The sequence below is a fragment of the Cetorhinus maximus genome, chromosome 19 (assembly GCF_964194155.1).
Source record: "Cetorhinus maximus chromosome 19, sCetMax3.hap1.1, whole genome shotgun sequence".
Taxonomy (NCBI): domain Eukaryota; kingdom Metazoa; phylum Chordata; class Chondrichthyes; order Lamniformes; family Cetorhinidae; genus Cetorhinus; species Cetorhinus maximus.
Window position 1 is genome coordinate 26,732,558 of NC_135897.1, and position 72,089 is coordinate 26,804,646.

At 43.0% G+C, this 72,089-nt stretch overlaps 2 protein-coding genes and 1 long non-coding RNA gene across 3 annotated transcripts; 2 read left to right on the forward strand and 1 right to left on the reverse strand.

The window, feature by feature from the left end:
- Positions 1–27,152: 27,152 nt before the first annotated feature.
- LOC144694154 (C-C motif chemokine 20-like) lies at positions 27,153–33,588 on the forward strand. The gene is made up of 4 exons (XM_078564497.1): positions 27,153–30,521; positions 30,898–31,003; positions 31,092–31,169; positions 33,302–33,588. The coding sequence occupies exons 1-4, from the start codon at positions 30,440–30,442 to the stop codon at positions 33,330–33,332; spliced, it is 297 nt and encodes a 98-aa protein (XP_078420623.1). The 5' UTR covers positions 27,153–30,439; the 3' UTR covers positions 33,333–33,588.
- An 8,162-nt stretch (positions 33,589–41,750) lies between these two features.
- Positions 41,751–50,290, reverse strand: LOC144694157 (uncharacterized). Its single transcript, XR_013579661.1, has 3 exons — positions 50,189–50,290; positions 44,125–44,205; positions 41,751–42,518 (listed from the first exon to the last, which is right to left on the reverse strand). It is a non-coding gene; the product is annotated as an uncharacterized LOC144694157 (long non-coding RNA).
- A 7,089-nt stretch (positions 50,291–57,379) lies between these two features.
- Positions 57,380–58,504, forward strand: LOC144694156 (C-C motif chemokine 20-like). The gene is made up of 4 exons (XM_078564498.1): positions 57,380–57,535; positions 57,648–57,759; positions 57,854–57,931; positions 58,239–58,504. The coding sequence occupies exons 1-4, from the start codon at positions 57,463–57,465 to the stop codon at positions 58,270–58,272; spliced, it is 297 nt and encodes a 98-aa protein (XP_078420624.1). The 5' UTR covers positions 57,380–57,462; the 3' UTR covers positions 58,273–58,504.
- The last annotated feature ends 13,585 nt before the right edge of the window (positions 58,505–72,089 follow it).

Sequence of the window (72,089 nt, forward strand, 5' to 3'; positions counted from 1 at the left end):
GGCAGTGATATATTTTTTCCAAATAAGGAGGCCAAAATTGTACACAGTATTCCAGATGTGGTCTCACCAATGCCCTGTACAGATGCAGTAAAGCTTCCCCACTTTTATATTCCATTCCCCTTGCAATAAACACCAACATTCCATTTGCCTTCCTAATCGCTTGCTGTACCTGTACACTAACCTTTTGTGATTCACGTACCAGGACACCCAGATCCCTCTGATTCACCGAGTTCTGCAATCTCTCTCTGTTTAAATAGTATATTGCTTTTCCATCCTTCCTGCCAAAGTGGACATTTTCCCCCATTATACTCCATCTGCCAAATTTTTACCCACTCGCTTAACCTGCCTATATCCCTTTGCAGAATCTCCACCTCTTCTTGACAACTTCTTTTCCTACCTATCTTGGTGTTATCAGCAAAGTTAGCTACCATACATCCAGTCCCTTCATCCAATTCATTGATGTGGATTGTAAATAGTTGAGGGCCCAGCACTGATCCCTGTGGCACTTCACTAATTAATGCTTGTCATCCCAAAAAAGACCCATTTTTCTGTACTCTCTGCTTGTTAGCTAACCAATTCTCTATCAATGCTAATATGTTATTCTTTAGACCATGTGCTTTTATCTTGTGAAATAACCTTTGATATGGCATCTTATCAAATGCTTTTGGAAATCTAAATATACCACATCTACAGTTCCACCTTATCCACTTTGCTTGTTCCTTCCTCAAACAACGCCAATAAATTAGTTAAACATGATTTCCCTTTCACAAAACCATGTTGACTTTGCCTGATCTCATTATGATTTTCTAGATATCCTGCTATAACTTCCTTGATGATAGATTCTAGCAATTTCCCTATGACAAATGTTAGGCTAGCTGGCCTATAATTTCCAGCTTTCTGTCTCCCTCCTTTCTTAAATAAAGGTGTTGCATTTGCTATTTTCCAATCTGCTGGGACCCTTCCAGAATCTAAGGAATTTGGGAAGATAGTAACCAATGCCTCTACTATTTCTGCAGCCACTTCTTTTAAGACCCTAGGGTGCAGGCCATCTGGTCCGGAGCACTTGTCAGCCTTTAGGCCTAATAGTTTTTCCAGCACTTTTTCCCTGGTGATGGTGATTTTTTTAAGCTCCTCCCTCCCTTTCACCTCTTGACTTTAAAGTATTTTTGGGAAGTTTTCTAATCCTTTACAGTGAAGATGGACACAAAATACCTGTTCAACACATCCACCCTTTCCTTGTTTTCCATTATCTATTCCTCAGACTCAATCTCTAGAGGATGAGCACTACCTTTAGTTACTTTTTTCCTATTTAAATACTTGTAGAAACTCTTACTATCTGATTTTATATTAATAGCTAGCCTTCTTTCTTCCCCTTTATTTTTTTTAATTCATTCTTTGCTGGTTCTTAAAATCTGTCCAATCTTCTGACCTAACACTAATCTTTCCTTTCAACTTGATACAATCCTTTACTTCCTTATTTAACCACAGATGATGCATCCTTCTCAAAGTGTCTTTCTTTCTCACTGGGATAAATCTTTACTGAGAGTTATTAAATATCTCCTTAAAAGTCTGCCACTGCATCTCTTCTGTCCTACCTTTTAACCTAGTCTCCCAGTTCATTTTAGCCAGCTCTACCTTCATACCCTTATTATTACCTTTCTTTAGGTTTAAAACACTAGTCTTAGGCCCACATTTCTCCCCTTCAAACTGAGCATGAAATTCTATCATGTTATGATTGCTGTTGACTAGAGGCTCCTTTCCCATGAGGCTATAAATTAATCCTGTCTCATTGCTCTTTACCAGGTCTATAACAGCCTGATCCCTAGTTGGCTCTAGAATGTGCAGCTCTAAGAGATTGTCCAGAATACACTCAATGAACCCATTTTCTAGGTTACCTATGCTAATCTCATTCACCCAATCTACATGTAGATTAAAGTATTATTGTGGTAATAAAGATTATTGTGGTACCTTTCTTATTTCTTCCTGTATACTTTGTCATACAGTATAACTCCAGTTAGGTGGGGGGGGGGGCTATAAACTGTTCCCACAACTGATCTCTTACCTTTCCTATATCCTATATCTACCGAAACTGATTGTACGTCTTGCTCTTTTGTGCTAAGGTCATCTCTCACGACTGTACTAATGACATCCATGATTAACAGAGTATCTCGAGCCTGCTGTGCTATTTGAAAAAATTGTGGCTGATCTGATTGTGGTCTCACCTCCACTTTCCTGTCTGTCCCCCCCATAACCCCTGACTCCCTTGCTGATCAAAAATCTAATTCAGCCTTTAACATATTCAATGACCCAGCCTCCACTGCTCTCTGGGGAAAAGAATTGCACAGAATAATGACTCTCTGAGAGAGAAAAAATTCTTCTTACTTCAGTCTTAAATGGGAGACCCTAATTTTTAAACTGTGTTCACTGGTTCTATCCCCCACAGGGGGAAACATTCTCTCAGATTCCACCCTATCAAGTCCCCTCAGGATCTTAATATGTTTCAATTATGTTACGTGTCATTCTTCTAAACTCCAATGGGTATAAGCCCAACCTGCTCAACCTTTCCTCATAAGATAACCTCTTCATCCCAGGAATCAGTCAAGAGAACCTTCCCTGAACTGCTTCTAATGCAATTATGCCCTTTCTTAAGTAAAGTAATCAAAACCATACACAGTAATGCAGATGTGGTCTCAGCAACACCCTTTGCCACTGCAGCAAAACTTCCCATGAACAGCCTTGGCTAATTTTTCCATCAGTTTTTAGCACAATGTTTGTTTAAATCAACACAAAAATTTGTGACAAAACAAATTGCGCTAGATGTAATTCACGCCTGAAATTCCACTACCTTTTGGGCTGGGTCGGCCAGTTTCAGGTAGAATGCACTAAAAAGAAAAGAGCGAAATGAACATGGCAATAGTTTGTTAAAATGTAAAACAGGTAACGGTAAGCTGCAAAGGAAGAGATGCTTCCCAGTGAACTTGCAACCAGCGGCTGCCCTCCACTTTCCCATCTCTAAGCTGCATCTGTTGACTATTTCCTCATCACAGGGGCGAGAGGACAGGGGTTATGATGTTCAGCACCTGTGGCAAGTCACTTAAGAAGAATGCAAAAAATAAGAATGTCCTCCAATTACCATGCGATACAGTGCAAACCAATTGCTAACACACAGAAGATAAGAGTGATAACAGATGCATGCAGGCAATGTCATTTCAAGAGAAGTTTTCTGTCGCCTGTATGCATTCATGTGAATAAAGGAACACTTGTAAGTGAAGACTGGGGGTGTAAAACAACCTACAATATTTTCGGATGACTAATGGTAAGCTTTTGAAGCATTTTCACATACTGAGTAGGAGTTGGTTGCAAGTGACACATAATATATATATATATTTAATTCTGTGGATATCTAGAGTGAACTTGACCTCCTTAGCTCTTGACCTCATTAGGTCAATGAACTTCTGGTAACAATGAGTCGCCAAGCGTAGGATCAAGATGCAATAGGAAACATAGGTACATGTAACATATGGAACGGAAGAAATGCCCATGATAGACAGCATAGATATGTGCATCCATCCATCTAATCTTGAATGTTGGCATCATTTTTGCTTCAGTCACTGACCCTGGAAGCCAATTCTCACAACTCTGTAAAGAAGGACACTCTCCTGTCCTCTTTTAATCTTCTATCTGCAGCCCGTTGAAATCTGTAAATAAGAAAAAGGTGATTGAGTTTACTTACCTTGTGCCTCAGTGTTTCAGGACTTCAGATCCTTTGCTTCCACCTGATTCCATATATTCCAAAGTCCCAGTCCATCTATCCCTAACCATGTAAAATAATCACATTCCCCATTTGACTCAAGACATAAGAATGCTCCCTACTGAACAAAACAGCAACTTAAAAGAAGCTCCTTTGAACCTCTTTCACGTTTCAAAGTTTTCCCATATCCTATATTCCTGATTGAATGAAAAAGAAAACCTCACTTTAAACTGATTTTTTTGTTGTTCTCAGGTTATGGCAACATCAACAAAGCTGTATTTATTGAGCAACGCTAAATGTCCTGAGAAGTTAGTGGTAGACCTTTTCCTTGCACTGTTATAATCCTTGTCCTAATGGTATTTCCAGATAGGGATTTCTAGTATTTTGACCCAGCAATGATGAAGGAGGTTTGTCACACATTCAATTCAAAATGATGCGTGAGTTGGGCAAAGTTGGGTATGTAGTCTACACCTTTCATTAAAAAGCAACTTAGTATAAAGTTCTCCAGTACAATCAAACATGAGCTAAATTTTAATTAAACTTATAAGCCTAGTGACAGTGGAAACTTAAATGAATTAAGGCAGCTCAGAAAATAGCTTATTTTAAGTAATGCAGCAGCTCTTTATTAATTTGAGAGTTTCCAGCATGGCATCTGTAGAATTAATTAGTGTTTGAGAAAATTATTCCAATCATTAATTTTATTGATATTGTCCATTGAAACATTCTCAAAACCTATTTACTAGGTCAAAATCATTTCCATCTAAATCAAAGTACAATGAATTTCTTCACTGGGCAAACATTCTTCAATTACTAAATCATTAGTTCAACCATGTGATGCTCTATTTTCCTATCTTTGTCGGTCATTTTTCTTAATTTTCTTAATGTTTATGTTATTAATGATGGGAGTGGGTCAGGCTTCTATCTATAATATGTGTAAGGGGAATGAGTTAGGCAAGGAGGAGATTACTATTATAAAGGCACTGGCTTAATTTTTATAACCTGGTGTGCCTGCATCAATGTTTCACAAATAACAGAGTGAAGCAGTTTTGAAAAAATATCATGTTGCTATAAAAATTGTGGGCAGATTGAATGATATTGAAATTATATTGATATTGAAGCAGATAATTGTACAATGTACACTGCCCGAACCCAATCTCCAGCGGGCAGGGAGCCGATCCCCGCCAGAGAAGCTGGCCCCGCCGCCATTTTACATGGGCGGGCAAATTAAGGCCCGCCCAGCGTGACATCCGGCAGGAAGCACTATGCGCTCCCTTAGCGGGCAGGGGAGGGATTCCCCAAAAGCGAGAGTGCGCTCCTTCGCACAAGCACACGAAAGAGCGCACATCTCCCTGAGACTAAATGCGGCCTCAGGGAGATCACTGACACTTTTAAAAATATTAAAAATAGAAAAAAAAAATTCCTTAACATGTCCCCTCATGTGACAATGTCACACGAGATGGGACATGTTCATAATTTACATAATAAGTTTATTAAACTTTTTTAAACCCTACATGAAACCTCATCCCGCCAAGGTTTCATGTTTTTTCTAGTTGCCGCCGGGGCTCCTGGCCAACCCGCCAACCTTAAGGTTGGAAGGGCAGGTCCTTTAATTGTATAATTGATCCTGTCAATGGCCCCAATTGGCTATTGACAGGTCGGCGGGCCAGCAGCTGATTTCACTGTGGGCCCGCCTTCCTGAAAATTTAAATGGGGTGGGATGACATCGGGGGTTCCCCCCGATGTCCTCCCGCGTAATTTTACACGTCGGCGAGCGGGCTCCGCCCCCTGCTCATCAGCGGCAAAATTCTGCCCAGGAAGAGAGGGATGGCAACTGTCTGCTGCAGCAGTAATGGCCACTTGTTTTTGACTGTTTTCCAAATACAACTGATAGGCCTCTGGGCCTTCTCTTTGCTGGGCCTGCAAGAACAAATACCTAACCATTGTACAGGCAGGCAACAAGAAGTTGTGGCCAGCCACCTTTTGGAATTTCCAGTCTGAGCGGGCTGGGTGTAACCTTTAAGGACTATTTCTGCAATGAACAATGCTGCATTTGGTCCTCCACCATGTGGAGACAGAGGACGACGAGGAAAGATGAGGGTTGACATCACTCTCACCTTTAATCAAAGCATTTAAAAGATCAAAGTGACCAAAGACACCATAGTACATAGTGTGAGCTGCGTCCAGGACTTGTGGTTTTAATTTAGTCATAAACTACAGCAAACAGAGTCGATTTACTCCACAAACGAGAGGTAAAATTTGATAGCCCATGAAAACAAGCATGAGTATAGTGATCCGGATTAACCAGCGTCCATTCCGTCTGAGGTGGAGAGTACAAAATTTTCTTGCTGCCAACTTAAATGATAGTATGTGCAACCCAGTGTTGATTTTGCTGTTGAGTGGCTGCATACTTCAGCAGGGGGCCCCAAGTTTGTGCAAGACTAGTACTGTTAGCCTGCATCCCTTAAAGGGGATGTGCACTCTGGCTGCAGCAGAAGTGCAAGTGACTGGGGGAGAGTATCTGACGTTCAAGAAGAGTGACTCTGGCACTACAGGGCAGAAAATATGCTCCAAGATTCTCTGCTCAACACTGGAGGCCTGGATGCATGTGGTGGACAAGAGCAGAGAGGTTCTTTACCCATTGGGACCAGGAGATTCTCCACACAAACTTTGCGCTGGCAATGGGCACTGTTAATGCATTGTAACTGCAGACCTAGATGCAGCGCAAGAAGTTTAATGACCTTACACAAGTGGTTAATCAATTCATCCTTAAATGCAACGTCCTTACAACTGAATCACTAGCCTCACACAGTGCTCAATTCATCATGCCCTCTTCACTCATACTAACAATCTCTGCCTTCAGAATCTCATCTAGACACCGGGCAGAATTTTTCCATCAGCGAGCAGGGGGCGGGGCCCGCTCACCAATGCAAAAATGACACGGGATGACGTCAGGAGGAATCCCCTACATCATCCCGCCCCATTTAAATATTCAGGAAGGCGGGCGGACAGCAAAACCAGCTGTCCGCCCGCCAACCTGTCAATGGCCAATTGAGGCCATTGACAGGGTAGTTAAACCAATTATAGACCCTGCCCGTCCAACTTTAAGGTTGGTGGGCAGGCCAGGAGCCCCGGCGGGTTTCTGAAAAAACATGAAACCTCATCCACCGGCGGGATGAGGTTTCATGTCTGTTTTTAAAAAGTTTAATAAAGTTTTAGTCATATTTATTAACGTGTCCCATCTTGTGTGACATTGTCACATGAGGGGTACATGTTAATAACTTTTTTATTTTCTCTAATTTTTGAAGTTTACAAACCTTTCACCAATCTCCCTGAGGCTGCACTTAGCCTCAGGGAGATGTGCGCTCTTTCATGCACATGCGCAAAAGAGCACACTCTGACAGTTGGGGAATCCCCCCCTCTCCCCGCACATGAAGCGCATAGTGCTTCCCGTCGGGCGGCCTGCTAGGTGGGCCTTAATTGGCCCACCCACTTAAAATGGCGATGGTGCCTGTTTCGGCGGTGGCGATTGGCTACCCGCCCGCCGCCGAGCCAGTGGGGCCCACCCGCCCATCAAGGGCAAAAGTCTGCCCACTGTGTTAGAACTCTTTGAAAACCATGAGGCTTGGCAATGCTGATGTAGGATTAGGCTAAACTGTGAACACAAACAAATACCCTCCTGTGAAAACACCATCAACATGCCTTCCGCATCACCTCAAATAAGGAACATTGTTCACTCTACTGCTACCTCATTCTGCAACAGAAGTAAGCTTTTCAGACAAAGGTGAAATAAAGTGCAACAAATGTGCTTCCTTATTTGTGCATTTTGTCTGTGAGAGTGGTGTTCATTTTCTGGTGCTTTTCCTGTATGGTGTCCACTTTTCAAACCCACTCTACTGCTTCCCCATTCCAAGGAGCGTGTTTTGCGGCTGGTAACTGGGTCTCATCAGAGGCTGTTCGAAATGCATTGTCTTATACTTGACAACAAGAGCACCTGAATCCAGCTCCCGCTGAGAAGTCACTGCAACTGCTCCTACTATATGAGCAGACATGATGGCTAGCATGTGTTGCCTGCTTTTGGCACATAGCTGACACTTGGCTAGAGGGCTGCATTTACCAAATATGGTGTTGTCTTGAGAGAGCAGCTCCATGTGTTCCTCTGTGAGCATGCTTGTGGAGGGCATAGCAGTTTGGGCATTAATTTGCATTAGAGTAAGTAGCTGAGTCGCAATGAGGTTGCCATAACAATCTCTATCTGACCTGCTAGTATGTCGAAGCTGCACAGGAGCGTCTGCTATAGACTGTTAGGCCAAGATCTCTCACACAGCAGACTCAGCATTCATGAAAGTGTGACTGTGCTTAGGACCTCTGTTACTAGGGGATGCTGTTGGGGTTACCGCTGTCCAAGGCAGACTGCTGTGTCAAGGGCTGGAATTTTATCAAAAGCCAGGAAGTACTACTGCCAGGACTGAAAGCAAGCTTCGAATTCGCATAGGCGGACAGTGGGACCCTGAGCAGTATTTTACCAGCTCAAGCCGATTGAGAGGCTGCAGCCAGGACCACATTGAGAACAGTGGCCTGCTACTATGAACTGCCTGTCCAATCAGATAGCTGGCAGCTCAGCAGCACCACCAATAGAGGTGGGTTCTGCTGAGGCTGCAGGATGAAGGAGAGGGCACCTCCATGTTGAGGCACCCTTGAAGGTCAGGTAAGTTGTTTTTTTTTACTGTGCTGGGGCCAGTCAGGCAAGCACTGACAATCGGGTGGGGGCACAGACATTGCTGCCGGGGGACCCCTTCATGGGCAATCAAGCATGCAGAACGGAAGCCCCCCCCTGCCAATCCCAGAAGCCTCTTGAAGAGATCTTGGCCTAACAATCTATAGTAGACACTCCTGTGCAGCTTCAACATACTAGCAGGTCAGACGGAGATAGTTATGGCAACCTCATTGCAATCCAGCTATTTACTCTAATGCAAGCAACGGTTTACCTGACAGTCTCCCCAAGAGGCGGGAGCTCATCCCAATGCTATTAAAATACCAGTGGGGGAGGACGTGGCTGTTAATTAGCCAAGTAGTTGGTTTAGTTGGCTGCCCACTCCCATTCGCTGGACAGCCAGGTCACTGATGTTCCCGTCATTGAGAATACCCCAAAAGAGGCCGGGCTCCGCCACCATTTTACAAGACCTCTTGCTGCTCCGCCCATCTCCAGAGGACTGGTAAAATTCAATCTAAGATGTCTTCCTGCAGGATATATGAACAAACGAACATATGAAATAAGAGCAGGAGTAGGCCACTCAACCCCTCGAGCCTGCTCCACCATTCAATAAGATCATGGCTGATCTGATTGTAATTTCAACCCCACATTCCTGCCTACCCCAATAACCTTTCACCACCTTGCTATCATGAATCTATCTAGCTCTGCCTCAAAAATATTCAAAGACTCTGCTTCCACTGCGTTTTGAAGAAGATAGTCCCAATGACTCACAGCCCTCATAGAAAAAAATTCTTCTCATCTGTCTTAAATGAGTGACCCCTTATTTTTAAACTGTGAGCCTGAGTTCTAGATTCTCCCATCAGTGGAAACATTTTCTCCACACCCACCCTGTCAAGACCACTCAGGATCTTAAAGGTTTCAATCAAGTTGCCTCTTACTCTTCTAAACTCCAGTGGATACAAACCTAACCTGCCCAACCTTTCCACATAAGACAACCCGCCCACTCTCAGTATTAGTCTACTAAACCTTCTCTGAACTGCTTCTAATGCATTTACATCTTTCCTTAAATAAGGAAACCAATACTGTTCACAATACTCCAGATGTGGTCTCACCAGTGCCCTGTATAACTGAAGTATAGCCTCCCTACTTTTGTAGTCAATTCCCTTCACAATAAACGATAACATTCTATTAGCTTTCCTAATTGCTTGCTGTTCCTGCATACTAGCCTTTTGTGATTGAAGACATCCTGCAAGTAGTCTATTTCTCCATACTGTTACCTAGACCTTGCGAGATACTTTGAACAAACTCAAACAATTCCAGTAGATGATTGTGCTCCAGTTCTCTATAAGGAATTCCCATAAGGGAAGAATCTTGAGGTTTTGTAACTGAGGAACAATATGAATAAGCTCCCTAGCCAGCAGGTTCTGCCTTTCTATTGTCACCAAATCTCCCTCCTCCCCACTCATGCCCAGTGATTCACCTCTCTTTTCAAACTCTCTGCCTGTAACCCAAGTTAGATGTACTTGAGAATAAAACAAGACATCAGATGGAAGGCCTCTGGCTTTATCTTTGCCTGCACTTTCTATGTTCTCTTTTCCTAATATTTCAAAGGTGGATTCTTGAAACTGTGGACTGAAATTTCTGTGTCCTCTTGAGTTATTTTTGCTTGCTTTAGTTTATAAGCCACCTTGTCCTGCAAGTGGAGAGATAGTGTTGGAAGTGCCCAGCCTGTATCTCAGCATATGTGAGTAAAGTGCTGCTCTGGAATCTCTTGGCCACTTTCATCTTGCCCAGTTTTACTGTCACAATTTAATGATAATGATCAAAACCAGCAACAAGGACACAACTTTTGGGTTCTGTCAGTAATTCCATCGGTAATGTTCTTTTACAATTACACAGTTCGATTCAGTGTTGCTCCTGGCTAGCACCAGGTCCATTCTCCCTGGTTTCATAAACTTACCAAATTTGGCTACCAATGATCAGTGGTCATCACATAGAGTAGAGGAACCTATTTAAGACAGAAATGTGACAAAAGCTCCAGTTGAAGCTTGCTGCTGATATGTGGGCCCTGCTGTACTGTGGCTATGTGTGACAATCAATTGGAAATTAGTAAGATTAGCTGAGTGTTTTGATGGAAGAGCAATCAAGGGCTCTATACAGTGGGGACTTCTGCGTGTGCCATACTCTATCAGTTGTGCAGAGACTCGATTGGCTGAAAGAGTATAGTTGACTCCCAATGGCCTCTTTGTAAATGGTCACAATCCATCTCACCTTTAAACAGCACAGGAAATCCCACTTCTCTGTTTGTAAACTCCCAATTGTAGCTTACTACACAGGCAAGAGTTTGCAATGATTATGTAATATTTCCGAATGCTGAGGTGTGGTGGAAAGCAGTCGGGCTGAATACATATTTGCACTACTCCTGCCCTAGGAATTTCCACATCAGTAAATCCACCCTATTTCACAGAATCTGAAAAAACAGAGTAAAACCATTACATAAAATTGAAACTATATACATGCTAAACAAATGCAATGGATCATTATAAATAAATAGGTGCATTGGAATCTTATAGGCAATAATAAATGCAATAAAGTGAATTCAAGTCACTATCATAGTCTCATGTTTCAGATTCTAAGCTATTTGAGCTTCACTCGTTTTACGATAATATAATTATATGAATCATCAGTTTATGATGATTTCATCCAAGCCCTCTATCATTGGTCCAATGTTTAAGAAACTCTTGGTAATAAACAAAGGAAAATCCATAGCTAACTAATTATGTTTTTTTTTATTCATTCATGGGATGTGGGCTTTGCTGGCTGGGCCAGCATTTATTGCCCATCCCTGATTGCCCTTGAGAAGGCGGTGGCAAGCTGCCTTCTACAACCGCTGCAGTCCGTGTGGTGTAGGTACACCCACAGTGCTGTTTAGAAGGAAATTCCAGGATTTTGACCCAGTGACAGTGAAGGAATTTCCAAGTCAGGATGGAGTGTGACTTGGAAGGGAACTTACAGGTGGTGGTGTTCCCATCTATCTGCTGCCCTTGTCCTTCTAGATGTTAGTGGTCATGGGTTTGGAAGGTGCTGTCAATGCGTCTGCCACAGGTAATTTGTTTTTTGTGCTACAAAAGGAAAAGAACAAGGGAAGCCATTCAACCGCATTTCTGACCTCACACGATGGTAGAAGCTGCTTTTTTCAGTTCTTTGTGGTTGGTGATCATCTTAGATATCTCCAGTGATTGATTGTCATCGCTTCTGACTTCAGTACAGTGTTTGCTGGACATGTCTGAAATATTTTTATATTTTACAACTTTAACTAGATGACTGGAAGCTTAATACACAAACCAGTAACGCGATTGTGAACTTGGCGTAGGTGTTCATTTTTCTTTACCTGTCATTTTAATATAGAGGAAATTTCTTTACACATTTTGCAATGAATAGACAATGTTTCTGTTTTGCCATTACTCAGCTTAAATGTGTTTTTACAGTGCACATAATGATGACTAATCTCATTGTATAGTTTGGGTTTCTGGGACCAGCAAATCACCAGCTTTTCGTTAATATACGTATTTAAGCAATGTTGTCTGTTATTCTTTGTTTTAATTTCAGTGATCAAATGAGTCCCATTTTGTATGATATTTCTGCTGTTTCTAAGGCACTATCAGTCATCATTTAAACAACTCTTGAGGTTTTGGAGTTGACTTTGCCACATTCCCTGCCACAAAGTTGCCTGTAGAACCCAAGCTCTAGGACACAGATGAAGAAGAGGGGAGAACACGGGCCAATTTCTGTGATTCACAAAGGGATAAGCACAGATTGACTGGAAAAAAATATTGGGCAGGAAAACAGGAATGAGCAATTGTAGGTCTTCAAAGAGCAGACAGTTCTCCTACAAGTCAAGCATTTTCCCAAAAGGAGGAAAGACAGGGCATCAAAAGCTAGAGTCTAAAAATCTTTTATAAACATGCAGAAATAGAAACAATAATTAGACGAACTGTGGGCCAGTTAGGGATGAAAAAGGAAATCTGGTGGTTGGAAAGGGTACTGAGGTGCTGAACGATAACATATTCTGTCTTCATAAGTGAAAAAGATGAAGTCAATGTCAAAGCAGAGGAGCGGGGAGTAGATCAAGTAGGGAGAAATTATTTCCCCTGGGAAATGGGATAGTAACCAGAGGTCATAGATTTAAAATAATTGGCAAAAAAGTGAGAAAGGAAATGAGGGGAAATGTCTTCTCGCAGTGGGTTGTTAAGATCTAGAACACATTACATGAAAGAGTAGTGAAATCAGATTCCATGGGAACTTTAAAAAGGCAATTAGATATATACTTGAAGAGGATTAATTTGCAGCATTGAAGGGGAAAAGATGGGGTGTGGGACAAATTGGACATGTATACAGCTCTTCCAAAGAACTGGCATGGAGGCACAATAGGCCAAATGGCCTCCTTCTGAGTAGTAAGATTCATGGATTCTATGGTTTTAACTGTTTTCCTATATCCCTCTTCCTATCTTCGGACATTTGATCAAAAACAATTGCTTTCATCATGCTTTTGGTCAGCCTCCTTATTCAGGTCTTCTCTTTGATGTTTACAATGTTGAAGATTGTTGTCATTGTCATCACCATTTCCAAGGAGAAATGAGTGATACTTGATTGGGTTTCACTTGCTTTTCTGCTCCCAGAACATTCCCTCTTCAGGAAGGTATTCTTTGGCAAGAAATGGTATCATTATCTATTGCATTTATTTATCTACATCCATCTGTGCTGTTAGCCAAAATAGCCTGAAATAATCATCAACTGACTTTCACATCAAAGAGAGGAGATCTAGATGAGTGAACTATTTCCAGACCTGTTAGCTGAGCACCTTTAATGACATGACGGCCCGGACAGGTTTCAACAAGAAACAGATAAACTTTATTACAGCGATCTTTTCAGATGCTATACGCTCAATTGAGACTCTCATCAGAAAGCCCCACCCCCTGGATTGCTGCACTTAGGGCTCATTGGTCGGAGCCTCCAAGAACATCACATAATCCCTGATAGACGGCGGGAAAAGCTATACCTTCAGTCAGTACAATATCACTCTTCCCAGGTTTGCAAATGAGGGATTTGAGGTCTGATTGAAAGGTGTTACATCATTTCACACTTTTAGTCTCCTAAGATGAATATGATTAACCTCTGTACAGGTCCAGTAGATAAAACACACAATTTACATAATGAATTATTCTCACCAGTTGCCTGGTCCCAGCAGTTAGCCTCTGGACTTTATTGTTTTCTGTAGCTTCTGTCCAGCCAGTGGGAATTAAATGAAGAATTAAATCAATGAGCATACGCCAGGTCTGGTTTCTAACTCACACCACTGTCCATCTGCCCAAACTAGAATTAAAATCAGGACCACCAAAGAGCTCTTGGTTTAACATCTCATCTGACATGGAGCAATTAAACTCAGAGATGTTTGAGAGGCCAGATTTGGAGGAGCACAGATATTTCAGAGGATTGCAGGACCAAAAGAAATTACAGAGAAAGGGATGGTTGAGGCCATGGAGGGATTTGAAAGCAAAGTCGATAGTTTAAAAACGGGTTGTTGCTTAACCAGAAGCCAAAGTGTGTCAGCAAGCACAGAGATGTGGTGTGAGTTAGGACACATAGGCAGCAGAGTTTTTGTATAACATCAAGTTTACAGAGGGTAGAAAGTAGGGGGCCAGCCAGGCATTGAGATAGTCAAGTTAGAGAAAACAAATGGATGGGTGAGGGTTTGAACAACTGAGACAGGGCCAGAGTCAGGCAATAGTACAGTGGTAGAAAGAGGTGGTCTTGGGGATGCTGTGGATGAGTGGTCAAAAGTTCATCTCATATGCCACCAAGTTTGTAAACAGTCCAGTTCAGCCTCAGAGAGTTGTCAGGGAGATAGATGGATTTGGTAATTAGGGAATGGAATTTGGAGTGGGGGCCAAGATGGGGCAAGCTGAACACGGTGGGAATGAGTGTGGGTCAGAGGCATGGGAGGTGGTTTATTGGGCAGTCAGGAAGCTTGTTACAACCTGCCAACTGCCAACTTTCATTCAGGTGAAACAATGGGCAGAAAGCCAATCCACCCTCAGGGTGTGGGCTGGCATTTTGAATGTGTTAATGAGGCTGGAGGCTTTGGATTTAACCTGTTTTGCAGGTTTAACTGTGGAAACTCAGCAACTGCAATGAGGTGAAGACGGCCTCAGGGAGAGATCCTTGTGGATCAGGAGGAACAGGGGACCACCTTTCAGCCCCCCCGCACCCCCCCCCCCCCCCCCCCACCACCACCACACACACCCCTCAAAGCCCCCCATCAGGAGGTCACGCCTAACAAACTTGATTGAATTTTTTGAGGAGGTGACCGGGTGTGCAGATGAGGGTAGTGCAGTTGATGTAGTTTCTATGGATTTCAGCAAAGCCTTTGACAAGGTCCCACATGGGAGACTTATAAAGAAGGCAAATGGGGTAATTTGATAAGGTGGATTCAAAATTGGCTTAGTTGTAGGAGGCAGAGGGTGATGACAGAAAGATGCTTTAGTGACTGGAAGCCAGTATCTAATGGTGTACCACAGGGATCTGTGCTCAGTCCCCTATTGATTGTCATTTATATAAACGACATAGATGACTATGTGGGGGGTAGGATTAGTAAGTTTGCGGATGACACAAAGATTGACTGGGTGGTTAACAGTGAGGTTGAGTGTCTTGGGCTACAGGAAGATATAAACGGAATGGTCAAATGGGCAGATAGGTGGCAGATGGAATTTAACCCTGAAAAGTGTGAGGTGATACACTTTGGAAGGAGTAATTTGACAAACAAGTATTCAATGAAAGACATGGCACAAGGAAGTTTTGAGGAACAAAGGGACCTTGGCGTGTGTGTCCATACATCTCTGAAGGCGGAGGGGCATGTTAGTGGGGTGGTGAAAAAGGCATATGGGACACTTGCCTTTATCAATCGAGGCATAGATTACAAAAGTAGGGAGGTCATGTTGGAGTTGTATAGAACCTTGGTGAGGCCACAGCTGGAGTGGTTCTCTGTGTGCAGTTCTGGTCACCACATTATAGGAAGGATGTGATTGCACTGGAGGGGGTGCAGAGGAGATTCACCAGGATGTGGCCTGGGATGAAACATTTAAGTTATGAAGAGAGGTTGAATAGACTTGGTTTGTTTTTGTTGGAGCAGAGAAGACTGAGGGGCGACCTGATCGAGGTGTACAAGATTATGAGGGGCATGGATAGGGTGGATAGGGAGCAGCTGTTCCCCTTAGTTGAAGGGTCAGTCACAAGGGTGCATAAGTTCAAGGTAAGGGGCAGGAAGTTTAGGGGGGATGTGAGGAAAAACTTTTTTACCCAGAGGGTAGTGACGATCTGGAATGCACTGCCTGGGAGGGTGGTGGAGGCGGGTTGCCTCACATCCTTTAAAAAGTACCTGGATGAGCATTGGCATGTCATAACATTCAAGGCCATGGGCCATGTGCTGGTAAATGGGATTAGGTAGGTAGGTCAGGTGTTTCTCAGGTGTTGGTGCAGACGCGATGGGCCGAAGGGCCTCTTCTGTAATGTGATTCTCTGAAAAAAAAATCATCAGGCTCTCTTCCCAAACAAACCTCCTGCCCCCCTCAGGACCCGGCATCCCTTTCCCCAGTCACTCCTCCTAACCCCTCGGGATCAGACGCCACCCCAGATTGGGGATCAAAACCCCTCTACTTTGGATGGGGCACCTCCTCCCCCCAGCTCCCCACACTGGAATCAGGGATCAGACTTACCTGATCCTGTGGCCTTTTTTAGAGTATTCCTCACCTGACTAGAAGCCAAACCTGTCAAACACAACAGGCAAATCCTGTGGAGTTAAATCTCCACATCAAGTGGGGAGACCCAAATTTCCAGTTTTCCTCTATGCTGCTTTTTTTTTCCTCCTTCTTTCATGGGATGGGGGCATTGCTGGCAAGGCCAGCGTTTATTGCCCATCCCTAATTGCCCTTGAACTGAGCGGCTTGCTATGCCATTTCAGAGGGCAGTTAAGAGTCAACCACATTGCTGTGGGTCTAGAGTCACATGTAGGCCAGACTGGGTAAGGATGGCAGATTTCCTTCCCTAAAAGACATTAGTGAACCGGATGAGTTTTTACAACACGATGATACTTGTCATGGTCACCATTACTGAGACTAGCTTTATATTCCAGATTTATTAATTGAAGTTAAATACCACCAGCTGCAGTGGTAGGATTTGAATCGGTCTCTCCAGAGCATTAGCCTGCACCTCTAGATTACGAGTCCAGTCTGCTCATCCAATACTACATGTCAGACAAGCAGTTTGCCAATTTAGAGATAGTGGAAGGGTCGAGGTAGTTGACAATTGGGTAGAGCTGTACGTGTGGAAATTGGCGTCGTGTTTTTGCATGATGTCACCGAGGACCACATGTAGATAAAAAATAAGATAGGTAATTTGGGGACACCAGAGGAAATGGTAATGACCCATTGCACTGTGCTAAATAGGTATTTGTTAAAAGTTGATTCTCTATGTAGGTCACAGAAGAGGCTACAGGATTAGACCTCATCATCACAAGCAGGGTGGGAAAGCAAAACTACAAAATGTCAGCGCACCACTACACCTGCTTTTATCAACAGCCAGTCTTAAATGAAGCCCATGGATTGGGTGAAAAATAATGCTCCCCAGGAGGCAAGTATGGAGCTGGGGGGATGGGGTGCATTTGATCGAGCATGAGGGTGGAGGGTGGGTACCCTGTTGCCACCTGATTAAGACTTTGTAGACAGCCTTCTCATCCAGGCACTAATTGAGACCCTTAAGTAGACAATGAATGCCCACTTAAGTGCCTCATCCCATAGCCACTGGTATTCAACCAAGAGCGGGCAGGGGACTCGCCATGTGGGAAGCCGGGAAAGCAAACCCTGTCAAATTTGCGTATGGTCTCCCAGCAGGGGCCCCTTGTTCAAAGGCACTCAGTGCCTGATCAAGGGACCTAACTTCAGGAAGGAGGGCGGGTGGGCTGCTGAAAGCCAAGCCAGACCACCATCCTCTTCCCAGCCAGTGACACCCTCCCTGTGACCCCTATCCACTCTCAGTCACCTGTGGCCTGGGTCCCTCTTCAAGCTGAGGCCTCGGTGGGTGTAGTACCTACAGCAGCCACCGCCTCCTGCATGGCACTGCTAAGTACAGAAGATTGACCTCTGAATGGTCAACAGTTCTCAGCAAGCAGGGCTTCCATCACTGGGATCTTTGATTCTGGGAAAGGCTCACTGTTAGCCTCTTAAGGGCCTGAGTGGCACAAGATGCAGTGGGCCGTCTCGAAAAGAGGCAACGTGGGACTCCCACCAGTTCTCCAACCGGTGTGTGAGACCCCCTTGCTAAGATTAAATTCTGTCCACCAACATTTTATTGTTAGTAGCAGATACTTAAGATGAAATACTTACTTAAGAACATATAGGAAAGCCTACAGCAACTAAAGGCCATTCAGTCAATCAAATCCACTCCATTAAGAAACAACAGGTAAATTTTCAACCTGGACATAAAAACAGTGACCAAGGCAGATCGAACAATTCTCATTTCCAAAACTATTAATAATCACAGGAATGTTGCCCTTGACTTTCCATCCATCAAGATGAATGAACAGTCTCCTCACTGACAATGTATATTCAAAAGGTATGGCCATAAATCCCTTCTCTCGTTGCCTTGAACAAAAATCTGGCAATGCTATTAATATTTCTAAAATCTTTCATCTTTTCTCCAGATGCAGGTGGAAGACTTAGACCCGATTGGGAAAATCCCACTCTAGGTATATTCTTTAGCTCTTGACATGCACAGATGCTGCAGGGAAATGACCAGAAGGTGATAGTCTCACTGTCATAGCAATAGAAGTAGGGCAATCAATCCCTTGAGTCTGTTTCGCTATTCAGTTAGATCATTGTTTCTGAACTCTATCAGTATAATTAAGAAATATCCTGCATTTTTTAACACTAGCAGGTGGGGGGGCGGATGCTGGAGAGTGGGTGGTGGGAGTTGTCCAATGAATAACCTCAGGACCCAGCACACCTGGTAGAAAACTGTGACCAGTGTGAAAAGCTCCCCAGCTATCTCAACTGCCCCAGTGCCCTAACATTGTGAAGACTACAGGCTGGGGTTTCCCTTCAGTTGTCCAGTTGAGGTAACCTGTATCTCCATCCACCCACAAGGACTCAACTCCTATGCAGCATCTCGAGATCTCCACCATGAGGCTCTGCAACGATGCGACCAGCCCAGCCGTGGTGGTAGTGACGTTCCACCTTAGATTGAACACCTTTTCCCCTCCCACACACCCTTGCACACCATATCCCCCATAACTATTGACGCCCCCCCCGCCCCCCCTCACCTGTATAAATTTCAACCTTCCTACCATCACCTTTCAACCCTTCCCCCATCAACTTTGGAAATTTGCAGATTAACATCAACATCCCCTTGGTCCCTGAGGATCCCATCCCTGTTAACATTGACTTGCCCGCCCCCATCTTGCCCACCCCTTGGAATCTGTGTCCATCTCTGCATCCCCACTAACAACCCTCAGCACCCCTTCACACAACACCTTCATACCATCATCCTCCCACCCTACTGGCTCCCTCTGCTCACTTTAATGCTCACCATATCCTCCTACAACAGTTAGCCTTAGTTTGCAGCCCAGGCATCCAGCATTGACTCCACTGACACCTCCTTGTGAACCCCTCCAGAACCTTGCACCTCCGTTTAATCCTTTAGGCCTGCATATGCCACCCTCCGCACCTCCTAGCTCTATCCCACCATGGTCCTTCCCACTCTCCCGCACCATTCCATCTGACAGTGAGAGACCCCCTCTGATTCCCTCTTCTCCCAGCACCCCCACCCTCCCCCGCACCACCTGTTCATTCCTCTCCTACCCCTCTTTACACAAACCAGTAACACGATTGTGAACTTGGCGTAGGTGTTCATTTTTCTTTACCTGTCATTTTAATATAGAGGAAATTTCTTTACACATTTTGCAATGAACAGACAATGTTTCCGTTTTGCCATTACTCAGCTTAAATGTGTGTTTTTTACAGTGCACATAATGATGACTAATCTCATTGTATAGTTTGGGTTTCTGGAACCAGCAAATCACCAGCTTTTTGTTAATATACGTATTTAAGCAATGTTGTCTGTTATTCTTTGTGTTAATTTCAGTGATCAAATGAGTCCCATTTTGTATGATGCTTCTGCTGTTTCTAAGGCACTGTCAGTCATCATTTAAACAACTCTTGAGGTTTTGGAGTTGACTTTGTCACATTCCCTGTCATAAAGTTGCCTGTAGAACCAAGCTCTAGGACACAGATGAAGAAGAGGGGAGAACAGAACATAATTTCTGTGATTCGCAAAGGGATAAGCACAGATTGACTGGAAAAAATGATTGGGCAGGAAAACAGGAATGAGTAATTGTAGGTCTTCAAAGAGCAGACAGTTCTCCTACAAGCCAAGCATTTTCCCAAAAGGAGGAAAGACAGGGCATCAAAAGCTAGAGTCTAAAAATCTTTTATAAACATGCAAAAATAGAAACAATAATTAGACGAACTGTGGGCCAGTTAGGGATGAAAAAGGAAATCTGGTGGTTGGAAAGGGTACTGAGGTGCTGAACGATAACATATTCTGTCTTCATAGGTGAAAAAGATGAAGTCAATGTCAAAGCAGAGGAGCGGGGAGTAGATCAAGTAGGGAGAAATTATTTCCCCTGGGAAATGGGATAATAACCAGAGGTCATAGATTTAAAATAATTGGCAAAAAAGTGAGAGAGGAAATGAGGGGAAATGTCTTCTCGCAGTGGGTTGTTAAGATCTAGAACACATTACATGAAAGAGTAGTGAAATCAGATTCCATGGGAACTTTAAAAAGGCAAATGGACATATACTTGAAGAGGATTAATTTGCAGTGTTTAAGCGGAAAAGATGGGGTGTGGGACAAATTGGACATGTATACAGCTCTACCAAAGAACTGGCATGGAGGCACAATAGGCCAAATGGCCTCCTTCTGAGTAGTAAGATTCATGGATTCTATGGTTTTAAGGGTTTTCCTATATCCCTCTTCCTATCTTCGGACATTTGATCAAAAACAATTGCTTTTGGTCAGCCTCCTTATTCGGGTCTTCTCTTTGATGTTTACAATGTTGAAGATTGTTGTCATTGTCATCACCATTTCCAAGGAGAAATGAGTGATACTTGATTGGGTTTCACTTGCTTTTCTGCTCCCAGATCATTTCCTCTTCAGGAAGGTATTCTTTGACAAGAAATGGTATCGTTATCTATTGCATTCATTTATCTACATCCATCAGTACTGTTAGCCAAAATAGCCTGAAATAATCATCAATTGACTTTCACATCAAAGAGAGGAGATCTAGATGAGTGAACTATTTCCAGACCTGTTAGCTGGGCACCTTTAATGACATGACGGCCTGGACAGGTTTCAACAAGAAACAGATAAACTTTATTACAGCGATCTTTTCAGATGCTATATGCTCAATTGAGACTCTCATCAGAAAGCCCCACCCCCTGGATTGCTGCACTTAGGGCTCATTGGTCGGAGCCTCCAAGAACATCATGTAATCCCTGGGTAGACAGCGGGAAAAGCTATACCTTCAGTCAGTACAATATCACTCTTCCCAGGCTTGCAAATGAGGGATTTGAGGTCAGATTGAAAGGTGTTACATCATTTCACATATTTAGTCTCCTAAAATGAATATGATTAACCTCTGTACAGGTCCAGTAGATAAAACACACAATTTACATAATGAATTATTCTCACCAGTTGCCTGGTCCCAGCAGTTAGCCTCTGGACTTTATTGTTTTCTGTAGCTTCTGTCCAGCCAGTGGGAATTAAATGAAGAATTAAATCAATGAGCATACGCCAGGTCTGGTTTCTAACTCACACCACTGTCCATCTGCCCAAACTAGAATTAAAATCAGGACCACCAAAGAGCTCTTGGTTTAACATCTCATCTGACATGGAGCAATTAAACTCAGAGATGTTTGAGAGGCCAGATTTGGAGGAGCACAGATATTTCAGAGGATTGCAGGACCAAAAGAAATTACAGAGAAAGGGATGGTTGAGGCCATGGAGGGATTTGAAAGCAAAGTCGATAGTTTAAAAACGGGTTGTTGCTTAACCAGAAGCCAAAGTGTGTCAGCAAGCACAGAGATGTGGTGTGAGTTAGGACACATAGGCAGCAGAGTTTTTGTATAACATCAAGTTTACAGAGGGTAGAAAGTAGGGGGCCAGCCAGGCATTGAGATAGTCAAGTTAGAGAAAACAAATGGATGGGTGAGGGTTTGAACAACTGAGGCAGGGCCAGAGTCAGGCAATATCACCGAGGTAGAAAGAGGTGGTCTTGGGGATGCTGTGGATGAGTGGTCAAAAGTTCATCTCATATGCCACCAAGTTTGCCAACAGTCCAGTTCAGCCTCAGAGAGTTGTCAGGGAGATAGATGGATTTGGTAATTAGGGAATGGAATTTGGAGTGGGGGCCAAGATGGGGCAAGCTGAACACGGTGGGAATGAGTGTGGGTCAGAGGCATGGGAGGTGGTTTATTGGGCAGTCAGGAAGCTTGTTACAACCTGCCAACTGCCAACTTTCATTCAGGTGAAACAAGGGGCAGAAAGCCAATCCACCCTCAGGGTGTGGGCTGGCATTTTGAATATGTTAATGAGGCTGGAAGCTTTGGATTTAACCTGTTTTGCAGTTTAACTGTGGAAACTCAGCAACTGCAATGAGGTGAAGACGGCCTCAGGGAGAGATCCTTGTGGATCAGGAGGAACAGGGGACCACCTTTCAGCCCCCCCGCACCCCCCCCCCCCCCCACCACCACCACACACACCCCTCAAAGCCCCCCATCAGGAGGTCACGCCTAACAAACTTGATTGAATTTTTTGAGGAGGTGACCGGGTGTGCAGATGAGGGTAGTGCAGTTGATGTAGTTTCTATGGATTTCAGCAAAGCCTTTGACAAGGTCCCACATGGGAGACTTATAAAGAAGGCAAATGGGGTAATTTGATAAGGTGGATTCAAAATTGGCTTAGTTGTAGGAGGCAGAGGGTGATGACAGAAAGATGCTTTAGTGACTGGAAGCCAGTATCCAGTGGTGTACCACAGGGATCTGTGCTCAGTCCCTTATTAATTGTCATTTATATAAACGACATAGATGACTATATGGGGGGTAGGATTAGTAAGTTTGCGGATGACACAAAGATTGGCTGGGTGGTTAACAGTGAGGTTGAGTGTCTTGGGCTACAAGAAGATATAGACGGAATGGTCAAATGGGCAGATAAGTGGCAGATGGAATTTAACCCTGAAAAGTGTGAGGTGATACACTTTGGAAGGAGTAATTTGACAAGGAAGTATCCAATGAACGGCATTGCACTAGGAAGTTTTGAGGAACAAAGGGCCCTTGGCGTGTGTGTCCATACATCTCTGAAGGTGGAGGGGCATGTTAGTGGGGTGGTGAAAAAGGCATATGGGACACTTGCCTTTATCAATCGAGGCATAGATTACGAAAGTAGGGAGGTCATGTTGGAGTTGTATAGAACCTTGGTGAGGCCACAGCTGGAGTACTGTGTGCAGTTCTGGTCGCCATATTATAGGAAGGATGTGATTCCACTGGAGGGGGTGCAGAGGAGATTCACCAGGATGTTGCCTGGGATGAAACATTTAAGTTATGAAGAGAGGTTGAATAGACTTGGTTTGTTTTTGTTGGAGCAGAGAAGACTGAGGGGCGACCTGATCGAGCTGTACAAGATTATGAGGGGCGTGGACAGGGTGGATAGGGAGCAGCTGTTCCCCTTAGTTAAAGGGTCAGTCACAAGGGGACATAAGTTCAAGGTGAGGGGCAGGAGGTTTAGGGGGGGATGTGAGGAAAAACCTTTTTACCCAGAGGGTGGTGACAGTCTGGAAAGTGCTGCCTGGGAGGGTGGTGGAGGCGGGTTGCCTCACATCCTTTAAAAAGTACCTGGATGAGCACTTGGCATGTCATAACATTCAAGGCTATGCGCCAAGTGCTGGTAAATGGGATTTGGTAGGTAGGTCAGGTGTTTCTCAGGTGTTGGGGCAGACTCGATGGGTCGAAGGGCCTCTTCTGCAATGTGATTCTGTGGAAAAAAAATCATCAGGCTCTCTTCCCAAACAAATCTCCTGCCCCCCTCAGGATCCGGCATCCCTCTCCCCAGTCACTCCTCCTAACCCCTCGGGATCAGACGCCACCCCAGATTGGGGATCAGAACCCCTCCACTTTGGATGAGGCACCTCCTCCCACCAGCTCCCCACACTGGAATCAGGGATCAGACTTACCTGATCCTGTGGCCATTTTTAGAGTATTCCTCACCTGACTAGAAGCCAAACCTGTCAAACATAACAGGCAAATCCTGTGGAGTTAAATCTCCACATCAAGTGGGGAGACCCAAATTTCCAGTTTTCCTCTATGCTGTTTTTTTTTTTCCTCCTTCTTTCATGGGATGGGGCCATTGCTGGCAAGGCCAGCGTTTATTGCCCATCCCTAATTGCCCTTGAACTGAGCGGCTTGCTATGCCATTTCAGAGGGCAGTTAAGAGTCAACCACATTGCTGTGGGTCTAGTGTCACATGTAGGCCAGACTGGGTAAGGATGGCAGATTTCCTTCCCTAAAAGACATTAGTGAACCGGATGAGTTTTTACAACACGATGATACTTGTCATGGTCACCATTACTGAGACTAGCTTTAAATTCTAGATTTATTAATTGAAGTTAAATACCACCAGCTGCAGTGGTAGGATTTGAATCGGTCTCTCCAGAGCATTAGCCTGCACCTCTAGATTACGAGTCCAGTCTGCTCATCCAATACTACATGTCAGACAAGCAGTTTGCCAATTTAGAGATAGTGGAAGGGTCGAGGTAGTTGACAATGGGGTAGAGCTGTACGTGTGGAAACTGGCGTCGTGTTTTTGCATGATGTCACCGAGGACCACATGTAGATAAAAAATAAGATAGGTAATTTGGGGACACCAGAGGAAATGGTAATGACCCATTGCACTGTGCTAAATAGGTATTTGTTAAAAGTTGATTCTCTATGTAGGTCACAGAAGAGGCTACAGGATTAGACCTCATCATCACAAGCAGGGTGGGAAAGCAAAACTACAAAATGTCAGCGCACCACTACACCTGCTTTTATCAACAGCCAGTCTTAAATGAAGCCCATGGATTGGGTGAAAAATAATGCTCCCCAGGAGGCAAGTATGGAGCTCGGGGGATGGGGTGCATTTGATCGAGCATGAGGGTGGAGGGTGGGTACCCTGTTGCCACCTGATTAAGACTTTGTAGACAGCCTTCTCATCCGGGCACTAATTGAGGCCCTTAAGTAGACAATGAATGCCCACTTAAGTGCCTAATCCCACTGCCACTGGTATTCAACCAGCAGCGGGCAGGGGACTTGCCATGTGGGAAGCCGGGAAAGCAAACCCTGTCAAATTTGCTTATGGTCTCCCAGCAGGGGCCCCTTGTTCAAAGGCACTCAGTGCCTGATCAAGGGACCTGACTTCAGGAAGGAGGGCGGGTGGGCTGCTGAAAGCCAAGCCAGACCACCATCCTCTCCCCAGCCAGCAACACCCTCCCTGTGACCCCTATCCACTCTCAGTCACCTGTGGCCTGGGTCCCTCTTCAAGCTGAGGCCTCGGTGGGTGTAGTTTCTACAGCAGCCACCACCTCCTGCATGGCACTGCTAAGTACAGAAGATTGACCTCTGAATGGTCAACAGTTCTCAGTAAGCAGGGCTTCCATCACTGGGATCTTTGATTCTGGGAAAGGCTCACTGTTAGCCTCTTAAACAGTGACCAAGGCAGATCGAACAATTCTCATTTCCAAAACTATTAATAATCACAGGAATGTTGCCCTTGACTTTCCATCCATCAAGATGAATGGACAGTCTCCCCACTGACAATGTATATTCAAAAGGTATGGCCATAAATCCCTTCTCTCGTTGCCTTGAACAAAAATCTGGCAATGCTATTAATATTTCTAAAATCTTTCATCTTTTCTCCAGATGCAGGTGGAAGACTTAGACCCGATTGGGAAAATCCCACTCTAGGTATATTCTTTAGCTCTTGACATGCACAGATGCTGCAGGGAAATGACCAGAAGGTGATAGTCTCACTGTCATAGCAATAGAAGTAGGGCAATCAATCCCTTGAGTCTGTTTCGCTATTCAATTAGATCATTGTTTCTGAACTCTATCAGTATAATTAAGAAATATCCTGCATTTTTTAACACTAGCAGGTTGGGGGGCGGATGCTGGAGAGTGGGTGGTGGGAGTTGTCCAATGAATAACCTCAGGACCCAGCACACCTGGTAGAAAACTGTGACCAGTGTGAAAAGCTCCCCAGCTATCTCAACTGCCCCAGTGCCCTAACATTGTGAAGACTACAGGCTGGGGTTTCCCTTCAGTTGTCCAGTTGAGGTAACCTGTATCTCCATCCACCCACAAGGACTCAACTCCTATGCAGCATCTCGAGATCTCCACCATGAGGCTCTGCAAAGATGCGACCAGCCCAGCCGTGGTGGTAGTGACGTTCCACCTTAGATTGAACACCTTTTCCCCTCCCACACACCCTTGCACACCATATCCCCCATAACTATTGACGCCCCCCCCCGCCCCCCCTCACCTGTATAAATTTCAACCTTCCTACCATCATCTTTCAACCCTTCCCCCATCAACTTTGGAAATTTGCAGATTAACATCAACATCCTCTTGGTCCCTGAGAATCCCACCCCTGTTAACATTGACTTGCCCGCCCCCATCTTGCCCACCCCTGGGAATCTGTGTCCATCTCTGCATCCCCACTAACAACCCTCAGCACCCCTTCACGCAACACCTTCGTACCATCATCCTCCCACCCTACTGGCTCCCTCTGCCCCCTTTAATGCTCACCATATCCTCCTACAACAGTTACCCTCAGTTTGCACCCCAGGCATCCACCATTAACTCTGCTGACACCTCCCTGTGAACCCCTCCAGAACCCTGCACCTCCGCATACCCCTTCAGGCCTGCATATGCCACCCCCCGCACACCCGAGCTCTATCCCACCATGGTCCTTCCCACTCTCCCGCACCATTGGTGGCGTGTGGAAGGGAGTGAATCACTGAAGTCAATGGAAAAGAAAATTGTTTGGAATGTAAAAGGGGCTGCCAATTCACTAATGCCCATTTCATGCTACCACCCATGACCTCTTTATATTCCTTTATTGTTGGGATCGTCATCCTGAATTTTCCTCCTATCCTTGCTCTGTGCTCACGAATTCAATCAACAATCTGACATTATCTTTAATATCAGAAGGCTATATAAATGCCAGTTTTACTCTATTGAACTGAATGGACGATAAAATATATATGTCTGATGCACATTGGTTGTTAGGAAGTACCAAAACTGGCTAGTTATTCACTTAGTTAATAAAAGATATTTGTATTAGTGATGTACCTTTTACTGACCCTCTATCAGTTTTCATTAAATTTACAACTCATGGAAAAATTTACTTCAACAACAACAGCTCGTATTTATATAGTGCTATTAGCATAATAAAATGTCCCAAGATACTTCACAGTAGTGTCGTACAATAACATTTGACACTGGGCCACATAAAGCGATATTGGGTCAGATGACCAGAAGTGCAGCCAAAGAGAGAGGCTTTAGGTAGAGTTTTAAAGGATGAAAGAGAGGTAGAGAGATGGAAAAGCTTAGTGAGGGAATTCCAGGCTTAGGACCTCCACAGCCGAAAGCAAACAGGACAGACATCAGGGATACAGTTATTGCCATAATAGGAAAAGTGCAGTGATCCCTGAGGATTGTATGGCTGCGTGAGGTTATGGAGATAGGGAATGGTGAGCCATGGAGGGGTTTGCACATGAGAATGAACACTAAAATGTTTTAAGCTGATCCTCACTTCAGCAAAATTGACTGAGATTAAACTGAGTTCTGAGCATTCAGCTTGGGAACTGATTGACCAATTAAAACTTTTAGCCTCTGAAACTTCTGGACATTTAATTAAGTGCAGGCCAATTCCTGTGCTCTTAAACTCTTCATGAGAAAATAGAATGAAGTTGTTGTGTAAAATCAAGGAAGTTCATCAAAATATTCTAGATTGCTGGAGTTTCACTGTTAAGGGAAAGATAAAAACTGCCACAGGTAAAATCAAGTTCTCCACGGTACATTTACATTGATACCATCTGTACTTTCCAGAGGAATTAGTGGTTTTCTTGATGCTGTCCTTGTATTTACTAAAGTATATTGTTTGAGAGCCATGTCAGAAAGTTACTCGTGACACTTTGTAACATTGCTCTTGTAAATAATTAACCATGACCCACAAATTCCCAATCCAGTGGTTAATTTTCAGGGGGGATTTTTTTTAACATTATAAATTACTTACTGATTGTTAGCATTGAATTATGATAAATTAAGGCAAATCATTCTGATGGCAGCCATTTCAAGAGGCAAAGCAAAGTTCTGCAGGTGCTGAAAATCTTAAAACAAGAACTCAGCAGGTCAGGCAGCAAATGTGCAAAGTTCATATTGCAGGTCCATGATGTTTTATCAGTACCTCTTTATTTTACGATAAGTAATTAAATTAGAATCATAAATTAAATTGTACAAATTATAGAGCAACATCTTTACACACAGGCCACTCCGCCTACTTAGGAGGATAGTAATATTGAATAGTGTTGACTGTTTATAATGAAAACAACACTTGTAACTGATAAAAGCAAAGATAAAGTGAATGCAATTTAGTGATGAAAATCTTGCCGGCTTTTTTGAATTTAGCTAAAGGTAATCGGGTTTTAGTGATTATGCAATGAAGGAAAAAGCATTCAGTTCAAAAATAAACTTTCCTTTCTCCTAAACTGGTAGAGCAACAGCGTCAGAAACAATGTGGTTGCATCATCTTCCACATGCCGTGGGAAAGTCTGGCAAATCGACCTTTTCATGGCTTACTTTCTTCCACATCACCTGTGATTATGTAATGCTCTCACCGGTTAGCACACAAATTTCCATTCGATTAACATAAATAATTAGGGGCAGGATTTTCCCATGCCTGCCCACACCCCCCACCCCCCTCCCACAGTAGGCTTAATGGCGGGAGGTGGGGGAGGGGAGGGGCGTAGAATGTGGTGGGTGGTCCAAAAATCAGTTTTAGTTAAGTTTTAACTTAACTGATTTAGTTAAATCAGTTAAGAGACGACGTGACTATCCGCTACTGTCCACCATGTGGATCGCATTTGCTGCCAGAGGGGGCGTGAAGCTGATTTGCAGCCCTCTATAATGGGATGCAGATGAAGGCCCGACTGGAATTGCAGCTCCAGGCCCGATCATCAGCAACACCAGCGAGAAATCATACCGGCTCAGAGCATGTCTGGACCAACGTGGTGTGTGAAAGTCGGGACTTATCTTAAGAAGGCCTTGGGCAGCTCGCAGAGATCCGAGGAGAAGATGGAGGCCTCCAACGACCCGACCCTGGAACACCACGTGCAGCACTGGGTGAGTGGAACATTAACCACGTGGATCTTCTCCATACAGTGGCATCCAGGAGGTGGTTGTTCTCAGCAGAGCAGCTTTTACCAGGGATTGGATCATCCAGATGCAGGTGGAAGGCTGCAGGAGGTACTGTTGGGCTACGAGAGTCTGTTTTGGCAGGGGAGGGGGGACAAAGAGGGGTAGGAGAGGAATGAACAGGTGGTGCGGGGGAGGGTGGGGGTGCTGGGAGAAGAGGGAATCAGAGGGGGTCTCTCACTGTCACGCCACAACCAGAAAAGACCAATTTGTACCTCAAAGTATTTAATGAGGCTGTTAAAGGCAGGGATAGAGATAGAAAGCTAAGGGGAAGAGAATTTCAGAAACATGGCATAGCACCCTGCAGCATTGCCCACGTCAGGGCCTCATGCGACTGGCAAAGGAAGACCATGGATAAATCTAGAAGTAAATTCACTGGGCCACAGGGAGCCAGTGGCGTTTGGTAAGACTGGGTGTGCTGAGTGTAATACTTCAAGTGAAGAGAATGCAGGTCGCAAAATTCAAAACAAGGGTCTAAATATTTTTTTAAAAACTAAAATTGTAAGGAGAAAGCTCTTCTTTGGCATACTTTCATTCAGATATCACCACCCAGATTCATACAAAATACTATGGAATTCTAGTTACATTGTTCATTGTTCTTTGAGGAAATTGTTATGTCATTTAAAGAATACACACACACACTTTCAAAAATAATCAGCACATATTTTCTCAGCAGTTCTGCTGACTGCTGCCACAATGTCATTAGCAGAAACCCTGGGTCAATGATTAAACAAGGATTACAGGTGTTTTGCCAAGGTTTTGCCTGCCCTTCCACCAAAATGATAGCAGGGGATCTTCTATTGAAGCTCTACTCCATCTATTAATACATTTGTAAAGATTCTCTCTGTTTGGTATTTCCAGCAAAATTGTGACCATCTTCTGAAAGAAGCCTTTTACTATTTCACCGTAATCATAGAACAGAGAAAGATTTTACCAACAGATTTACAGTTGTCCGCACCAGACATCTGAAATCCCCATCCCAATATGAGAACAATTTTATAACACAATGACAAATTCAGTTTCAATCCTGAGTTTTACTGAAGCTATAGAAAATTTCAAATCATTTGTAAATTTTAACCGCTTATTTGATTTTTTTAAATTTTCAGTTTCACATTTTTCAGCTGGCACAATGTAATTGAAGAATGTTTCTGCGGTATCTGTAGGGGAAAAACAAAAAGGAAATGTATAATACGGAGGTTGTTTCACTCCCTTAATTATGCGTTTTTTCCAATGACTTTTCTGACCTTTTCTCAAAATCCTCTCTATATATAAGATGACAGAACGGGCAAGATCACTGATCGGCTGACAATTCTAGAATAATTTGCAAAGAGAGAGAAGTTGTTTGAAACAGTCAGTGATACAATGAGCGCTGTGAGGAACCTTGTGGTGACTGTTTTATTCTCACTGTTGGTGCTGAACATGCTCGATGACTCAGTCTCTACATGTAAGTCTTACATCAATTATTAATTAATTGCAACTCAAGGTATACCATAAGACTTAAGTCTATTATTGCACATCAGGCACACATATTGTAAAATGATTGAGGACAATGGGACCAATGCAGCGTATGGCATGTCAAAATCTATGTAAAGAGGGTATGAAAGGCTAATAAAATGTGACAACGTTGACAAATTTTCATTCAAACTTTACCCAAACACAATGGAATTTTAATTCTCTGTGAATACAGAATGTAATATAAATTGTTATGCTTAAAAAGGATTTATGTTAGTCTCACTCTCTAAACAAATTACTTTTTAGTTAGTATCATGTCTCTATCTAACAGCTTGCTCTTTTTTTTTAACCCTCTGTTATAACCTCAGCAGTGGATTGCTGTCTCCGTTATTCAAAGAAACGGTTGCCATTCAGATTAATCTCCGGCTATGTGGAGCAACAATCCAATGAGATCTGTGACATAGATGCAATCATGTAAGTACGTGTCATACGGAACGATTGGGAGTAATTACTTTTGGTGATGACCATTAACTGACAAACTCTATTTAAATACACTTTACAGATTCTACACTGTTGGAGGACAGGCAGTATGTGCAAATCCTGACAGTCGTTGGGTGAAAGTTGCATTGAAATTGCTGAGGTAAGACCACACACTTTTATCTGTACCAGACCGAGGGGATAATTTTGACTTTGTGGGATAATATAAAATGAAGATTTGGAGAGACCTGAAAAATTGGCTGTGCATTCACTATTGTTTGTTTAACACTATCACACAAAGTCAAAATAATCCATTTACAGTCCAATGACATTAAATCAAATAATGGTACAATTTGATTCTAGAATTTTAGAGAATTTAGAGAAAATTTCAACAAACTTCACAGATCATAAATTCAATTTTCCAGAGCTAAGATTGATTCAGGAATGTATACAAAAGGTTATATTGTGTTACAGTCTTGTGTCCTCTACTGAAAATGACATGTTACAATTCTAAAAAAAATACATTTGATGACGAACACTTGAAATATTCGATAGCCACAACTCTGCAGGTTATTGAAGAAAAGTTAACATCAAGTTCATTTTGTGAAAATGCCTGTGTTTCTGTTTGGTAATTTCTTATAACTAAGATTTCCATCTGTGCAAAGCTTAACATGAACTCAAAGGTATGGACTTTACCAATAAATAAGGTTCATTTCCTTCCCCTGCTTTTCCTAGCCTTCCTGTTAAAGAAACATAAATGGTATTAAAACAGGAAATGCTGCAGGTAGCATCTGTGAAGAGAAATAGAGTTAACGTTTCAAGTCGATGACCTTTCATCTGAGTTCTGATAAAAGGTCTGAGACATTAACCCTGTTCCTGTCACCACAGATGCTGCCTGACCTGCTGAGCATTTCCAGCATTTTCTGTTTTTCATTTCAGATTTCCAGCACCTGCAGTATTTTGCTTTATAATTGGTATTAATGTTGGCAGTCTCACACAAGGTGGACTGAGGCAGGAAACAAAAAAAATGTCACACTCGTGCAATCAGGGGTGCTGTGTTGTGATTGCATCTGAGACCCATTGGACCTGATTTTAATTTTCTGTAAGTGGGTGGACTTGAGCAAGTTAAAATTAGAATCCATTGTTGGAGTAGTGAGGGGAAGGCAGTATGCTGCAGCTAACCATGCAGACTTTGACCTGGGATTGTTGACCCTGTGTAGTTGAAGTAGAAAAGAGTTCTATTTCCCATTCTAACAACATTCCTCACCTTGATGAGTGTTCAATTCAAAGAAATAAGTTTTAACAATATCAGTAACAAGGGGCAGAATTTTTAGCTGAGCAGGTGGGCGCGTGCCCGACCCGCTCAAGCATAAAATGAAGCGCGACGACAGGCGAGCGTCCCGACGTCATTGCGCACTCGCGCGACATTTCAGTTACAGGCGCGGCGGGAGTCGGCAGCGTGCCCGCCAACAATTAACAGGCCTATTAAGGCCATTAAATTAATGATTAAATGGAAATTTTCGCTGCCCAGCCAGGCAGCCTTTGGATTTTTTATGAAACCTCATCCACGGGCAGGATGAGGTTTCCAACAGGAATTAAAAATACAATAAAAATTTCGAATCGCACTCATAACATGTCCCTGCTCATGTGACAGAGTCACATGAGGTGACATGTTTTTAACATTTTTAAATTCTTTCTTTGTGCTTGTAAAGACCTTCAGCTGCCTCAGGCAGCTCTATGCTTTCAGGGAGCTTTTAGTGCGCGCACCTGTACACGTGCACAAACTCCCGCGCTTGCCCTCCTCCCACCCCCACCGAGGCAGCGCTCAGCGTTGCAGCGCACGATTCTTATTCATCCAGCCAGCGTGAAATCGAAGTCGGGGCCCAATGGCGGGTGGCAGTCAGCTTCGTGACCACTCCCGAGCCGGCCGGCCGGCCCGACGAGGTAAAATTCCTGCCCAAGGCTTCTGTGTGTGTACAAAACATAATTCCATAAATTAAATGAAAAGCTATACTCTGCAAAAATTAAAAACCTGAAATAAAAACCAGAAAATGCTGGGAACTAATCGGTCAGTCTCCATGGAGAAAACAGACAAATTAACGTTTTGTGCGTGGATCTATCTACAAAATTACAATGTTTGAGGTAGCCATGTATATTAATAGAATCAGAACTCCTTTGTTCCATAGATGTTGAGTGATCTGCTGTGAGTTTCTAACATTTTCCAACAGTTCTGTGTTGTTTTATTGTTAGAGTTAAGGTGATTCGAGACTTAATTCTCGTTTTCTTTTCCTACAGCAAAAAACTGGAAGAAATGTCCCTTGATTGAAGAATTCCTTCTCCACAAATATACCTCCTGCTTTGCTTGAGCAATTATTTCTGCATAGCATCTATGTACTTATGTATAGTTAGTGGCATTAAAGCTGCTAACAATTAGCTGCACTGACAGGCTGAAATGTTCAACTGAATATGGCCATATTATTTTGTTACAAAAATCATTTGTAATACAATAGAACTTTTATTTTCTGTATATGTTCCAATGTTTTAATGCATTATCTACCACATTAAAAAGGTAAAGATTCACCAATTTCAGTCTCCCATGTGTGTGTGCTTTTTTGCATGTACAGTACTTAAGTGTATTTTTAGTGGATAATTAATATTTGCATTGGTTATTGTGTCAAATAATCCAATATTTCACCACTGTGAAAGGTTGCATACCTTCTTGTTAGTTGCAAGTGTAGTGCAAGGCTGCACGCCATATGTAGCCAATGTCTGTCAGCTGCGCACCAAGGAGGCACAAGGGGGTGATCCAAGGAACTGTCAAACCTGCCATAAGCTACATAAATGGCTGCTGATCTCCTAATCCAAAAGGTCTGATGCTGTCATGGTGACCAGAGTCCGGCTATAATAATGGCCCTGAGGGCATAATTTCTCCAATTTCTTCTGAAAGGGCAATATGGAGCCAGAGAATTGAGGTGAGCTTGAGGTATTATTTAGAACTAGCTGAGGTTAAAAGTTGTGCTTGTTATGCAAACATTATTTGACATTTTACCATATTGAGTTTTGGGTAAGTAACAGCTTCCTTTAACATCACTGGAAAAACCAAAGCCATAGGTTTTACTACTTAGCTCAAACTTCACTCCCTGTGACCCTGGTTTACCAAGATCATGTGCAATCTTCCAACCCTGTTAGATCCTGAACAGTGCTTCAAACCTAATATTCTTTTCATCAGGCAGACTACTTATTTCCACCTTCTCAATCCTGACCACCTCTACCTCATCTTAGCCCCTCTGCCACGGAAATCCCTTATTTTCTTTCAACAAGACTATGTTCAAATATTCACCTTGCTGGACTCTCTTTTCTCGTTCCAAAATGTACAAAATGTGGCTGTCCACATGTTGTACTGCATTAGGTCCCACTTGTACACCACTCATATCCTTGCCAACCTACACATTTTTCCTGACGTCTCACAGATCAAATTTAACTTCATCATACTCATCTTCAAATCCCCCCATTTGGTCACTCCATCTTAATCCTGTTAACTCCTCCAACTTGCTTTCCCTTTGACAGTCCTCAATTTTCCAACTCTAGCCCCCTGTGTGTTTTACCCTCACTTTTCCCCACCATGGGTGGTACAGTCTTCAGATGCCTAGAACCAGCTTTCTGAACTTTACTCCTGAGATGTCAACACTTCTTCACCCCTCTCCTTCTTCAGAAACCTTTTCAAACCTCATATTTCTCTCCCTGGCTGGGTGTTTCCATTCCTCTTGTCACTGCATTATAAAGTACCTTAAGTCACCCTTTAAATTAAAGAAACTATATAAATTAAAAATTTTTGTGATTCAACAATTTTCTTCTGCCAGGACCTACAAGTACTTCCGAGAATGTTGGTTCATAACAAAATAAAAACAGAATTACCTGGAAAAACTCAGCAAGTCTGGCAGCATCGGTGGAGAAGAAATCAGTCAACGTTTCGAGCCCTCATGGCCCTTCAGCAGAACTGAAGCATAGTTTCAACAAGGGAGAAATATAAATTGGTTTAAGGTGGGTGGGGGGGGAAGAGACACATTGAGGGTGTGGTGTGAGCAGATAATCAAAAGATGTCAGGGACAAAAGGGTCAAAGAGGTGTTGAAGGTGGTGGTCTTTGTCTGAGAAAAGTGCTAATTAAGAATGCAAGACAGGATATTCAAAGTACAGCTCTAGTGGGGGTGGGGTGGAAAGACTAAAGGTTTTAGTTTTAGATTTAAAAATAATGGAAATAGGTGGGGAAAGAAGAATCTATATAAATTATTGAAAAAAAAGGCGGGTGGGGGGGGGGAAAAGAAACGGGGTGGGGATGGGGGGAGGGGAGTTTAAGATCTAAAGTTGTTGAATTCAATATTCAGCCCAGAAGGCTGTAAAGTGCCTAGTCGGAAGATGAGGTGCTGTTCCTCCAGTTTGCGTTGGGCTTCACTGGAACAATGCAGCAAGCCAAGGACAGACATGTGGGCAAGAGAACAGGGTGGAGTGTTAAAATGGCAAGCGACAGGGAGGTTTGGGTCTTTCTTGCGGACAGACCGCAGGTGTTCCGCAAAACGGTCGCCCAGTTTGCGTTTGGTCTCTCCAATGTAGAGGAGACCGCATTGGGAGCAACGAATGCAGTAGACTAAGTTAGGGGAAATGCAAGTGAAATGCTGCTTCACTTGAAAGGAGTGTTTGGGCCCTTGGACGGTGAGGAGAGAGGAAGTGAAGGGGCAGGTGTTGCATCTTCTGCGTGGATGCAACACCTGCCCCTTCACTTCCTCTCTCCTCACCGTCCAAGGGCCCAAACACTCCTTTCAAGTGAAGCAGCATTTCACTTGCATTTCCCCTAACTTAGTCTACTGCATTCGTTGCTCCCAATGCGGTCTCCTCTACATTGGAGAGACCAAACGCAAACTGGGCGACCGTTTTGCGGAACACCTGCGGTCTGTCCGCAAGAAAGACCCAAACCTCCCTGTCGCTTGCCATTTTAACACTCCACCCTGTTCTCTTGCCCACATGTCTGTCCTTGGCTTGCTGCATTGTTCCAGTGAAGCCCAACGCAAACTGGAGGAACAGCACCTCATCTTCCGACTAGGCACTTTACAGCCTTCTGGGCTGAATATTGAATTCAACAACTTTAGATCTTAAACTCCCCTCCCCCCATCCCCACCCCGTTTCTTTTCCCCCCCCCCACCCGCCTTTTTTTTCAATAATTTATATAGATTCTTCTTTCCCCACCTATTTCCATTATTTTTAAATCTAAAACTAAAACCTTTAGTCTTTCCACCCCACCCCCACTAGAGCTGTACTTTGAATATCCTGTCTTGCATTCTTAATTAGCACTTTTCTCAGACAAAGACCACCACCTTCAACACCTCTTTGACCCTTTTGTCCCTGACATCTTTTGATTATCTGCTCACACCACACCCTCAATGTGTCTCTTCCCCCCCCACCCACCTTAAACCAATTTATATTTCTCCCTTGTTGAAACTATGCTTCAGTTCTGCTGAAGGGCCATGAGGGCTCGAAACGTTGACTGATTTCTTCTCCACCGATGCTGCCAGACTTGCTGAGTTTTTCCAGGTAATTCTGTTTTTATTTTGTTTTGGATTTCCAGCATCCGCAGTAGCTTTTAGCTTTTTGTTTTTATCTTAATGTTGGTTCATAACTTGTTGTCAAAGTAACAGTGAGGTTAAGAGTGCTCACCGTTATTTATGGGTGAATGACAGCAAATTCAGCTGAGGGCAGATGCCTGGTTAAATGTAGAAATCGAAAGGTTGCTGTCCAAAATGCAGTTTCACTGTTAGCTTCGCGAAAACAGCTTCTCACTTTCAGGCTTGCCACTGAAATGCATTGAGCCATGTTAACATACTGTATTTACGTGGTAGGTATGAACTAAACTCGGCACAGAAAGTTAAGGCTGGTCGCAAATAGCACAAGGAGCTTGTTGTAAAGTTGTTGTAAGATCTAGTCATAATTATTTAAACCTGGAATAACTGTCAGAGATTTTTTCAACAATATGCTAAGTGTTGAATACTGACAATGAACCTTTCTGGCTCTGAAAATTAACTATTACAAGTGCAGAGCCTCATTCCTTCAGGTTTGTCAGCGTTCTCGCATTCTGGAGTTCTCCAGGTATATGCATGCATGCGACTGCGCCTGAATATTGACATTATCCTGACATCATGGAGCCTAACCAGCCGATGTGACACCCAGATTCCACGTTTAGACCATGCAGGTCCTGGCAATGCCTGACCTGTTCACTGCTAAAAAAAAAAACAATTATGTACAACAGCACAATGGACTCTGCAGTTGCACCATTTAAAAGACTAGGCAACTGATTTCAGGTAAGTTAAATTTATGGACCTTTTTCTATTGGAAAATCTCTGAGAATACTCTGGAGTGTTTCTGGAGGTATTTTGATTTATTTGCCAAAAAGTGTCATTGAATCCTCACAGGGGTGGCAAAGGAGCAGGAGACCTGTCCACGCAAAAGCTGGAACATGTATGGGGCAGCAGTTCCTCCAGGCCTGCAGCGTGACAAGGAGATGGAGCAGAGGCTTTAGAGAGGGCAAGCTCTGCACCATGCCCTCTTCCAAGGTGGAGCCAGGTTACCCCATTCTCCTTACAGTGACTGGAAGCTGTGTGGCTGGCCAGCCAATGCACTCAGCATCTTTGTGTGCATGCCCATTCCATACTCTCCTGCATGCTGCCTCATTGAGATTCTCAACTGATTTCTTAGCTGCAGGACTCAACTGCCACCTCATCCTGTCGTGAGTGATGTAACTGCCATAACTGAATAGCTCAAGTATGTAGAGGCATTGAGAGGTTGGTATAAGGCCTGGCAGCATTGGTAGATGGGCGAGGAAGAGTATCTGGATATTAGAGTGAGTCCTGAGTGCCAGAGATGGGGACAGATGGGTTATGGTGCATAAGTAGCATGAGAAGCTGGTAGTGTGATGAGAAGGAGATATCAAGTTGCAACCACTGACCTTGACCATCTGTGTGAGGTCATTAGTCCTCTTGTGGCATTGCTAAGTAGTCTATGGGTCCAGGCTCCAGAAGTTAACCATTCTGGCCAGCTTCTCTCGCTCCTTTCACTTTCTTCATTCCCTTCTAATGATACATCCCCCACCACCCCCGATGGTACCAAGGCATCTCTCTCCTTTTCCACCTGCACTGCCAATTCCTCCAGTGCCATCCAGCGCAGGGATGCCCACATCCCGTGAATGAATACAAAAATCCATCAAACCAGATCCCACCATCTGCTCCAGAGTTCAGTTGGTATGAATTTCCATTGCAGCCATATTTTTGTGCAGCTTCCCTATAAGAGGCAGCTTGCCTTTAAGAAATGTCGTGCCCAGTACAGGCATAAGATATTACAAATTTTTAAAGCTGTATTTTGAAGTGGGCACAACAGCTTTTCAACATACCATGTGACTTTCACAATATCAGCTCCAGACAAATCTGAAACTCAAGCAAAAACCTCATTAAAATATGGACAATCACAGGCACTTGTGAAATTCACTATCAACAGAACAAGATTATCACATGTCAGTCGACTCACCTTTCTATAATAAAGGCAAAATACTGTGGATGCTGGAAATCTGAAACAGAAACAAAAAATGCTCGAAAAACTCAGCAAGTCTGACAGCATCTGTGGAGAGAAAGACAGAGCTAACGTTTCGAGACCGTATGACTCTTCTTCAGAGCTAAAGGGAAGTAGAAATGTGGTGAAATATATGCTGTTTAAGGGGGGTGGAGCAGGTGAAGCTGGAGAGTAGGCCAGCGATAGATGGAGGCAAAGGAGAGATTGCAAAAGATAGCATAAACAAAAGGTCAAAGGGTTGTTAATGGTGGTGGTACTGGCTAAAGGAGGTGCTAATGGTGACATTAAGTGTGGAAAGCAGAATGTGATAATGGCTGGATCAGGGTAAGCACTCTGGAAAGTGACAGAGGTGAAAAGTGAGGACAATGGGGACTCTATCATGGTTCTGGGAGGGAGAGGAAGGTGTGAGGGCAGAGGCGCGGGAGATGGGTCAGACACGATTGAGAGCCCTGTCAACCACCGTGGGTGGGAAACCTCAGTTAAGGAAAGAGGAAGACATGTCAGAAGCACTGTTTTGGAAAGTGGCAACATCGGAGTAAATGCGATGGAGGCGAAGTAACTGAGAGAATGGGATGAAGTTCTTACAGGAAGCAGGGCATGAGGAGCTGTAGTCGAGGTAGTTATGGGAGCTTGTGGGTTTGTAATGAATATTGGTGGACAGTCTATCACCAGAAATTGAGACAGAGAGGTCAAGGAAGGGAAGGGAAGTGTCAGAGATGGACCATGTGAAAGCGGTGGATGGAAAGTGACTTTTCACCTCACCAGCCTCCGCATTCAAAGGATCATCCTCCGCCATTTCCGCCAACTCCAGCATGATGCCACCACCAAACACATCTTCCCTTCATGCACCCCCGCCCCCCCACCCCGCCCCACCCCACCCCCGGCCATCGGCATTCCATAGGGACCATCCCCTCCGGGACACCCTGGTCCACTCCTCCATCACACCCAATGCCCAACTCCCTCCCAAGGCACCTTCCCATGCAATCGCAGAAGGTGCAACACCTGCTCCTTTACTTCCCCTCTCCTCACCGTCCAAGGGCCCAAACACGCCTTTCAAGTAAAGCAGTGCTTCACTTGCACTTCCCTCAATTTAGTCTACTGCATTCGCTGCTCCCAATGCGGTTTCCTCTACATTGGAGAGACCAAACGCAGACTGGGTGACCGCTTTGCAGAACACCTTTGGTCTGTCCGCAAGCATGACCCAGACCTTCCTGTCACTTGCCATTTCAACACTCCACCCTGCTCTCATGCCCACATATCCGTCCTTGGCCTGCTGCATTGTTCCAGTGAAGCTCAATGCAAACTGGAGGAACAGCACCTCATCTTCTGACTAGGCACTTTACAGCCTTCCGGACTTAACATTGAGTTCAACAACTTCAGACCATGAACTCTCTCCTCCAGCCTCACCCCTTTTTGATCCCCTTTTTTCTATATTCATTTTTAGTTTTTAATTTTTATTTATTTCCCCACTTATTTTCATTATTATTATAATTTTTTGAATATATTTCCATTTTTATTCATTGTTTTATCCCCAGCTTTTAGCCCATTTTTGATCTTTTTCAACTACATGAAGCCTCACAGCTTACTGAAAATTTCCTGCTTCACAAGACTTCCACCCCAGCTAAAGCATCAATTCATCTAAGAAATTACAGCCTGCTACGAAAGAGACTGAAATAATACCAGATAGTAATTGTATTTTATTCTCTTCATCTGTACCTAACTTTTGTGTGTGTGACAGTGTGTGAGACATCACATTAAGCCTCCAGGGCAAGTGCGCAAAAAATAATCTGCTTTGATTTTAAATTCAGAAAAAGCTTGCTGTTGGATAAATTAAATTGGAACAAACCACTCCGAGGGTCAGAAAACACATTAGCTTCACACATAAAACCACTTTTATCACAGAAAAAAATAAGACACACAAACCATGTCCATTACAGAAACAAAGGCTGACTATAGAATGTGGTCTGCAGCAATGCTGCCAGGACCTCCTTCTGTCAGCAGAGCTTGCTGGCAGCAAAGAGAATGCGAGTGTAATCCTGGAGGCATGGAAACTAGTATCAAAACCAGTCAGATAAAATGGGTCGACAAATTATGTGGCTAACACACCTTAAATGAACAGACAGGCAACAGTGAATCATAGCTCCTGCACTCAAAAATTGGGGCAAATGTGTTTCTCACCCCGAAAGTTTAAAAGTAAAAACTATGTTTACTTTTCCTTTCTGTCTCTTTTTCTGTCAACCAACATTTTGTTCCCTCTTTATTTTTCTTTTTTACCTGATTATATGTTGAATTCACCCATTCGAGTTTACACCTTAGTCTTTGCTCTGTTATTTTCTCAACCTTCTAGCCTGATTGGCTAATGAGATATGCAGTAATTTGCCATGTTCTTTCAGGTTCCACTTGCCCTGTTTCCCTCGCTTCGACCTTATCATCTGAAACTTCAGCAACTTGTGCCGTAATTGAGGTTAAACAGGTAGGGACAAATCTAATTAATAGTGGACGCTGTTTGTACTCTGCATTAGCAAATTATGGGACAATATATTGTAACAACATATAACAATATATTGTCCCATAATTCTGTATTTCTTTGATTTGTTTGAATGCTGTCTGACATGTTAACGTTCCATTCCAAAGCTATGGTAAAGTAATCACAAGCAATATTGAAAGTTCAGTATGCAGCTTGATGTAGAGAAATTTAGAGTGAAAATAAGGAAAATGTGCTGAATCTGCTCAGGGACCATACTCATGATACCACATTTGCCAAAGGTAGCTGGAAATATGTGGGCAGGTGGTGCAAGTAGACCCTCAGCATTGTCACAATCATGTAAGTCTGCTGAAATGCCGAAGTACCACACAAAAACATGAGTAGCCATCATGGTCGGAAAGGGACTGTTTGCTCTTTCAATGAAGAGTTGGATATCAAGACCAGTATTGGATCAGGTGTAAAACTTTCCTTTATGATAAAAATGTTGGCCAGTGAAACAACCACCTCATCAATAGGAATCCACCTGTTGAAGTTTTCCAAAGGGATTTATTCCAAAACGATATCCCTTTGAATCTTCTGTAACTCTTTAAATACGAAAAATGGTGATTTTGTGCAAAACCCAGGATAAATAAGGCTCAAAACAATTTAATTTGTTATTTTCAATTGATACAGAAATAAGAATCACATCATAAGGAAGCCTTAAATTTGCCTCAAGCAAGAGCTGGGACTTTCCTCAGTGACATATCACCAGGGTTAAGCTGGTATAGTCGATTTTTTATCCGCTGGAACTGCCCGGCTATTGGCTACAGAGAATGTCCTGTAATCAACCCAATCATTTATTTTTTGACCTATTCCAAGTGATGTTTTCACCAGTTATAGCCTCAAGGTGGGGATAAGGGAAATTGATGCTGCTGTAGACCTCTGTTGCCTGCAGCAACTTAAACAGGCCAGACATCCTACCAGATGATGAATGAGTTGGTGCTCCCACAGAATAATGAGAGAGGTTCTGTTGATTAACCACCATATTTGATAGAAGTGAATATTTCAGCATGTTAAAATTTAAAGCCTTACACAAGCCTGCACAGAGCAGGGCACCAGCACAATACTGGCACAACTAACAGTTAACATTATTTAGGCAGTGATTTTACAAAATGTGACGTATACCAGTACTCCCTCGTCACCTTAGTTAAATATTGCAACACAACATTTGGCAGGCATAGCCACTGCTCATCATCATTTCCAATGGAAAATCCCATAAAGGACTCGATTCAACAGAGAGCTGGTATAACGGCAGGTGGGCCAATTTTCCACCCCTCCAATTGGAAGACCACAAAATAGGCAGTAATTCTCCAGAATGTCCGGCCCAATATTCATCTTTGTCCCACCGCAGCAATCTCCCTGTTTTCTCGAATGTTGCCCTAAGGTTCGATTAAAATGGAAGTTGAATAACTTGTTTACCATGCTACAATCATTACGTTCCTTTCTGCTGAGATCATCAAGCCTTACATTCCTTAATCAGCAGAAGCATACATTACAAAATTGAGCAACAATAATACAATTACTGCTCTCAGGTACTTTGTGGTGGATGCTTTATTCACACTGGTAATGCTCAACATGCTCAATAGCCCATCTCAACATGTAAATTTTAATCTGCTTTACTTTGGTTTCTTTTAAATTTGTCTACTTAAAAAGATCAAACCACTAACAATTATAGTAATTAACTTTTTCTTACTGTTATGGATCACACTCCATTGGAGCATTGAGGGAGCTGCATTTTTGGAGGTACTGTATTTCAAATGAGACATTCAAAGTGCAGCCCATCTGCCCTCACTGGAGGATGTAAAAGACCCATAACACTATTTCGAAGAAGGGTATAGGAGTTCTCACAGAATCACAGAATCACACAGTGCAGAAGAGGCCCTTCTCCCCATGTCTTGGTAAATATTTATCCCTAAACAACACTAAGAAAATTATTTGGTTATTGACATATTGCTGTTTGTGGGAGTTTGCAATGTACAAATTGGTTGCTGAGTTTTCTACATTACAACTTTACTACATTTTAGAAGTACTAAAATTGGCTGTAAAATGCTATATATTAACATGCTATATAAATGTAAGTCTTCCTAATTTGAGGTGATTTGTCTCCATTACTCAAAGGATTGGTTGCCCTGCAGAATAATACGTGGCTATATAGAACAAACATCCAACCAACTCTCTAGATGTAACCTTGTAAGCGTAAGGCGTTACCACATCACACATAATGATCGGAAACAAATTACTTCTGGTGATGGTCCGTACACTGACATAGATTCCACGCTGTCATAAATCTGAAAGGTAGCTGGGTGAAAATGAGGCTGCACTTCTTGAGGTGACTGCACAAGTTCCACCCGTCACTATTAAACAGCATAAATTACGATAAGAGGAAAAAAAGTTTGATTCCAGAGGTTTTCAGCTAAACAGGTCTTAATGGAAACTGCTTGTATCAGAAATTGATCATTCTACTCCATAACAGAATTGCAATGTTATATAATGTTGCATTGGTTTATAGTTCTTTGTGACCTCACACTGTTTACATAGTTGGAACTGTATGACCGCACAGTATTAAATGAATGCATTTTGTTAGAAAATTTGTTTAATAAAGACCATTGTTATCAAATTTAAATGTCACACTTCTATGAACTGGATATTGTACTGTACCCATCTAAATATTTGAGAATTTTTATTATTTTCAAAAACAATTTAATATCATTTTGACTGATTTGAATGAGGGACTGTGAGAAGGAAGTTCAGTACAAAGAAGGTAGGTTACCTTAGATCTCCAAAGAATGTACTATATTAATTGAACAGTAGCATTGTGGCACTAAGCAATAGCAAAGGTAACACAGTGGAACTGAATAGGGCCTAAGCCGCCTTAGAGCTTTGCTTCACTCACTTTTTAATCTGAGCTGCATGATGCACAGCTGCTAAATTGAAGCTGCAGTCTTTACACCAAAGGAGAGTGAAAACCAGGGTAGATAGTCTTACCTGGTCTCTAGCATCTCCTATCAAATGGGTACAAGGGGATCGATGCCAACTTGCTGTTGTGTTCTGTGTCTTCCCATTCTCCTGCAGTGATGTCAAGCCAAGTGGGTGAAGAGGAAATAAAATTATAGAAACAAAGAGAACATGTATCCATTACAACTATACAAAAAGAAAATTATTCTCCCTCATTATCTCTGTGACCTTCTGCAGCATTATAACTCTTTGACATCTCTCCATTCCTCCAACTCTGGTCACAATTGGTGGCTGTGCCATCAGCTATTTAAGCCTTTCCTCTAAGGCCCCACTTGGAACTCATCTTTTCAACTTACCTTTTAGTCACTCTCTCCTTCTCTGACTCAGTATCGATTGCACTTTGGGGTATTCTTCTATATCATTCCTAAAAAGAAATACCTGCTTTGAGAAAAATGTATTGTTGCAAAAATGAACGTAGAAAGACTGATATGTGGATCTTTCTTCAACTACATTTACTTCTCATGTGGGAAACCCACTGAGTGGCTTAACACAAATAGCCAGCTCTCAGCCAAAATTGTTGCCATAAAAACAGGCCTAACATTTAATACAAGTAATTATGGGAGTTTTTGGTGTGTAAAATGCTGTTTTATGAATTAGTTATTGTTTTGACTTGGTAAAGGTAAAGCACTTGAACATTCATCTCTCTTTTAATTTTACAACAAAAACCTATCAGGAAGATGTACTGTTTTTGCAGAATAACAAATCTTTTCATGCCTATGTTGCTTGAAGAATTATCTTTGTAAAACATTTATGCATAAGCACAGTTAGTGCCAATAATACTTTAACTGTTAATTACACTCTGATGATTAAGTTTAATGGACAACCATTAGTCAAGTAGATGACAGATAATCTGATGAAGTATTAGATTATGCCGCTGATTTTATGTCAGTGTCAAACAGTCTCAGTTTCAAAGCCGTGCCACAACTCAGCTGTCACGTGAACAATCTAACTACAATTCATGCTAAGGGAAAATTATCACTTTATGTCCAGGTTCACAGTACGCTGCAAGTTTTTAACAAGTCGCTTGCTAGTCCAATGCTACCTAGGAACATTTTTAACTTAATTTTGAATCTTCTTGCTGTTAGTCCCATCAGTTCATTAAAAATGTATTTGATATCACAATCCTCGAGATAAAGGCTCTGCTGCCTTTTACTGCAAATATGTACAGAACACTGTGATCAATGGAGAAGGATATGGGAGCTGTTAAGATCAGGTGAGAAGTGGTAAAATGGCTCCCCTCCTTTCCCACTACTTGTTTGACTGCAACAGGTGTTTTTTTTTAAAAAGCCTTGCCAATTCAGTGCGTGTTAATTGTTTAAGTGCTGTGATGTTTTCTTTTGTATAGGTTTAGGAGCAGAACATGTCATCATAATTTTAATGTCAAGTTCCCTAACGAGTCCAATACCAGGCTAGAAAGAAAGTGCAACTCCAGGATTTCGTCCTCAAACTTGAATAGGGGACAAGATGTCATTATGTGCTCCATGGTTTGGTCAGGGTTTCTGCAGTCACAGCCAGGCGAGGTTTCGCGGTGCCACTTATATATCAGGTGGCCACATTGGCCATGTATTCTATTGAGGATTTTCCACATGCTCCAAGGAAAATTGTAGCCTGGTTGTTGAGATGTTGAGTCAGAACCCTGTTTATTGGGGAAGGTGTTTTCTTCCCAAGCTTTCGTCCAGGTTCTATCAGTGTTACAGAGTTGAAGATGTTCGATTTCTGAACAGAGGGGGTTTTGTAGAGCATGTAGTGAGTTGGGGAGTCTTAAAGGTCTCTATGGATCAGGAAGTCCCAGTTGCTGCTGATATGAGTTATTTCTCTGCGTGTTGCTGCCTCCTACTAAATGGAGGGAGGGGTGATATTTGAAAAGACTGGTAATCACTGAACTGGAGTTGATCTACGAGTTCCAGAGATTATCTTCATTACTGAGTGAAGTTGTGTTTCAATGAATTCCGTGTGACAAGTTGAGCCCCATACAGGTGCACAGTACTAAACTGTTGAGAAGACCAGAGCTATGGCAGAAGTGAGGACTGTAGTTTTTGCGCTCCAGCTTGTGCCAATGAGCTTGCAGATTATGTTCACGCATGTCTTGGACTTTTTGGCAGTCTTTTAGAGGCAGTGGTGCTAAGTTAGGGAGCAGTTAAGGGTCTATCCAAGATAGGTGGGAGGACCCGCACTTTTTCACCACAGAATGTGACATTTAGGATCTTGCGTGCCTTGCGATTTTCAAGGTGCAATGCAGAGACAATGGACTTTGCTGGGCTTAGCTGCAGTCTCCACATGCCAAAATATTTATTCATTTTTGACAGGTCAGAGTTAGTGTGGCTCCCATGTCCTGGAAAGATTTTGCCTGAGTTGTGAAGGCAATATTGTTGGCATATATAAATTTTCATAATGATGTGGTGGGCGTGTCACTTATGTAGATATTAAAAAGTGTGGTACCAGAATACTACCCTGAGGGAAACCATTGTTGAGTGTTTTTGGAATGCTAACATTGTCTCGTAGGTAGACTTTATCCTTTTGTTGCTCAGAAATGTGGTTTGGCACATGGTAGGATCAGGGACAGCTTGAGCATCAGTCAGTGTTTCCACACAGTGTCATAGGGCTGCATCTTCCGGTCGGCGAGCAGGGGGTAGGGCTGGTTCGCCAACGCGTAAAATGACGCAGGGTGATGTCAGGCGTGCATCCTGACGTCACCCTGCGTCATTTAGATTTTCAGTTTGGCGGGTGCGCAGCTGAGTCGGCTGTGCGCTTGCCGACCTGTCTACGGCCACTTAAGGCCTTTAAAAAAGTAATTAAGGCAAGTAATGGACCTGCCCGTCCAAACTTAAGGTTGGCGGGCAGGCGAAGAGCCCAGGCGGCCTTCAGAAAAAACATGAAAAAACATGAACATCCACGGGCAGGATGAGGTTTCATGAGGGATTTAAAATGTTTATAAAATGTTGAAATAAAAGAAATTGACATGCCCCAGCTCATGTGAGTGTCACATGAGGGGACACGTCAGGAATTTTTTTTCTCATCTTTATTGACTATTTGAAACCTGAGCCGATCTCCCTGAGGCAGCACTTTACCACAGGGAGGTCTGTGCACTCTTTCACACATATGCGCACTCCCGGCTCAGGGACTCCCCCCACCCCCCCGCCCCCGTCCGCACAGAGCGCTTCCTGGCGCACGTCATGCTGGGCAGGCCTTAATTGGCCTGCCCACGTAAAATGGCGGTGCGCCCCCAATTGGGGGCGCCAATTGGGAACCCGCCCGCTTGCGCCTGCTCCCACACAACCCCCCCAACGGGGGGAAGATCCTGCCCATAGGCTGAGTAAAGATCTACGAAAGCGGTTCCAGTCTTGAGTTTGTGATGAAAACCAGGTTAAGTAGTTTAAGATTCTAAAACAGTCAGTTGTATATGGACCTTGTAGATTGATTACTTGGATGGTTTCAGATTGGGCTTAATGGTCTTTCTAGATTCTGTGTCAGTTTAAACATATTGACAGATGATTTATATCTTTTCTTCTGGAGTCAGCAACTGCTGGGCTGATTCTTAAAACACTGCCTGTGGCGTGTGGATGGTCAAACAACAGGCAGACCTTGAGCTTGTAGGATGGATGGAGAGAGAGAGAGCCCACTCAGGGTCCTTCTTCTTTTATGTCTTTTCTTCTTCTGTTCTCTGGTCTGGAGAAAAGCAGTTACTTAAAACACAAAAGTTGGTTAGTGGCAAATCACAGGATCTCATCAACTGACCAGTTACCCAAACAAAGTCATGGAAAGTTGATTCCAAGTCCATAGTTTAGACATGATTAGATTCTGGCAGAGTTCCCTTCTCAGCCAGGGTCCTTTGTATAAAATGATTGTATCCAAAGACTTGTTCCACACACAGCTGAATACACAAGTGCTATCTGGATGTTTTATGAATGGGTCAGGAGATAGGGTCATTCACCTTCCTCTAAACTGTTTGTCTCTGATGGGTTCTTCTAGATAGCCTGATGTTGGGGAAGGAAACAGTTAACTCACAAGGAGTTCAATTGGTAACTGTCAGTTAACTAGCTTAACTGAATGTAAAAAAGAGATGTACACCTCAAATTTAAAAAAACTATTTAATTGGTTGTAAGTGCTTTGGGAGGCCTGGAGGTTATGAAATGCACTATATAAGATTAACTCATTTATATAATAGACTATGACAAAAATAAACATTTTGGTACATCTTTTGGATTTGGAAAGGCATTGCTTTCATGTTAATCTTATGTCAATAAAGACTGGACCTTGTTAATCTCTTCAAAAAAAAACAAAAAAAGGGAAAACAGGTGAGACAAATTCTCTGTAGAGTTTTATGGACCAAAAATAAAATTCTGTTGGAAGAAGCCAGTCTTAGTCTTTATCTTTATTTCAAGCAGGTATTGTGACTTAATCACCTGAATCCATTTTAATGGCTTTGGAGTTCGTAGGGTATGGTTATGCAAATGTTTGGGCATCTTATAAGCTGCTGCTTTAAGTAATTGAAATGCTTTTATTCTGTCTTTTAAAACTGAACCAGTGGTTTCAACCCAATAAATAAATAGTCATTTTTGATATAAAAGGTGGCTTCATATAGAGCTGAAAACAAAGTTTCATTGCCACGTTGTACAGGTAATAATCTGAGGCCAGTAACTGTTTATAAAGCAAATTGAGGTGGAGCAATTCACTACACTAAATACCGATTGGTAAGAACAATAGACATATGCTATATGAAAGTATGCAAACTGTCCAATCATAGGATTTAGAAAAAATGATAAGATCAACAACTAACTTATACACTGAGAAACATAAATCAGTGAAAGGAATGAAGAACACACCAGTGAAGCAAAACATGCATCAAAGACACTGATGACAAGATAGCTGAGGATTTACATAAACAAACAAACGAATGAGTGTTAAGCAAACAAAGGAGTAAGACTTTAGTCATTGAACTGAACACAGAAATGAGCTAGCAGAAGTTGCAACAATTCTACAGAAAGTACCACAAGATTCCCATAGAAGTCAGGAGTTTCCACCATTTATCAATGTTAATTACTCACCAGAACAAAAATAAAAATACCCGGAAAAACTCAGCAGGTCTGGCAGCATCTGCGGAATGGAACACAGTTAATGTTTCGAGTCCGTATGACTCTTCAACAGAACTAAGGAAAAATAGAAAAGAGGTGAAATATAAGCTGGTTTCCACCTCTTTTCTATTTTTACTTAGTCCTGTTGAAGAGTCATACGGACTCGAAACATTAACTGTGTTCCTCTCCGCAGATGCTGCCAGACCTGCTGAGTTTTTCTAGGTATTTTTATTTTTGTTTTGGATTTCCAGCATCCGCAGTTTTTTGCTTTTAATTATTCAACATTCAGTTAACCATTCACTCATTAAGTAAAGAGAAGCAGTCCAGACAAAGGAATGTAAAATTCCTGTGGTATTTGACCTTCTACCTTCTATTGCTGTGGCACTGAAGCAGCTTTCAGGGGGTAGTGTACAATTGCAGTTTTTTATTGGCTGTTGTGGACAGTGGCAAAGCAAGGGTGCTCGCCACAGACCTCTAAAAAAGCTGAGCTCTAAGGAAGTAGACTCACTAATGGCAACTTCTGGATTTCTGTTTTATTTTGTGTATGTGCAGACTCCAGAAGTCGCTGCCAGTTTCAGTGCAATAAGTGCATTAGAGTACAGCAAAGCCTGACCATTTCTCAATTTTAAAAAAAAGTGCTTTTCCTTTTATTGCACATTCTTCTCTTCTGATTATTGTTTCTCTTTGTTTTCTTTACTCTTTGTGCTCTTACCCCTCCCCCTCTGTTCCTCACGTGCCCAACATTCCTTCCATTACCTCAACCACAGAGGTGCACTGGAATGTCCCAATTTGACTGGTCCTGTGAATTTCCTTGCTTCTCTTTTGGAAATTACATGACCTCAATGGGTCAGGTAGAGGTAGAGACTCAGCATGGTGGAAGATTTCCTCTTGCGCACTGGATGTAATGAAATAACAGCCCAGATTTTGTAGCCAGTGGTGAAGTTACAATGCTGGGCGCTCACCTCAAAGAAAGCTTCCCAATGGATTACCCCTTTCCCAACATTAGTTTGAATCTGACATCAAATCAACTCTAAACATCAAGCAACAGTGATATCATCAAGGAGAGTAGGCAGTGAATCACTTTGAAATGCTCTCAGAGACAGCAAACTGCGAAGTAAAATGCACTGATTATCCTTCACTTTTAATTAAAAATTAAATCGATTTAACACACTAATGATTTCACTATAGCTGGTGCACAGGTAACTCCTACCTAAACTCTCCACCCATCCAATTCCCTGCTGCACATTCTGTGGTAGCTGAATATACTAAATTACAACAGTAACTAAAGTACTTTATTGACTTTAAAGTGAGGTCACAAAAGACGCTGTATAAATGCATAATCTACTGTTAGACACTTATTATTTCAAGCAGTCATTCTTACCTTAGGCCTTTTACTCTTAACGTTCTTTCATTATATCAGCTTTGTTTCCTGGTGGATCTGTTCAAGAACAAAAGTCAGTATTAATTACACCTTTAGGAAAAAGGGAGTGATTTGAAGGTGGGGATTTTGAAATGCATCTTGTTACAACATCCCTGGGAATTTTATATTGCATCAACACTGGCCTTGGACCTTACTATACTTGCTATATTTAATTTCTGACATATCTAATTTTGAATGAACTTGTATATTGTTTTCCTGTTTTAATTTCAAAGATTTCTTTTGAAGCTGGGACATATGTGGAGGTCCAAAGGTGCTGGGTACAGGTCCACATCTACTGCCGAAGTGGCCATTCTTCATGTGAGCCTGAACAGCAAGCAATTATCAGATGCAAGCAGCAGAATAGTTTTCGACCATTACAGGGGTCACAGTCAGGCTTGGTCTTATCCTCACCCAATGTCCTGGCAGGACCACATTGCAGCTGAAAATGCTAGTTGATTTTTTTTTGCCCTGGCTATATTTAGGACATTGGGATCAATTGTAAAGTTGAATGAAGTAATACATCAAAGGTTATAGATCTAAACTGGAATCTCCTGCTCTATACAGCTCAATACTGAATCCACATGCCACCAATACCCACTGAGCCATTGGCTATTATATTGTTTTGTATTTCACATTTATTAAAGAAGAGATGCCATTGCCTGATATTTGCATTAAATAGCAGGCAGAGGACTGCTGCACAAAGCCATTCAATGTTTATCCACTAAAATTGGCAGCAGTCATTTCTAGGTTATATTATATTTACAAGTAACAACACTCATTTTTTACGTTACTAGAATGTTTGTGCTTTCCACTTTAAATATTATAAATTTAAGTTACTGTATTATCAGCTTTTGTTTTTATTCTATTTGTATTTTATTGATAATTTTCACAATTCCTTCTCCCTCCCCATTTTTGAAAGCACTGATAAGCGATTGGGTAGCTTTTCATGGGAATGAAAGTCCCCTGGTTCCTCATTCAAGTAGCTATTCTGCATTGGTGATGTGAGCATGAGTGTACCCCAACTATTTGACAAAGGATGTCATAGGGTCACTCCTGATGGTCAACATGTAACTTTTCCAAAAGTCATCCCTGAATAAGGTAGTGACCAGTCTGAGATCTTTCTCCTTTACTCGCTCAATGACATGAAGCCTGTTTCCATAGAACCATAGATTGGTTATCACAGGGGGAGACTATTTTGCCCATCGGGTCTGTGCTGCCTCTTTCAAAGAGCAATTCAGTTAGTTCCATTCCCCATTCTTTCCTTAAAGTGACAATTTTTTCTCCTTCAAATATTTATCCAATTCCCTTTTAAAGGTTAGTATTGAATCTGTATCCACCATCATATTGGGTGGTACATTCCACATCTTAACAACTTGTTGCATAAAAAAACTTTTCCTCATTTTGCCCTCTGGTTATTGACCCTTCAGTCATTAGAAATAGTTTGTCTTTATTTACTCTACTTAAATCTTTCATAATTTTAAACACCTCTATCAAACCTTGTTTGAGTGCTCTCTGCTCTTACTAGCTCAATCCCAGCATCTCCAACCTATCCATATAACTGTAGTCTACCATCCTTGAATCCCCCCAATGCAAGAACCATCAATAGATCAAAAGGTTAATAGAGATGCAGTGGCAGACTTTTAAAGGGATATTTCAGAATACACAGAATAGGTACATTCCAATGAGAAAGACAACTTCCAAGGGGAGGACCCAACATTTGTGGTTAACTAAAAAGGTTAACGACATTATCAAACCAATAGAATGTTATTGTTTATTGTGAGGGGAATTGATTACAAAAGTAGGGAGGCTATACTTCAGTTGTACAGGGCACTGGTGAGACCACATCTGGAGTACTATGTACAGGGCTGGTCTCCTTATTTAAAGAAAGATGTAAATGCATTAGAAGCAATTCAGAGAAGGTTTACTAAACTTGTAATTGCACAAAGGTGGACGGCAGATCAGAAGCTTGGGCTGAGTATAAAGAACAGCAAAGAATGACAAAATGGTTAATAAAGAGGGAAAAATTAGACGACAAGAGAAGCTAGCTAGAAATATAAAGACGAATAGTAAGAGTTTCTATAGATATTTAAATAAGAAAAGAGTTAAAAAGTGAGGTTGGTTCCATAGAAAGTGAGACTGGGAAATTAATAATGGAAAATAAGGAAATGGCAGATGAATTGAACAGGTATTTTGCATCAGTCTTCACTATAGAGGATACAAGTAATATCCCAAAAATAGCTGTAAATCAGGAAATGGAAGGGAGGGAGGGAGGAAGTCAGGAAAATCAGGATCACCAGAAAAGTGGTATTGAGCAAATTGTTGGAGCTGCGGGCTGACAAATCCCTGGGTCCTGATGGACTTCATCCTAGGGTCTTGAAAAAAGTGGCTAGTGAGATAGTTGATGCGTTGGTTTTAATTTTCCAAAACTCCCTGGATTCAGGGAAGATTCCATTAGATTGGAAAATAGAAAATGTAACTCCTTTATCAAAAAGGTGGGGAGACAGAAAGCAGGAAACTACAGGCCAGTTAGCTTAACATCTGTCTTAGGGAAAATGTTAGAAGCTATTATTAAAGATGTTATAGCAATGACGCTTAGGTAAATTCATGGAAGTCAGGCAGATTCAACTTGGTTTTGTGAAAGGGGACATATGTTTAACCAATTTATTGGAGTTCTTTGAGGAGTCACATGTTGTGGATAAAGGGGAACTGGTGGATGTACTGTACTTGGATTTCCAGAAAGCATTTGATAAGGCGCCACATCAAAGGTTATTCTGGAAAATAAAAGCTCATGGTGTAGGGGGTAACATATTGGCACGGATAGAAGATTAGCTAGCTAACAGGAAACAGAGAGTTGACACAAATGGGTCATTTTCTGGTTGGCGGGATGTAACGAGTGATGTGCCACAGGGATCAATGCTGGACCTCAACTCTTTACAATTTATGTAAATGACTTGGATGAAGGGGCCGAAGGTATGATCGCTAGATTTGCTGATGATACTAAGGTAGACAGGAAAGTAAGTTGTGAAGAGGATGTAAGGAGGATACAAGTTGACACAGATAGGTTAAATGGGTGTGCAAAGATCTCACAAATGGAGTACAATGTGGGAAAATGTGAAATTGTCCATTTTGGCAGGAAGAACAAAAAAGCATATTATCTGAATGGTGAGAGATTGCAGAGCTCTGAAATTCAGAGGCATCTGGGCGTCCTAGTGCATGAATCACAAGAGGCTAGTATGCAGATAGAGCAAATAAATCAGAAAACTAATAGAATGTTATTGTTTATTGTGAGGGGAATTGATTACAAAAGTAGGGAGGCTATACTTCAGTTGTACAGGGCACTGGTGAGACCACACCTGGAGTACTATGTACAGGACTGGTCTCCTTATTTAAAGAAAGATGTAAATGCGTTAGAAGCAATTCAGAGAAGGTTTACTAGACTAATACCAGGAATGGGCAGGTTGTCTTATGAGGAAAGTTTGACAGGTTAGGCTTGATTCCACTGGAGTTTAGAAGAGTAAGAGGCGACTTGATTGAAACATTTAAGATCCTGAGGGGTCTTGACAGAGTGGATGTGGAAAGGATGTTTCCTCTTGTGGAAGAATCTAGAATTAGGGGTCACAGTTGAAAAATAAGGGTTCGCTCATTTAAGACAGAGATAAGGAGCAATTTTTTCTCTGATCGTCGTGAGTCTTTGGAACTCACTTCCTCGAAAGGCAGTGGAAGCAGAGTCTTTGAATATTTTTAAGGCAGAGTTGGATAGATTTTTGATAAACAAGGGGGTGAAAGGTTATTGGGGGTAAGCAGGAATGTGGAGTGGAGGTTACAATCAGATCAGCCATGATCTTATTGAATGGTGGAGCAGGCTTGAGGGGCCGAGTGGCCTACTCCTGCTCCTAATTCATTATGTTCATATCTTCTCTCTGGTTCCTGTCTCAGCAGATTTTGAATCCATGTTACTACTGTCCCTTTTATTCTATGAGCTACAATTTTGCTCACAAGCCTCTTGTGCGGCACTGTATCAAATGCCCTTTGGAAGACCATGTATTCCACCTCGACAGCATTATCCTCATCAACTTTCTCTGTTACCTCTTAAAAGAAAACACCAGCAAGTTTGTTAAACATGATTTGCCCTTAACGAATCCGTTCAGGCTTCTCATAATTAATCCGCTTTTGCCCATGTTACAATTAATTTTGTCCCAAGTTATTGTTTCTTGGGCCAGAATCTTCGGGTCGGCGAGCAGGAGTGCGGCCCGCTTGCCGATGCATAAAGTGACGCGCGGTGGTATTGGGCGTGCGTCCCGACATCATTGTGCATCGTTCAGATCTTGAGTTCGGCGGGTGTGGACCAGAGTCGGCTGCACGACCACCGAACTGTCAAAGGCCATTTAAACACCAATTAACCTAATTAGCTGAGCTGCCCGTCCAACCTTTAAGTTGACAGGTAGGTGAAGAGCCCAGGTGGCCTTTGCATTTATCATGAAACCTCATCCATGGGAAGGATGAGGTTTCAAGAACGTTTTTAAAGTTTCATAAAAATTTTTAATAAAATTCATTGACATGTCCCAGCTCATGTGACATTGTCACATGAGGGGACATGTCTTAAATTTTTTTTTTCTTTATTAAAATTTTCCAAAATCAAACTAATCTTCCTGAGGCAGCTCTGCACTCTTTCGCACAGACCCTGACTCAGCCTCCTCCCCGCCACCTGCACAGGGAGCACACAGCGCTTCCTGATGCACGTCACGGTGGGCGAGCCTTAATTGGCCCCCCACCGTAAAATGGCGGCGTGCAGCTGATCACGGGCAGCGATCGGCTATGCGTCCACCCGCGCTCACTCCCGTCCAACTGCCCCCACCACCCCCAACGGGGAGAAAATTCGCCCTTTGAAGTTTCCCCACCACCACAGTTAAACCGACTGGGCTGTAGTTGCTGGGCTTATCGTTACACCCTTTTTCGAACAAGGTCAAAGTTGTTTTATTCGTGAGGGGAATTACCAAGTAACGGCACAGGAGAGAACAAATGGAACAGTGAAGAATAGGAGTGGGGTTAGGTTACAGAATAGAAATATTCCGCTGATCACCATAATAGGAAATCGGAATTCTTGCATTCAGAGCAGCAATGGACAAAGCCTTCAGCCTTGACACTAACAACTATTCTATTCCTTGTTGAAGACTTTGCTGTGCCTTAACATCATAACTCTTCTGAGTTTTAACAGAATTAACATACAGTGCTTTCCTGTCATATATGCTTACTTCAAACATGAACTCTTCAACACTCATGACCAAAATTTTACTTCTCATCTTTTTAGTATGAGCCCCATAGTGTACATAATAACCACATCCAATATGTAAATTGTATATTTTTTATTTAGTGCAAGGCCAGCATTTATTGCCCATCCCTAATTGCCCTTGAACTGAGTGGGCTTGCTGGGCCATTGCAGTAGACGGTTAAGAGTTCACCACTTTGCTATTGGTCTGGAGTCACATGTAGGTCAGACCAGGTAAGGATGACAGGTTAAGGATGATAGGGTTTTTATGACAATCAAGGATAGTTTTATGGTCGCTATTACTGAGACTAGCTTCATATTCCAGATTTATTAATTGAATTTACATTCCACCAGCTTCCGTGGTGGGATTTGAACCCGTGCTCCCACAGTATTAGCCTGGGCCTCCGGATTACTAGTCCACAGATGTTACCCCTACACCACCTCCCCCTTAATATTAATAATATCATCTCCTTAATATTAATTATATTTAATTGTTGCTGGCATTAAATACCTGCATGCAATTAAATACAGCTAATATAGAATGAACAGCATTCCTTCATGACAGTGCCTTATATTTCTGATGAATCAGGTCTCTTTATAAGTATTGATCATTTTGCATTTGCTAAAAATTATAATAGTAGCACAGTATCTTCACAGTATCTTTACAATGCCAAAGGAGGCCATTTGGCCCATCGAGTCAGCACCAAAGGAAAAGGGTCCCAATCCCTCCAATCTATCCTCATAACCACAGTTCTTTATCGCTGGAATTATTCTTGTGAATCTCCTCCGTAATCTCTCCAAAGCCTTCACTTCCTTTCTCAAGTATGGTGCCCAGAACTGGACACAGTTCACCAGGTGAAGTCTAACTAGTGGCTTACACAAGTTCAACATGAGCTCCTTTTTCTTGTACTCAGTGCCCCTATTAATAAAGGCTAAGATACTCTTTATTAGCTGCTCTCTCAACCTGCCCTGCCATCTTCAATGACCTATGTACATATACACCGAGGTCCCTCTGTTCCTGCACCTCCTTCAGAGGGTCTCCCTTCATTCCATACTGTCCCACCAATAGATATTCACATTTATTTATTTGTTTTGTTCTCTGCTCTAAGCTTAAAGCCTGACTCTCAATTCGCACCAGAAAATTGGTTAGTTTGGAACTGGCAAACTCATTAGATTGTCAGTATATTGTGACTTTAATTTTTGAATCAAAGTAGAAACGATTTAGGAGCAAAAAAATTCTCAACTCTTAGTACTTTGGGAAGATAAACAGAGTTAATGGGTTGTGTGGACTGTGAGAGCAAAGATTGAAGATCTATTTATAAATACACAAATAAACCGGATCACAAACTGCTGAGCAAACAAGGAAAGGCAACAAAGGAAAACCCAAAGAGCTCAAATCACCGGACTCACTTCCTCAAAAAAAATTCCAGCATCGGGCCGGGTGTATATAACCCGACTGGCAGGTACCTAAAGGCACATCACATCTCAGCTACCGACCCAACAACAAGTTGTACGGAAAAGATATTTGGGAAACAGACCGATAACCAGCAATGAATGCTCTCGGGAAACTTCTGTTGGTGACTATGTTCTCACTGATAATGCTCAGTGTGTCAGTGTCAGCACGTAAGTTTCGTAATTGCCTTTTAACCCATTCGGAGCGGCTTAACTAGTTTTTAAAAGGCTTAATCAAGGTATGTGGGTATTTTTTCTAAAACTTTTTTGCCTCCCTCCCTAGATGCGTATAGTGACTGCTGTCTCACTTATTCAAATAATCGTTTGCCTTTACGATTAATCTCTGGCTATGCGGAACAACAATCTAATGAAATTTGTGACATAGATGCAATCATGTAAGTATAGGAACTTGATGTCTCGCCGTCTGATTGAAAGGCAATTTTTGTCTGATGATCTGTTAATTGCAAATTCGTTTTAAATGTTTCACAGATTCTACACAGTTGGAGGACGGGCAGTGTGTGCAAATCCTGAGTATAGATGGGTGAAAAGGGCACTACATTTTTTGAGGTAAGAGGAAAATAAGACTCTAAGATGCGGCAAATTCAGTGTCTAATGATACTGGGAAAGTACGGTGTTTTATTCTAACGTTTATAAAACAACAACAATAAAGATTATTTAAGGATGGCGCCCAGAATCGGACTTTTGAATGTGAATTTTAACACAAATGCCACCGTATTTCCTTAGTCATTGTAAAATGTGAACAAGTTCTCTGTCATATTTACAATGTGGCAGAAATGACTGGCTAAATTTTTAGTGCGTTTTTTATTATAAATTTGGTTATTTGAAATTTATTGATCTTCCTTTTGTCTTACAGCAAAAAGCTGGAGGAAATGTCACATCAAGGCTGAGCTGTCATCTTGAGAAGTTAAAGCAGCTGTATCAGCTCCATTTATCACTTTAAACCTTCCTGCATAGTATCTATGTACTATATCGTAATACAGTTAGTTAAGCTCAAGGCACTTTTACCTTACTCTCAATGATATGTAAGCTGTTTTATTGTATGTTCCATTGAACGAATAAGTGATTAAACTGTAAATATTTATTTATTTTCTGTACACTCTACACTGAAATAAATGAACAATACTTTAATACAGCTTCTATGTTTAATTATCATTCATTCACAAGACTGATTTTAGCACAAGAAAGGTGTCAGAAAATGATAGATGTTTTCTGCATTTAAAGAACAAAAACCTGGACAATTATAATCCATCTGTAATATTGCTCATTTAATGTTTCTGAAGGACTATAGAATCATTTAACTTGTCACCTACATTAGTCCAGCTTCAGCAAACCTGAGACTCTGGGGCATGAAGAACAATGAATGGCTCCTGATTCACTTAATCAATCTTTCATAAGAACATATGAAAGAGCAGCCATTGCCTTGAGATTGGTCCTCCATTCAATAAGATCATGGCTGATCTTATTGTAACTTTAACTCTGCTTTCCTTGCTGCTCCCCATAACCTTCGACTTCCTAGTAGATCAAAAATTTGTCCAACTCAGCCTTGAATCCAATGACGCAGCCTCCACTGTTCTCCGGGGTCGTAAATTCCAAACACTAACAGCCCTCAGAGAGAAGGAATTCCTCATCATCTCCATCTTAAATGGAAGATCCCTTATTTTCAGGAACCCAGAAAAGCTGCTTGATGGATCCTTCACAATTGATCCAAAAGTATTTGGGCTAGATTTTGCCAACATGGCAAAAGTCCTGCCTTTGGGACCAAAAGCGGGAGCTGACACTGTGTCAGCAGGTGCCAGGATCCTGGGGCATCATGCAACCAACTAGCAGGCTACCAGCAGGAGTGCTATACAGTTGAGGGTGATGGCCCGCCTCCCAGAGCTGCCAGCCCATGCAAAGAGCCAGCAGTACCTCCATCTCGGCAGCACCACTTTTACAGGTGGGCACAGCTGAGGCTTCAGCACGAAGGAGGGGTGCCTCAATACTAAAACGCCCTCGAAGAACAGGTTTGTTTTAAAGAACCAAGGCCAGGCAGGCAGGCCCCGATGAATGGGGCGGCAGAGCTGTAAGGATGGCCATTGCTGCCTGGGGTCTTCCTGGACCATGGGGTGGTCATTAAGGAAGCTATCCCATGGGAAACCACTTGGAAATCTCCAGGGCATCTGGTGGGGTTGGGAAGTAGTCCTTAAATGGGCCCTTATGTAACTCAATTGGCTGCCTAGTGGGTGGCCACACCGCTGTGGTTCCCATGGCAGTGGGAAGTCATCAAGCTCTCCTCACAATGCCTTCCTCCATTATAATGCCAGCTGTCCTGCTATGTGCTAAGAAAATTCAACTCAGTGTTTTTATGTGCAATCAAACTCTGAATTTTAAAGCAAAGGCTCACATTTGAAAAATGTGCGCATTAAATGCTTCAGTAGCTCATGTTGAAAGTTATATTGAAGCTAATTTCTTTTGCCTTTTTTGTATTGGAAATGCTTCATTTAAAATGCACCTTGGGATTTTTGATTTATGAGAAGAAAGAATTATATATCTAACTGAGCTGGGCAATGGAGCATTTCACAACAACAAGTTATAGTGTGTTTAATGTAATGAAATATCCCAAGGTGCTTCACAGGAGCATCATAAAGCAAACTATAACACTGAGCCATATAAGGAGATATTAGGCCAGATGACCAGAAACTTGATCAAAGGTGGGAGCTAAGGAGTGTCTTAAAGGAGGAAAGTGAGATAGACTGGTGGGAGGTGTAGGGAGGGTAGTCCAGGACTTGGAGTCTTAGCAACTAAAGGTGAAGTCACCAATGGTGGGGCAATTAAAATTGGGGATTTTCAAGAGGTCAGAATTTGAGGAATGCAATCCTTGGGGAGTTTTCAGGCTGGAAGAGTTTACATGGGGGAATTTGAAAACAAAGTTAAGAATTATAAAATCAAGATGTTGCTTGACCAAGTTATAGGGGGACTGCAAGTTATGACAAGGATAATAGTGTTTAGATAACCTCAAGTTTACCGAGGTGAGATTGTGGGAGACCAGCCAGGGGTGGAGGAATAGTCGAGTCTGGAGGTAATGAAGGCATGAATGAGGGTTTCAGCAGCAGATGAGCTGAGACAGGGTCGATGTCGGGTTAGGTTACAAAGGTGGAAATAGGTGGTCTTAGCCATGGCACAAATATGAAGTCGGAAGCTCGTCTCGGAATCAAATGTGACATCAAGGTTGCGAATTGGCTTAATGTCAGACTGTCGCCAGGGAGAGGGATGTAGTCAGAAGCTAGGAAACAGAGTTTGGAACAGGGACTGAAAGCAATAGCTTCAGTCTTGCCAAAACTGTTTACTCCTCATTTAAGAAACCCTTGAACCCATCCAGTGTTGTTCAGCTGATAACAGTGACGATGAAGGCAGCACAGTGAACATCAACCTGAAATGTCAGCTGATGCCTCTCTCCACAGATGCTGCCTGACCTGATGCGTATTTCCAGTATTTTCTGTTTTTATTTAAGGCAGTAAACTGTTTGGCCAGTACAATGTGTGTTTAGTCTCAGTTGGAGTCTACATTCGTAGACAAACCTCCCCTATCAGTAGCAGCACAAAGTCAGTTTATATCTTAAATTGCAGCAAAGTTCATTTAGGACAGCCACCTTACTATTTCTCCCTTAAACTAACTTGTGCTGAGTTGGCAAGCTAACTATTACGTGCTTAGTTTAATTTCATCTAGTTTCTTTCTCTGAAAGTTCGACAGCAAAATCGAGTAATAACTCATTCTCAATTTCACTAAGTTAGTATAGAATAATGTAAAGAAGGAGGTGAGGGGGACTGACAAATATTTGTCACACACAGCAGCTCCAATTGTGCAGTGGCCTGTGCAGATAGAATATGGGTCACCTTACCTTCTTATTTTCCCTTGGAAGCTGGAATGTAATTTTCTTTAGGAGACTAAGCTGAACATATGATGCATTCTGCTAGTTTTTGCTTAGAGTGCATATCTGCATAGTTCCTGCTTGCTACATTTCTCTACCAGGATTGGCAACACACCAAGGAAGGAATCACATGAATAGACCCCCATTCAACTGGACTATAGCTGTGTTAGCCTTGTGCAAACAGCAGCTTTCACACAAGTTTCAAGGAATTGTTGCATTTCCTCATAAATTAATTAAACTCACTTCAGAATGTTAGGGCCGGCACTTAGCAGTTGAAGTATCTTTCTAAATAATTTACCTTCCTGCAATGTAACTCAACCTGTTCAGTCCAGAAAGGGAACAATGTAAACTACGAAATTTGATTCTCAAATGTAGTCAATTGTTGTTAGAGAGTTTTAAACTTTTAGATAAAAGCAAAATACTGCACATGCTGGAAATCTGAAACAAAAACAGAAAATGCTGGAAAAACTCAGCAGGTCTAACAGCATCTGTGGAGAGAAAAAAAGCAGAGTTAATGTTTTGAGTCCTTATGACTCTTCTTCAGAGCTCTGAAGATTAAAGGGTTAAAGGCAGCTGGTCTGAAGGCTTTGATGTTTTAGGAGATGAGCTAGGTTTGAAGTGTTAAGTGGGTAAACATAGCTGTAAAAGGACATTTGCATTTTTAAATAAACCAGACTAGGTTGTTTCCAAAGGAGGGGTGAAATGTGTAACCTAGCCAGGTGCAGTTAAGAAACAGTATGTTTTTCCCAAAGATTACTGGCAAAACTTAGTACTATGAGAGATTTTTATTATCAGAAAGGTAAAGTCCAAAGATGTAGTGAAACAACGGGAATTTCCATTCAAAGGGGAAAATATGTATAAAGAAGTGAAGGCTGCGTGTTAGGGTAGGCATTTTGAGATCTAACACATGTGAAAAGCCTTCAGCATCTATGCCTCAACCTGCTGTCTTCAAAGAGCTGAAGTTAAGAAATCTCACTTTGAATTCGACTGGCACAGGGTATTGTGTGTAACCTTGCCTGGTTGGGTCTTATCAAATCTATGGGAAAAATTTTCCTCCTGTTGCGGGGGGCAGTTGTGCAGGGGCGGGTGTGGGGGCGGGCGCGAACCCAATCGGCACCCCTGATCAGGGCCGCACTGCCATTTTACGTGGGTGGGCCAATTAAGGCCCGCCCAGTGTGACCCTTGCCCGGAAGCACTGAGCGCTCCCTGTGCGGGCGGGGTGGGGGTGGGTTGGGGGGGGGTGACTCCCTGAGTCGGGGTCAGCACTCCTTCACGCATGCACGCGGAAGAGCACGGAAATCTCCTTGAGGCACCTCTGTGCCTCAGGGAGATCAGATTGATATTTAAAAACTGAAATAAAGTAATTAAAAACTTTTAAAACATGTCCCTCATGTGACACATGAGCTGGGACATGTCAAAAAATTGTTTAAAAAATTTTTCTTGAATTTTAAAACACTTCATGAAACCTCATCCCAACCCTGGATGAGGTTTCATGAAAAATGCGATGGCCGCCTGGGCTCTTTGTCTGCCTGCCAACCTTAAGGTTGGGCAGACAGCTCATTTAATTGCTTAAATTAGTTTATAACAGGCCTTAATAGGCCTTTGACAGTTCGGCGTGCACACAGCACAGGAGATTAGAAGTTATTATAGTAGTAATTTGTAGATATGTGTATGTGCTTAAAATCATTTCTCTTATTAATAAATGTTTAATCTAGTTTTGTAAAAACTCATAAGACTTGGCGGTCTTATTACTATTGAATTCAAGGCATGCATCTTGAAATTTATACAAATTACAAAACAAGTTGTGGCAGTTGTTTCAAGTTGCCCTTTGGGATTTGAACAACTCAGCATTTACCATCGGCTGTGCCATAACAGTTGGGCTCCCATCCACCCGCCCGCCATCATCTCGCTGCTTCATCATGCCATATTTAAAGTACAGTCTCAGTGCTTCCAGGCCACGGCTACAGCAGGGAAGATGTCCATGAAAGGCAAGAAGACTGCAGCACCCAGGTTTAGCGACATGTCACTGGAACACCTTATAGATGCATTGGAGGCCCACCGTGATGCCCTCTACCCCACCCCTGGCCGCAGGATGGGCACCGGTGTGGCCAATCAGGCTTGGGAGGTGGTGGCAGTGGTCATCAGCACCAATGCCCTGCAAAAGAGGACAGCCAACCAGGATGAATGGCCTCATCCGTTATACCAGGATAACTCACCCTTCTCATCACTCTCAACTCACACATCCACAGGTATCTCACAGCTCAAGGGTCAACACCACTAACTCTCACACACACCCTCACATCTCCATCAGGCTCATACCCTCTGGAACTCATGTCCTCATCCTGTCCATGGTTCGGCTCACCACACAAACATTCCACACAGTGCCATGTGTCCTGCTCACACTCTCTCCATTTTCTCACATGCAGGAGAAGCCTGCTCACAACAGCAGGGATAGGTCCCGGAACGGGTGGAGTGGCCCACAATAGGCCCCTCACTCACTTTGAGGAGCATGTCATTGCGCTGACTGGTGAGGATGTGGACCCTGCCTGCGGTGATGGTGAGGTCGGCGGCAAACACCCACCTGAGGATCCTGCACCACATCATCCCTCTCAATGCAATTGTGAGTGCTCTGTCTCCTGTTTTTGACTCTGCTGCCATGCACTACTTATCTCTACTTAGGTTCACAGGGAGCTCTGCCAAGTGACTGACAGCCTTAGCCAGCCAGTCCCTCAGCTCCATCCATGTCCTCACCTGCAGCCAAAAGGACACCTCCTCCATAGAAGAGCTGGGAATAAGCAGCCCAGAAGACCCATCACTGCAGAGGGAGCAGCTGGCCCACGAGTGATTCTGGAGGGAAAAGCGTGTGCATGGCAGGGCCTTTCAGAGCCTTGTACCAGCCCTCTCCCATGTACGTGGATCCTTTATATTTCACAATCCTCTCAATATCCTGAGCATTTTGAATGCTGCCTGCTGGGATTCACTTTCAGTTGTCCATCTGAGTTGACCTGTTTCTCCGCCCACCCACTGATCACACTCCCATGCAGCACCAATCTTGCCAACCACAACTCTCGTTTCACTTTTGATTTGGACAGCATAGTGCTAATTCGGTTTTACTTCCGTTCCCCCGTCCTCTACCCTCCCGCAGTCACCCATTTCCTTTCCCCAAGCACAGGTGACCCCCCCCACCCCCCGGCTTCACATTCAACCTCCCTTCCGTTACCTACCAGCCCCAACCCTTTTCCTTCAGCGATGTCCAGGTGAATGTGCATGTTCCCTTCTTTCCTGAAAATCCCACCCCCATCCACATTCACCTCCGCGACCTCCTCCTTCCCACCCCCAGGGTCCATGTCTGCCTTCGGGTCCTCACCAACTGCCCTCATTGTCCCTTCTATCGCTACCGTCAAACCCTCACCCTCCCAACCTATTGCCTCACCTTGCCCTCGGTCATTCTCACCCTTCCTCCATATCACACCCACCCTCAGTTTACTCCCCAGGAGGTAGACATGGACCTATCCGACCCGTCCTGCGCACGTTCACCTGTGCACCCCCCCATGCACCCCTTCCCCCCAGAACCCCTTCCCTCCTGGAACCCTTCCCCTCCCCCTCCCCTTCCCCCCCACAGTCCACCCACCCCACAGACTCTCCCCCCGCTGCTTAGACCCTCCCCCTTCCTGACTCCTTCCTCCACCCTTAGCTCTTCTTCCACCCTTAGGCCCTCCTCCCTCCCGACTCCATCCTCCAGCCTTAAGTCTTCCTCCAGCCTCTCTTCTTCCTCCACCCTTGCTCCCTCCCCTCTCCACACTCCTTCCTCCCCCTGGACACCCTCCCTTCCCCGCACTCCTTCCTCCTCCTGGACACCGTCCCCTCTCCACACTCCTTCCCTTGCAGCCTACTTACACCTACCACACCAATTGCCATCTTCTCCTCCTTTACCCCCTCCTCCCCCCAGTTCTCCCACCCCCCCCAACCTCTCCCCGACACCTTCATTCCCCCTCTCCCAACCTCATCCCATCCTTACACCTTCATTGCACCCCTCCTAACCTCACCCCATTCTGACACCTTCATTCCCCCTTCCCAACCTTACCCCTCTGACACCTCTTCCTCTCCCACCCCCTCTACCATCATCCATTGTAAGCATCAATGGTGACTATCCAATTTCCATAAGCTGCTTTGCAGCAGAGCCATGTCCATGAGAATCTACCCAGCCTGCCATGGACGTTCCTCCAGTGCGCTGCTGCTGTCGGGCTCCAGCAACTTCTGCTCCTCGATGTCCGCGATGTGAGAAAAGCAATGGCGGGCAAGTCCCAACGACTGCCCGTCACACTTGTCGATGTGTGTTCCCACTGACGTAGGCAGATGATCCAACGGGGAGAGGGAACGATTCTGGCGGCCAGGCCTAATATTGATATGCTGATGTATTACAATAAGGTTCCCGACATCCGATGGCAGAGAACACAGCCCGCCATCGGTGGGCTGAGCAGATGGTTTCACGCTGTCGTGAAACCAATTGCGCCATATTGTCCGCTAACACCACTGAACACGCCTGACGCTGGCAAGCATGGAAAATCCCAGCTTAACTGTTGTTCTATTCTGCATCATTGGATGTGTTATAGGAATCACCGAGAGAAAGGGAGTGCCTTTGTCCTGGGTATCTTGCCAGCGGTTCCCCTTGCCCCGCAGGAGGAATGGAAGGAGGAGATGAGACCAGGCAGAGCAGCACCAGCTGCTATGGAGGAGAGTGCAGGAGGGTCAGGAGGAAAAGCTGAACTGTGTTCCCCCTGCTGGTACAGGACATTCCTCGTCCTCTAAACTTCCTCCACCAGTAGCGCCGTATCCAAGAATCTGTGCATCCTCTCACTCAGTCTCTGAGCCATTTGAAATCTGGCACTGTATGTCAGCCAACCCACTTCAGGCATTCAATGGAATTAGGTGCATGGGGCCCACATATATCGCTCTATGAAAATTGCTTCTAGTCAATGTTTGAGAGCTAAACATATAGGTCTCTGTTTTAGCTTCTCTAGGCAAGTCCAAATTATCATAATCACCATGAAAAGTGTGTGCTTAATCAAACTTTTTAAATGGGCACGTCTTATTAGCACAGCTTCCACTTAATGCTTGTTTTCACCTTTTCACCACAGCAACACCCTAATCTTTCTCTCTATTTGTCTTTCTGCACCTGATTTAAGTCTTATTCACCCCATTTCCTATTCTATGATTCTTCTGTTTCTTTCTTAATCCTTAAATTCAATTGGTTAAAGATGTAGACCATTGGTCCCAGCATTCACCAAGGTCCCAGATGCCTCGTTGCCCCTTGTATGTTATCAGCTTGTACTTCCTGCAACTTGCCTCACAAAATATTTTACAAGTGAGGATGAGGAGAAAGTCTAGCTAACGGACACCATGAAAAAATCCCCACTATAGCAAATTCAAGGCCATTGTCTGTCCAGTCCCTTGTCACCTTTCCATTCGTGTCAGTTCTTTCTAAGCACATATAACATAGAGAAATCTTTCCTGGTAAAATCAGACCAAGTAATTTTGCTGCAGTGAAGGTGTTTATCAAAACCCATAGTACTGCATAAACTTCCCCTATCAAGAATTGGAAAATATTATATAAATTATGGAGAGGAGTCTCATGAAAGAATTTGGAAAAACCAGTCTGAACAGTTCAATGGAAGCCAGTCAGGTCATTATTTCTCAAGCTTGGAAGTGTCCTGGGGTGAGTATGATCTGGCTTCTCAGTTGCTTCCTAAGCATGCTGACAAACTTGATTTGTGTAACATGCTCTTCAACATAGATAGAAATATTCTTTGTGGGTTGTAAAGTGATATTAGGGATGTTGTGTAAACAGTTCAGTATTTCCAAAATTTCCAATAGGCAAGTTCCAGTGTATTTTTCCAGAGATATCTCAAATTAAAAAAAACTCCTGTACTTAATCTCTTGTGGCATAACAGAGGGTTAAGATCAAGTGTAGTGTTCAGGTGAAGTGTTATTAGTGAACAGAGGATGACCATGGAGTACAAATGTAATTCAATCCCATTTCAGGGTCATAAATTCTGTTCTTATTGATTTTATGGCCTCCAACTTTGGTAAGACTCAAAAACATGCACAGGGATCGTGATGTACAATTAACCCGAGCACATTGCCTACAATGCAAGTAGCGGACAAACTTTGCGTTGCTCGCTCATTTAAATGATTGTATCTTGCAGCCGGCACTAAGATTTGGAAGAGCCAGTGCAAGAGCATTAGGCACCCTAGACGAACCTCCAGCCTAGCGCTCAGCACCTCCCTCCCATAATTAACTTTCAAAAATGAATATTGTACATTAGTATAAATAAAAATTCTGCATTTATAATTACAGATTTATTTTACATGAAAAGCAATAATATTATGATACTGATTGTACATTCTCATTGTGCTACACTTTTCACAGGATATGTACTAGAAGAAATGCACATTATCATGTATAACATGGCTCACATGATGTAATAATCTGTCCCTGCAACAGTTACTAGATGATGTTATGCACAATTTACACAATCATTAATCATTATGATAGAGTGGGCTAGACTAAATTCCAGTATGTTCTTAGATATTATTTATAGGTTCACAGTTTTGCAATAGTCATGTGAATGAACAAATTTGTAAAACTGCCGCATAAATAGAATGAGGAATATAGTATGAAATTTTGGAAAAGACTGCAATGTAAATATGTGGAAATCTATATGTATATCAGTATCTGTGGACGCATGTTAGTAGATCTAGACCTTTCATTCCCACTGCTGAAACCTGTTTGTTTACTTGTGTAGTTGCATGAATACTTTGTGCCATTTTTTGCCAGCCCCTTGCCAAATTTTGTCACCCTAGGCCACCACCTAATTGGCCTAGTTGTTGCACCAGCCCTCCTAGCTGAAGAGGACATGCATCCAGAACTAAAGGATGTTTGACTGCAGTCAGGATTCATCTGATTTGATAATGGAGAGCTACTGAACAGCTGTTGAGTGGTTGAACACCTGAAAAGGGGATGCTAAATAGTGAGAGGCTGGCATGAATTAGTGCGACCTTGGGCTACTCAGGCAGTTTGGCTGGAACATTGTTGGAGCATTTTCTGGGTGCCATTGTAAAAGTGAGTTTTTCTTTTATTTTTTCATTGGATGTGGGCCTCACTAGCAAGGCCAGCATTTGTTGCCCATCCCTAATTGCCCTTGAGAAGGTGGTCATGAGCAGCCTTCTTGAAACATTGCAGCCCATCAAGTGTAGGTACACCCACAATTGTGTTAGGAGGGAAATTCCAGGATTTTGATCCAGCAACGTGAAGGAATGGCACTATAGTTCCAAATCAGGAATATAGCTGGGAGGAGAACTTGCAGGCAGTGGTGTTCCCATGCATCTGCTACCCTTGTCTTTCTAGGTAATAGAGATCACGTGTTTGGAAGGTGCTGTCAAAGGAGGTTTGGTGAGTTGCTGCAGTGAATCTTATGTATGATGAACACTGCTGCCACTGTGCACCAATGGTGGAGAGAGTGGACATTTAAGGTGGTGGTTGTGGTGCTGATCAAGCAGGTTGTTTTGTCCTGGATGGTGTCAAGCTTTTTGAATATTGGTGGAGCCATATTCATCCAGGCAATCGGAGAGTATTCCATCACACTCCTGACTTGTGCCTTATAGATAGTGGACAGATTTTGGGGAGACAGGATGTGAGTTATTCGCTGCAGAATTCCAAACCCCTGTTGACCTGCTCTTGTAGCCATAGTATTTTTAATGGCTGGTCCAGTGAATCTTTGGTCAGTGGTAAGCTAAGGATGTTTAATGATGTGGGATGCAATGATGGTAATGCCATTGACTGTCAAGGGAAGATGGCTAGGTTCTCTCTTTTTGGAGATGATCATTGCCTGACATTTGTGTGGCACAAATGTCACTCGCCACTTATCAGCCCAAGCCTGAATGTTGCCCAAATCTTGCTGCATATGGACATGTACAGCTTCATTACCCAAGGAGTTGTGAATGGTTACAAACGCTGTGCAATCATCAATGAACATCCCTACTTCTGACCAAATGATGGAAGGAAGATCATTGATGAAGCAGTTGAAGATGGTTGGGCTTTGGACAACACCCTAAGGAATGTCCTGGGACTAAGATGATTGACTTTCAACAACCACAACTACCTCCTTTTGTGTGAGGTATGACTCCAACGAGTGGAGTTCCTGATGATCAAGAGTAGCCTGATGGTAAATGGCTGGACTGTCCGTGTTTGTCCTGCTTTTTGTGGACAGGGCATCACTGGACAATTTTCCCCATTGTCGAATAGATGCCAGTGTTATTCCTGTACTGAAATAGCTTGGCTAGGGGCGCTGCTAGTTCTGGAGCACAAGTCTTCAGTACAATCGCTGAAATGTTTTGAGGGCTCATAGCTGTATCCAGTACTTTCAGCAGTTTCTTGATATTGTATGGAGTAAATTGAATTGGCTGAAGACTGGCATTTGTGATGCAGGAGACCTCAGGAGGAGGCCGAGATGGATCATCCACTCCTTCAGGCAAAACCTTCAGCTTTCTCTTTTGCACTTATGTGCTGGGCTCCCCCATCATTGAGGTTGGAGATTTTTGTGGAGCCTCAGCCTCTAGTTAGTTGTTTAATTGTCCACCAACATTCACGGCTGGATGTGGCAGGACTGCAGAGCTTAGGCCTGATCCGTTGGTTGTGAGATGACTTTGTTCTGTCTATCACAAGCAGCTTCTGTTGTTTACCTTGCAAGTAGTCCTTTGTTGTTGCTTCACAGGCTGACACCTCATTTTTAGGTATGCCCGGTGCTGCATCTCTCTCCAGCACTCTTCATTGAGTCAGGATTGTTCTCTTAGCTTGATTGTAATGGTAGAGTGGGAGATATGCTGGGCCATTAGGTTACAGATTGTAGTTGAATACAATTCTGCTGCTGCTAATGGCCCATTGCACCTCACGGATACCCAGTTTTGAGGTGCTAGATTTGTCCGAAATCTATCCCATTTAGCATGGTGGTAAGTACCACACAACACAATTGAGGGTATTCTTAGTGCGAAGATGGGACATCTTATTAAGGACTGTACAGTGGTCACTCCTACGAATACTGTTGTGGACAGATGCATCTCTGACAGGTGGATTGGTGAGGACAAGGTCCAGTACATTTTTCCATCTCATTGATTCCCTCACCCCTGCCACAGGTCCAGTCTATTTCCTTCAGGGTTCAACTAGCTTGGTCAGTTGTGGTGCTCTGAGCCATGTTTGGTGATGGAATTTATCTGGAAAAGACCAAACAATGGCACAAGATGGCAGAGAGCTGGCTCCAACTTTTTCCCACACTGCACTGGAGGCCATGGTCAATGAAATGCATGGGAGAAATGTCATCTATCAACAAGGAACTAGGAGGCCCTCCAGGCAAACTGTCAGAAGGCAGATGGACCAAATAGCTGTGGCAGTCTGCCCCTCTAGCTTCAGATACAGCTCAATTGTTAGGTCATTGAAAAACCTACCAGAAACAAGGATGACACAGAATCTGTAATAGCTTTTAGAAGGGAGGTGGATACATACTTGAAAAAAAAAGATTAGAAGGGAATGGGGAGAGGGGAATGTGATGGAGTGGATAGCTGATTCAGAAAGCCAGCACAGGTTCAGTTCACCAAAATGCCATCTTTCTGTGCTGCAAACTTCTATTTTCAATGATGTCAAATACCTACTCCTGCAGAGATAGCATTCTAGCCAACATTAGCTTGTGAATCAGCCAGATCTGCATGGTTACTCTTGCATTTTCCTGGATTTCAAGACCTATTGTGCTCATCAAAGCTATTTATGGGCCACTTTGCTACTTTAAAAGTGATTAAATTGGCATTTATAGATGTAAAGCAATGCAGTTTGATTGTACAAGGATATCAGGAAACAAAAAAAAAATACCATTGACATAAATAATCGGTAAATAGGACACTTTCTTCATTCTACAAGTCCTGAAAATGTCTTTCTCTCCTCCCAATTTCCCTCTCTTATCAATCTGTTGATTCAAATGGGAAAAAATTCCAAGCGGTGTTGGCTGTCTTCAAGTATCTCATCAAAATGGCCACTGGTCATGTGTGAAACCGGTAGTGACTGCTGGTAGGTGGAGGGTAATAGAACCAGGCTTGATCCTTAATACACACATACCATCCAGTAAGGGTCACTGGACAGCGATCAGAAGCAAGGACACATGCATTGATGCATATTGCAGCAGTCCTCAGCTCAGTGTAGCTCAAGAATCAAATACTATCCCAATGTAACTCCGTACTACATCCACTCAAACTGTCCAAAAATGTAATTGCAAGAAAAGTTTTAGATTTGGTGCAATAAGAGAAATTGAGCATGCAAATCAATGTTTGATGTGTCAGCCATGGTTCAGTGATCTCTGAGTTAGAAAGTTCTAGGTTTAAGTCCCACTCCAGAGAGTTGAGCACATGATATAGCCTGATACTTCTGGGCAGTACCAAGAGAATGCTACACTGTTGGAGGTGCCACCTTTTTAATGAGACATTAAACCAGGACCCCATCTGACGTCTCAGGTGCAAGAAAAGATCCCAGGGAACTATGCAAATAAGGGCAGTGGAGTCTTCCTCAGGGTCCTGCCCAATATTTATCACTCAACCAACTAATCACTAAAACAGGTTATCTAGTCATTATCACATTGCTGTTTGTGGGAGCTTGCTGCGTGCAAATTGGCTACGGCATTTCCAACATTGCAACAGGGACCACACTTCAAAAAATACTTCATTGTCTGTGAAGCACTTTGAAATGTCCTGAGGTCA

Excerpts from the sequence above, each read along its gene's own strand:
- LOC144694154 (XM_078564497.1), top strand. The coding sequence starts at position 30,440 with ATGAGCGCTGTGAGGAACCTTGTGGTGACTGTTTTATTCTCACTGTTG. Across the intron at positions 31,004-31,091 it reads TGTGACATAGATGCAATCAT|ATTCTACACTGTTGGAGGAC; the intron begins GTAAGTACGTGT and ends TACACTTTACAG. Across the intron at positions 31,170-33,301 it reads GTTGCATTGAAATTGCTGAG|CAAAAAACTGGAAGAAATGT; the intron begins GTAAGACCACAC and ends CTTTTCCTACAG.
- LOC144694156 (XM_078564498.1), top strand. The coding sequence starts at position 57,463 with ATGAATGCTCTCGGGAAACTTCTGTTGGTGACTATGTTCTCACTGATA. Across the intron at positions 57,536-57,647 it reads CAGTGTGTCAGTGTCAGCAC|ATGCGTATAGTGACTGCTGT; the intron begins GTAAGTTTCGTA and ends CTCCCTCCCTAG. Across the intron at positions 57,932-58,238 it reads AGGGCACTACATTTTTTGAG|CAAAAAGCTGGAGGAAATGT; the intron begins GTAAGAGGAAAA and ends TTTGTCTTACAG.